The 72,089-nt window shown below is 43.8% G+C and overlaps 4 protein-coding genes across 4 annotated transcripts; 2 read left to right on the top strand and 2 right to left on the bottom strand.

The window, feature by feature from the left end:
* Nucleotides 1-14,236: 14,236 nt before the first annotated feature.
* On the bottom strand, nt 14,237-15,049 carry LOC135495090 (uncharacterized). The gene is made up of 2 exons (XM_064783505.1): nt 14,674-15,049; nt 14,237-14,487 (listed from the first exon to the last, which is right to left on the bottom strand). Exons 1-2 carry the CDS (start codon nt 15,047-15,049, stop codon nt 14,237-14,239), a joined length of 627 nt encoding a protein of 208 aa, XP_064639575.1.
* Nucleotides 15,050-21,091: 6,042 nt separating this feature from the next.
* Nucleotides 21,092-21,988, bottom strand: LOC135495089 (uncharacterized protein K02A2.6-like). The gene has a single exon (XM_064783504.1). It carries the CDS (start codon nt 21,986-21,988, stop codon nt 21,092-21,094), a length of 897 nt encoding a protein of 298 aa, XP_064639574.1.
* Nucleotides 21,989-29,943: 7,955 nt separating this feature from the next.
* LOC135495085 (uncharacterized protein K02A2.6-like) lies at nt 29,944-32,277 on the top strand. Its single transcript, XM_064783501.1, has one exon. It carries the CDS (start codon nt 29,944-29,946, stop codon nt 32,275-32,277), a length of 2,334 nt encoding a protein of 777 aa, XP_064639571.1.
* A 16,765-nt stretch (nt 32,278-49,042) lies between these two features.
* Nucleotides 49,043-63,255, top strand: LOC135495121 (solute carrier organic anion transporter family member 74D-like). The gene is made up of 10 exons (XM_064783543.1): nt 49,043-49,155; nt 53,732-54,438; nt 54,920-55,006; nt 56,453-56,644; nt 57,142-57,306; nt 57,582-57,765; nt 58,960-59,104; nt 59,252-59,415; nt 59,671-59,735; nt 59,911-63,255. Exons 2-10 carry the CDS (start codon nt 53,745-53,747, stop codon nt 60,228-60,230), a joined length of 2,016 nt encoding a protein of 671 aa, XP_064639613.1. The 5' UTR covers nt 49,043-49,155; nt 53,732-53,744; the 3' UTR covers nt 60,231-63,255.
* The last annotated feature ends 8,834 nt before the right edge of the window (nt 63,256-72,089 follow it).

The following is a 72,089-nucleotide window of genomic DNA, read 5'->3' as shown; positions in this document are numbered from 1 at the left end:
TTTTTTACTGTTACACCGGCAATAAGCTACATCGAAGGCGTTGAAACATCACTTCCGTGAAAATCATTAAAATATCGACCGGCAATAAGCTACATTGAAGGCGTTGACACGTCACTTCCTTTATAAGCTAAATGAGATTGTCGGCAAACTGAAAATATCGTGTGGGACACGCAATGTCTATGACACACCAACTCAAATGTATATCAAACACCGCATCCCGTAGTGATGTAAACCTCGCAAGCACGTCTGTAGAATTGTCTTGAAGAGGTTTCAAAATGAAGCTGAAGTATTTCGCATGACAACTATTAACCTCGATCGTAAAGAGCCTCAATGAAGTAATGTGGCAAGCGCCGTACTTGATGAACAGAAGTTCGAATATGGGTACGACGTAAATCCCCTTTGATTTGCAAAACAACGATGCAGCTGTATATGATGAAGCATGGCGTATGGGATATTCCTCTGGTGTTGACATGAGGAAGTCTGCTGCGTCAGGTCGTTTTCGATGGAATCTCCTCTGGTCCCGGATAGTCTTGAGTTATAGGGTCCGCGTTGTACCTCCAAAAGTAGGACACAAGTGTAAGCGAAGAGGAACGTATATAAGTGTAACTGATAATTCCTGGGCATCTGAAAAGCCCTAGTCAACTACATTGTATGTGCAACGAATGAAGTAACTGGAAGGGTGTCCAAGTAATTGCATAAGGGTCAGTTGGACAGCTTTATCCAGAGTAAGAATTTATAGAGTCAGCCAGGACGTGCAACCTTTTCGGATGCGACCAGGGTAGACCGGTGTAATGCTTTTGAGTGTTTCTGTTTTTGAGTGTTTCCCCTCATTGTTTGGGAACGCTCAAAAATAGATTGACAAGTTTTTCTGTCTATCCCCCCTATTGAAAAGTCGTGGTCTCTCTAGCTGCCTATTGTTTGGAAACACTGACACATGGGGAACAACCACAGATGTTACACCGGCGGCGCCTGATCCAGGACCCCAGTGGTCCGATCAGAGCTTTGAGGAAAACAAAGCCAACCAAGCCCATACTAATAACTAACAACACGCGGTCAATGTTCAAGAGAGTGGTTAACCCTTTTGAACTTGCTTAGGTAGTGTCAGCTATATGCTGGTGTTTGCAGGGATTACGTAGGACCTGGTTAAGGGAATATTTGCTGCAGCTAAGGAAAGTAAAGATGTAGCGAGAGCCCCCTGTCTGCACCAGAGGTACATGAAGCCGATAAATGCTGTAACAGATAATATTGTATTGGCAATCGACCACACCCAGTAGCCACCACCAGCTGAACCTGGTGTGGGCAGGGGTGTTTGGCCAGCCATCAACACAGTGTTGCGTCCCTTTTTGTTTCGAAAACGTTATGGGTTGTCTTAACATTTGTGGCAATCTTTTTAAAATCAAGGGAGTATTTTCTCTCCCGTTGCATAACATTCGGCCATTTCGTGGTGCCCATCTTAAGGTTTGGGATCTGAGCAGAAAAATGGTGTGTGGAACCCAGGATTTTGGCAAGCTCCGATGGTTGACAGAAGCTATGTAAAACTGGGAGGTTTGCAGTGTGCAGGACGGTTATCTTGTCCTCGTCCTCAGCCGCACACAGAGAAACTTTTGCAAACATTTTCCATCTGTCCGTTATACCAAACCACTGTTACATTTAAGACACACAACACAAAATAAACAAGCTGAAGTTGCCTCAGGAGAACCTCCGTCCATGTCAGAGACCAGCTCTCCTGTTCGCTACCGCTAATAGTAATTATCTCCTACTGCTAATGCTATCTCAAACAGCGGACCAGTCTGGTCATATTACGCCAGTCATCCGGCAACTATATTGGCTGCCGGTTAAGTCTCGTGTTTATTTCAAAGTCTTGCTTTCAGTGCCTGAGGAGTAACGGAAAGTACTTGTGGCTTATCAACCACATTGGCATAGGTCGATTTTTGACCAGAACCACCAGGTTTCATTTCTGGTTCAGTTACCAGTTTTCTGCGATATCCCTTTTGATGACAGGAGTACGTTTTTCATTCATCCTGGCTGTTTGACTCACATCAGTTAGCTCACTCTTGACCTTTTTTTATAATTGGGGCGCAAAGATTCTATTTCTAAATCACTAGATTCATCTTGAAACAAGGGCCTTGCTGGCCTCTCTTTGTGGGACACCTCCTCACTATATGATTTATTTACCAACACGGTGGTATTCATACCACGAGACTCTCGGGTTCTTCTGGGCCTGCGTCTTGCCCTTGTTTTTGCCTTTACCCTTAGCCATTGTTGCCAAATTCACTTTTCACAAGGGTAGGATCCGTATCACTGAATTGAAATGACCCTTTCAGGGGAAGGATCAATCCCACAGCTGTCACCAATGTACCGTAAAACCGGGTCGAGCGATAAGGCGTCACCATTAGAGAGCAAAGACAATGTCACAACCCTGGGCATACAAATATCGACGACATTCGTGTAGCCTTTAATAGCAAAAGTGGTCAAAACCTGAATGCTCATGAAAAACAGCCTCCCCGAGGGCAAATACAGCCTGGGACAGTTCTGAAGGTGTGTTTCTCATGCTCAGGGGGTCTTCTCAGTCATGTTGAGATACCATTCGTTGATGTTGCCATGTTTTCCATACTTTAGGGTCATCTCAGATATGCGGCAACTGGTAAATGCTAGTTTTGGCCAATTCTGGCCTGGCGTCAATTTTCGCTATACTCCCCTAAATCCCCAAATACTTGCCTATTTGACACTGGTGTGTATCAAAATGCACTCTGATCAATAGATAGGGACCACTTCCTTGTGGTAAGAGCAATTTTAAAACCATTGAATGAGGTATTTGTGATAATTCTGTGTCGAAGTTATTGATGACGGAGCACAAGAGTGAAGGGGGTAGAGGTAGGGAAAATGTGGAAAACAAGGACTTTCCCACTGTTGTCATACACTTTATTATCTTGATATTATGTTCAGAATAACTTGAAAACCCGCGGATTACTATTGGCAAAATTGGCCATTATTTCATAGAAGGAGGCGTTAACTGGAAAATCTTCCGAAAGCGCGTTCTACTACGTCCTCCCGGCAAATAGCAGTGTAGGTGTATTTGTTATAAGGATTTTGTTATCATCTATTTTCCATAATTCAAACTTGTATCTTTTTCTTCTTTCAGGTTCGTTCTCATCAGTGTATACACACAAACATGGATGTACATTGTATTCCGTCAGCATGGTTCGACACGGCCTATGTGTAATTGTGTGTGTACCCACACTAATGATCAAGCACTTCCGGTGTTCTGCTGACAAACTGACGGCAGCGCCACTGTTTCGCCGTAGATGTTCATGTTTCTGGCATACTTCTGAAGGGTGTTTCGGGTGTTTGCATTTCTCTCGGCGCAAGCGCTGGGGCGCGATGGTCTTTTTTAAAGCACGGACGCTTCTGTTTTTGTTCACACAGTTCAGCTTTAATACTGTATATCCAAAAACTTATAGCATTGAACGTATTTACAAAGCAGAGTCGAGTCCTGCAGGACCGGATTCGTGAAGCCTTCTCAGGGCTTAGTAAGCATTTACGTATTACTAGGTCGTTCTTAGCGAGTTGCGTCATATTCATGAAGCAGTCGTAACTTCAATCGATTTCGTCCTTTCGACTTGGCAAGTGGCTTAAGGCAACCTACAATATCAAGGATTGTCACCAGAGTTGCCGCCACTTTACAAAGTAAAGCACGGCAGTTTATAACATTTCCACGGACGTCTGATGAGCAAGAGCCTGAAAAGGAGGATTATACGCAGAACGGCATCGGATTCCGAATGCCATCTGCTGCATAGATGGGTCCCTTATTCTAATAAAGTGTCCATCCTCAGTCTCAATAGTAAACGCGGAAAACTGGTTATTCCGGTCTAGGTCGTCTTCGGGTACCGGCTCCGTGTCCATACCGGTAGCTATTCCGTCGATCATTTCGGTGCCGAGAAGGCCAACTATCCGTTCATCCAGTTCCGTCGACTCAGGCAGGTCGTCATCTCCGACTGGCATGTTTCCTATTTGCTTCATCATCGTTTTCCTTTAGCCCGCCTTTTATTTCGCCTTTGACTTCATGTCATCCCATTTGTGATGAACCACTTCGGTAGTTCTAAGGACTTTTCCAACACTGTTGATTTTGCGCGTAATTTCTGCCCAGGTGTCGGCCTTTTGTAACGACATCTGAAAATTTGTTGTTAATCGCGGATCAATTCAATTCAACAAGATAACCTAACTTGAGAATTTCAGTAGGCGAGAAATTTGCCTTTCGGTAATTCTCCTTTGCATTCTCCTCGCTTGCAGGACAACAGTCTTCCTCTTGTTAATGGTCGCTTTCTGTCTAAATGTCCTTTGTATAACTAAAACAGAACTTCATTCTGTCAGCAAGTTGTTCACAAGATTCTTCCCATTTGATGTCACTCATGATCACTTGTTAACTGTTCATACTCTCTTTGATAGCAGACAGTTCTAATCTCAACCTCTTTTCTGTGACTGACTTATAATGTAGTTGATTTGATGGCCTCAGACAGATATCCGACGTCGGTAACACACTTTAGCCGATGGCCAGCTCCATGTACTCCATATAGTAACTCACAGTATAATGTAGAAAAAAAACCGAGATCAATTCCATCTGCCATTGAGAGAGTCTCAGCTGCCAGAGTGTGGGATCAAACCTAGGTACTCAAAATAATTTTTATCTTCTCTCCCTGCATTCAGACTTTGTCCGACATACTGAATGACAGACTCCTCAAACTGTTTCGTGCCACCGCATATGAAATCGTCCACACGAGCAGCCAACACACTAATATGTTCTCTACTACAACCATACCATGAGAACACCGCTGGATCTACTTGGGATATTCTACCTCCAGTTTCCATCACCACATCTTTGACCCTGTTGTACCAGTATACAGCGTGTATCATAAAAAAGGTCGTCCTAGCAAAGTGGGTTAATATTTTTAAACCATACATTGTACAATTTCTGTCATTGCAGCACAGTAAAGTAGAAACTATGATCTTTGTGTAGATACCATTGCGATGTCCAACCTGTCATGCATGACTGAGCACCATGGTATTGAAAACAGACATGCAGAAATCACTTTGTTCAAAGTAGAGAAATTCCAGCTTGAAATTAGGCCACATTATGTGGCCGAGAATGAAAGAATGTTTAATGATCAACAACACATCACTTTCGTTCAGATAAATTCTATTCCAAATGAATTTCACATTATACAATTTAAGCCCCGACGCCCTCCAAACGACCCCCTCTTCTTTGGATGCACATTTGATAACGTCGACGCGTAACCTGAACAGCCCGTGTCTCCATCTCTGGATTGTCCCTCAACTCATTGACCTCCCGAATTATGCGAGCTCTTACGTCTGCTAGAGTTTGAACTGGAGTCTCATAAACTTTGTTCTTCAGGTACTCCCAAAGAAAAAAAATCACAGGGAGTCAAATCTGGTGACCTTGGTGGCCACTTCCCTGGGCGGTTCAGCGCGATTTCTCGTTCTCCGAACAAAGCAGTCAAGGTTTCCTGAACCGCGCGAAGGAGATCTGCTGGAGCACCCTCCTGAGCCCACCATAAGCGCCTGAAAATACCCTGCATCTGCCGTTCAAAGTGCTGCTCCAGGTATGGAACGACATCATCTTCAATCATTTGATGGTAGGTTTGCCATTGACATTGCGGTCAAAGAAGAAGGGTCCAATGATGACTCCATTTCCATCAAGCCCGATCCAGACAGTGACTTTGTTTCGATTCATGCTCCATGAAAATTGAAAGGGTTCCCTCTTGGCGCATACTGAACCACAGTGTGCGTATTCACCTGTCAATTCACACCAAACGAACATGCATGATGCGCTTCAATGTGTCATGGTCATTATTGCTCTGTCCCTATTTCTCTTCTAGATTTTAAAATGTGTACTTGGAAATTAGAAATAAAAGTGTTTTCCCATATCACAAATACGTCGTATATGAGTTGTTCTTTCTTCATGTGCATGTCAAAATAACCACCCTTCTATCAAGAAAAGGGTGGCGCAAGAGAGTTGTCCTGTCCTCCTCTTCCCGCGCTATACGAACCCGGTCACCATGCGAGACGAAGAGGACAGACTTCGTTGCTTTGGAGCTAAACGGACATTGAGGAGACGGGGCCCTAAAATGTGGCGACGAGTCGAGGCAATTCGCGTCATAATTTTAGCTCAGATGAGCAGTCAAAGACTAGGATTGGAGAGTTGTCCTGTCCTGCTCTTCCCGCGCTATTCGAACCCGGCCACCATGCGAGACGAAGAGGACAGACCTCGTTGCTTTGGAGCTAAACGGACATTGAGGAGACGGGACCCCTAAAATGTGGCGACGAGTCGAGGCAATTCGCGTCATAATTTCAGCTAGGATGAGCAGTCTCTATGCATAGTCAATGACAAGGATTGATACCGATTGACACTGATACCGATTGACACTGATAACATCCCAGTTATAGCAACAGATTGCTTCAGTAGGCTATTTGCCCCGTAAGGCTTGTACCCACGGGCGCGATTTATCGCCTACAAAACGTCGCTGCGATATTCCGCCGCGACAAGTCGTTGCGCGCCGAATTTCGTAACCTGTTCCGACTGAAGCGTATAATGGAGCGTACTCATGTCATGTTACGACATAATATCTTGCTAATCGACTTCAAGGACTTGCGGAGTTCATTTTGGACACGTTGCACGTGCCGTCCGGGTACATTTTGAAACATGTCTTCAACGGATTCGGATTCTGACTTCGACAATATCCTCGTCGTACGCATGTTATGCAAGAGAAAGAAGAAGAGAAGGCACAATTACTGGGTTCACGACCTGTGGCAGGAGAGGCCAATTTATGGCGAATATCATCATCTCATCAGACAGTTGTTTGGATACGAAGATAAATTCTTCATGTACTTCAGGATGTACCCGCACGAATTCAACAACCTGCTAGCGATGTTGAGAGAAGAATTGACGAAAGACGTCACAACTATGCGCAGGCCTATTGGTCCTGAGGAGCGGTTAGCCATATGCCTGAGGTAAGAAGACAAAGCAAGTTTAATTTGGTTAAATTTCATGAATTTATTTACCATCTGTTTAGAAGGATGACCACGAGTTGTTCATCATTTGTTGGCCAAAGGTTTGTTGACAAGCTGAACCTACTGCAGCTGCACTCTGTTGCTGCCCAACCAAAGATTGGTTTGGTGCATTACATGAAGATGCATCTCTATTGCCTGATGAACTGGCTTTAAAAATTTGTTGCATTTCTGCTTGATGAACAAGGCCATGTATTTTGAACATTAGATCTGCCCTAACATATGGGGGAAACTTTCTTACTTTAGTTGTCATAGACTTCATGAAATCTGCTACATCGTCATCAGTATCGGTTGGAGGTTTCCTGTCCATTTTTTCGCTTTTTTTCTTTATGTAATTTAGAGAGACTGCATCCGTAGTGGCAATGACATCAGTGCTCTCAGTTTTCTTCCTTTTCTTCGCTGTGACGGCACTTGTCTTTGACGAACTGCTTGGCTCCATGGTGTCATCGTGATCCTCATCCACAGTCTGATCGTCATCCTCAGCAAGGAAGTCAGATACATCCTTGGTCGTCTGCTTTTCATCATGGCCCTCTTCTTGAGTAGCCTGAAGATTACCCGATGACCTAGAAAGAACAACATATTCAATTTTAATATGCTTGTTCATATGGCAATTTATCTAGAGTCGAAATTTTGCAAATATCAAATCGTTCTTTACCTTCGATCCTCCAAAAACGGTTCCAGAAATCCCAGCATTTTTGCGTACTTGTATTCCTATACTTTTTTTCTTCCTTACCCACTCTTTGTACGAATATCGTTCTTGTATCTTCTCATGGCGTCCCTTATATTTTTCCACTTCGATTTTGCCAGAGGAACTGAAAAAAAAATGTTCTCATTTCAGGTTCTTAGCAACTGGTGATTCCTACAATACAATATCGACAAGTTTTCGTGTTGGGAAGACAACGGTCTCTAGAATCGTGAAGGAAACATGCGAAGCAATTTGGATGAAACTACAGCCGTTGTACATGCCGAAACCGGACCGAAACCACTGGGAAAGAGGCATCGAAGGCTTCTATACAAAATGGCAATTTCCAAATTGTTTGGGTGCATTGGATGGAAAGCATGTCCTCATTTTTGCACCAAAGAAATCTGGAAGTATGTATTTTAATTACAAGAAGACATTTTCCGTTGTCTTGCTTGCCCTGGTAGACCATGACTACTCCTTCTCGGTCATTGATGTCGGATCATACGGTTCCAATAGTGACGGGGGTATTTTCCGTAGGAGCGTCTTAGGCCAGGGTGTAGCCTCTGGCACCCTCCATATTCCAGAAGAAAAGCATCTACCAGATGCAGATCACAGAGGTTTGGTTCCATGTGTCATTGTAGCTGATGAGGCCTTCCCGTCACTACAAAACCTTCTTCGCCCTTTTCCGGGAAGAAATCTTCCCGTTGATCAGCGCATATTCAACTATAGGTTATCTCGGGCCAGACGTATTTCAGAAAATGCATTTGGTATTCTTGTAAACCGATGGCGACTCTTTCACCGCAAAATTCCTCTTCAACCAGAAAATGTTGATGCGGTGGTGATGGCAACGTGCGTTCTGCATAATATGCTGCAGAAAAGGGGCACAGCTGTCCCTCCACCACCACCACAACCAAAAGCCCAAACAGATCGTATTGATGATGGAATATTGCAGAACCTAGAGCAAGTCGGGCATAGGCAGAAGAAAGATGCCCTGCTTGTGAGAGAAACATTCAAGGACTATTTCATGTCAGATGCCGGTGCTGTTTCATGGCAACACCAAAGTTGCTTTGGTGAAGACTAAATAAAACTGTCTAGTATCTCAGATAGAAGTAAGCCCTGCTGACTAGGACATTTGGAACATCTGTATCAGCAGATCCATAACAAAAGTGTATAATATGTCCTTCTCAAATTGCTGATGATAACAGACTGTATCAGCCAAATGTACATCAAATGTATTTACCTCCAATAGACAACTTATCAGCAACCTTTTTCCATGCGTCATCTTTTTTGTCAGGATCCTTGTATTCCTCCAATCCTTTGTTATATATCCTAGGGAACTTCTCAATCTCCAGGATCAACCGTTCCAAAAAATCGGGTTCAGACATGTCGAGTTGGTAATGACGGACCCAAAATGATGACCAAGTGAACAGTTGAGGACTATTTGTGGACACAAGCCCGCAAATCATTACGTTATTCTGTCTGTCAATAACCCAAAGGTAGTTACTTGAGTCAAAATGACCTAACCGGTCGCCGCGATTTGTCGCATAGATTGCCCTTTTTGCAATCTCAATTACGTAGCGCGCAAGGCCAAGCACGAGAAAGCACGAGAAATCGCTTGGATTTTGTAGCATCGCTCAAGTGGGAACACATGTACTGAATTGACTAGGAACCATTCTTTGCGATTATCGCTGCGACTTTCCGCGGCGGCAAAAGCAAGGAAAATCGCGTCCGTGGGTACAAGCCTTAGCAGCCCGTAAAGCCTCAGGAGGAGCGCGAATAAGAGTGCACATTAATCTGTGCTCGTTGCGGCATCGGGCTGCTTGTACTCTGCTACGCGACGAATGCCCTCCCGTGGACAGCGCGGACGGATAGCGCCGAATTTTTGAGCGCTTACTCGAAGCGCGGAAAAAAATCTTCAAGGACAATATCACGGGAGGGCATTTATCGCGGGCGTCGAATGATGCACCTTTCAACGCCCCGGGACCCTCGGACTTTGGGCCTCGGATTTTGGGCGTTGAAAGGGACATTATACCTACTACTCACAGTTAATTACCTGTTAGCGTGAAGGTTTCTGTGAATATCTATGGCACCAGAGGCCGTTGGTTACTTTGTTATGCACGGTTTATCCTGCTTTCCTTTGTAGGCAATATGGATTTATAATTGAGAAACATTATAGACTGGGGCAGGTTTGACCTCTCACCCCGGTGTGGAGGGAGTTTTGGTCCCACTAAAAAGGTGTCTTAGTGCACAATTTGTTCTTGGTTCAGGCTTTGGTCATAGTTAGTAAACCTTGATCATTTGTTTTGGTATTTAGTGGGATCATAATGCCCTTTACACCGGGTTGAGTGGGACATGTCTTTGTCCGGTTATTTATTCTGGTTTTTCGAGCAACTTTATGTTATTTGAGATGGCTTAGATGTACATACATGTACACACATGTACACTCATGTATTACTTAAACTTCAACGTATTTGCCTGGGGATTCACTGCTGTGGATGCTAATGCTTTGCCTTTGGGATGTAATGATTAGTTTTCTATTATACTAAATGTAGCAATTCTTTTGGCTATCCTTTTGGCTTACGGCAAGTTTGCACCCTCTTTAATATATATAATATTTCTTGGCATCTCTTTGTATAGCTGCATCTTACTTCATTATTTTTCATTCTACATGTAATTATCTAAGGCTTAATTGCCATCTCTTAGATTTTCCAGAGTCATAAATTTATTAAAGATTCTGATTTCCCTTTGATATCAACTTCTGTCAAACATGTAGTATGGTACTTATAGTATTTGTCATCTCTTGTCATTACAGTTTTAACCGATGATTTTCCATGATGTAATATCATTCAACGTCAAGAAAACAACTAGTGAAAAATCCTGCTGTTTTCAAGTCTATTCGAGGTTCGGCCACAGTTACATTAATCAAACATTCTACTGCAGCTATCCTCGAGGAGCAAGACGGGCCTACATGCCGCAGGAGTCATAGCTAGTCCGCCAGATCAATTTGTTAATCCCAAGTGCACAATGTGGTGGCATGCCATGCCGCTGCCTTGCTTAATTATGCTACCACCCGATGTCTACCGATGTCGCCGCTGTTCGTCTTTATGATGCCGCTGCTCTCCTTAATTATGCTACTGAGACAAGACCACAATTGATTTTTTAAGCCTTTTAGCAGTTATAAATTGTCAATGTTTGACCGCGACACATCAAATAATGCGTGGTGTTGTGAATCTGAAATTTAGATTATGTTATTCCGGACAGTCGGGCAAGTAAATGGTGAAAAATAAACTGGTGATTGACCACGGAAATTTTTTGATAATCGACAAATTAGACAGACTTTGATATTTCCACTCTTTTCAGCCAACTGGCAGAAAAAACTCAAAACACGCCCTATTACGCCCTATTGCCCAATTAGCAAAATTCGAAATTAATTTTTTCATCAAATAATTTCTTTATATCTGTAGATATGCCACAGCAAATATTTTTTCAATACCTCTCCAAATATGTACTTGAGAGTTAAAAACATGCACTCCTCTAATTGATAGGCCTCGACCCTCCAACCTGTGAATATTCATTAGTGGTCTTGTCTCAATGAAGGTACATTTCAGGGGTTAACATTTTGAGAATTTTTTTCAAACTAATGTAGATGACATCCCACAACACTCCAACAAAGGAAAGTCATATCTGGACATTTTTGGAGAAATGAGAGACATTTCAAAGAGTGGTACAACTGTGCCAAAGCGACGAAAGAGGACAAAATCGACAAAAAGTCATGATTTTGCACCCAACAGCACCAAATTCAAAGACCTGCCCTGGCCAGAATAAGCAAGCTATGGAGCTGAAAATTTAGGATGTGATTTAGGAATATCTTTGCTGCGTAGGGCACAACTTTCAGAATCAAGGCCTAAGTAGTTTCAAAGAAATTACAAAATGAATGGCAACACAACAAGACTTGTAAAAATGAAACCGAACTTAGACCGGGGTCAGGTTGACTCTTATTTGGGTCAAATTAAGTTTTTTTTCTCATTATTTTAGCTTGTTTTGACCTTAAATCATCAGCAATATAATATTCTAAATGAATTAGAGTGATTTGAGCACATTCAAATTTTTCACTATATTGACCCAAAATGTAGTGTAAATGGAGACAAGACCACAATTGATTTTTTAAGCCTTTTAGCAGTTAAATTGTCAATGTTTGACCGCGACGCATCAAATAATGCGTGGTGTTGTGAATCTGAAATTTAGATTATGTTATTCCGGACAGTCGGGCAAGTAAATGGTGAAAAATAAACTGGTGATTGACCACGGAAACTTTTTGATAATCGACAAATTAGACAGACTTTGATATTTCCACTCTTTTCAGCCAACTGGCAGAAAAAACTGAAAACACGCCCCTATTACCCAATTAGCAAAATTCGAAATTAATTTTTTCATCAAATAATTTCTTTATATCTGTAGACTTGCCACAGCAAATATTTTTTCAATACTTCTCCAAATATGTACTTGAGAGTTAAAAACATGCACTCGTCTAATTGATAGGCCTCGACCCTCCAACCTATGAATATTCATTAGTGGTCTTGTCTCTACTGCCCGATGTCTACCGATATTTCCGCTTCTCGTTTTTGTGATGCCGCTGCTCTTTATTATGATGCTGCTGCTGATGTCGCAGTCTCCACTACTCTCCACCGGACGCCACCGCTGCGTGACAGTGGCTATTGCATTGCGATTACATTCCCTATGTCGCCAGCTTCGTCCCCTGATTGGACGACGCCACAGCCACTGGATGCTATCACCGACAGCTGAAAATTACGGACGTCCTTCGTTGTCAGTTCACTCTGCCGACAATTTGCTATTTCGCGACCTAATTTGCACGGTGTTCCACAGAATGGTTCTACCACACTATCAAGATCGTTACCTCACCGTTTTTGAACCACTTCCGTCCAGATGCAGCCGAGATAATGGGTGATATGAATAAAAACTAGTAAATGCTTTTACTTCAGTTTTTGAAGTATTTACTAGCGACTATATGAATAAACCAGGAGTATTAACTACAAGTACTTACTTTTACTTTTTACTAATAAGTAATAGTTAATACTAGTGCAGTACTTACTCCAAAAAAAGTAAATACTGCCCAGGATATGAATAATCAGCAGTATTTGCTAGGACTTTCCAAGTCTTCACTTGAAATTTTGAAGGTAGCTCCAGACCTACCTTAGACACAAACACGAACAGACGTTCATGAAAACATGGCAGCCTTCATGAACATACCAAGGAAAACAAAGGTATATGAGCCAAGGAGGACATGCCCGGCGCATCTTTACAGAGAACTTTATAGATTTGATGAGGAAAACGTGGATTGGTTGGCTCGGAACTTTCTTGTTGATAGTGGGGAAAATCGAGGAGGAGCACTGAGTGTCAATCAGCAGATGAAGGTATTTCTCAGGCATATCGGTGATCCTGGATTTCAGACAGGTGTCGGGGTGGATTTTGGAATCCATCAAACAACTGCATGTAAAACATTTTCAAATGTTTTAAACCAGATTGTCGAAAAAGCTGATTTGTGGATTAAGTTCCCGACAAGTGCTGCCGATATTCAATCAGCAAAGGATTCTTGGTTCCAAAAGGAGTATACCTTTCCCTTTGCGATAGGGGCAGTGGACTGCACCCACATCAAGGTCCAGAAACCGAAGAACCACGGTGATGAATATATTAATCGGAAGGCAGTTGCATCCATTAATGTCCAAGCTACGTGTGACGCAATGGAGAGGTTTACAAGTGTAAATTGTCAGTGGCCAGGATAGGTTCATGATTCGCGCATATGGAAGAACTCGGACGTTGGTATCTTCATGAAGAATTCCGGGACTGACGCACTTTTGTTGGGTGATAATGGGTACGGGATAGCCCCGTGGCTGATGACGCCTTTTAAAGATCCGCATGAACCTACCGAAAACTCCTACAATCGTCTCTTCACCAAGGAGAGAGTGATTATCGAGCGGTGTTTCGGTCAGCTGAAAAGGCGGTCCCCTATTCTACAGGAACGTGTCAGGCTCAGGCTCGGGAAGGTTCCAAGCCTTGTTGTGGCTTGTGTTATTTTGCACAACGTAGCTTAGTACATTCAGGATCCTGAAGATTTTCCGGAGGTGGTGAACAATAACAATGTTGACCTTGATGATGGAGAGGACTACAATGATATCCGGATTCGGCAACGGGGACAAGGGAGAAGGCGGCAAATAGCGAATATCATCCATGAAATGAACTAGGTCTCTGTCACTTGTAATGATTATTACATTGTTTGGAGATGAATGGTGTCTTGAGTAGTGAAGCAATCACCACTGTGCTTTTGAAAGACTAACAATGCATTTTTTAACCACAGACACTAATTCTGTAATTGACTGTACATGTAAATTTGACTACATATAGTTTGGAGCGGAGATTTGAGTTGTTCCAGGAGAACGAGGCGCTGCAGCTCCATCATTGAGAGGTTTTCAGTTTCTTCTGTTTCCGGAAGGACCTTTTTTTCTTCGGTGGAGGAGGAGGAGGGGGCAGTTTGCCTTCTTTCGCTTGAGTAGTTGAGCTAGTGTTACGACGGTGACCAGAAGTGGCTAGAGTAACGGTACTTGAGCTCTGGCGGTGGCGGTTAGTAGGGACTTCCACGTCTGGGGTAGACCTGGACAGCATAACCGATGATGAACGCCTCGTTCCAAGCCCAACACTCATGCCACCTGGTGAGAGAATCAGAGAAGGGTTTAAATTCTATGGCCTTGTGTTGTTTTTGTTTCTGTTTTGCCGAGGAAAGGTGTAAAATAAACCATTTTTGTCTATGATAAAACAATAAAATATGAATTATTGAATGAAATATGAAACAAGCCCTGTTGGCTTGGAAAGTTCGCGGAGCTTGAAATACCCACCTGGGTTACCGCTCAGGGTAGGATTGGACTCTGCATCAATTAGATCAAGAAGATCTGCCTCCCACTTCTTAAGTTCAATTGGCTTATTCCCAGTAGCGGTTCTGTCTGCCTTGGTCCGCAAATCTGTCTTCATGTTGTTCAACTTTTTGTTGACCTGCTTCTCCGTCATCTGGATGCCACTTCGTTGTTGATATTCAGCGATCAACTTTTTCATGGCTGCGGCCTTCTGTTTCTTTACGACAGGAGTTTGGGACTTGCTCAGAAGAATCGGATAGTCCTTCACAATTCTGACAAAAGTCGTCTGTTTACATTCGGACGTTTCGGCAATTTCTTCATCATTAAAGTCCGAAAGAGAGAGGCTTTCAGTGTCCGACATGACTGATAGAATGACCAGTACAAAATGACTGAATCACCTATGTGTTGCACTCTATGCACTACAAAACAAGGCCTATCGTTACTGTCCCCAGGAATAAAAGAACTATTTTAAAAACACCCTTGTTACCTCATCACATTCACGTGGAGGATCAATTTGAGTACGGTAACCCAGGCCCCAGACTAGTAAATACTAGTAGTTCAGAAGTATTTACTTTTCAGTAAAAGCAAATGTTTATTCATTATGGATTTAAGTATTTACTTATACTTTTAGTAACTACTAGCTAGTATTTACTGTTTTTTATTCATATCACCCAATGTTTGCTCGCCTACACTTCCTTTTCGTCAATGTTTTCTGCCACTGTCCTACAAGGAGGCTGCACTCGATGCCCTGTCCACCGCTGGTAGAGGTATTCCACTGGTTTTCGTTAACGCCCTGTCAACCGTATGCCATCGTCATCATCGGCTGCATCGCCCGAGATCGATCGATCTTTGTCATCAACGCCAACTGATGCTGGTACTGATTACCACTTCGCTGGGACGGCTTGGTTTCCTTCAAGGGGAAGGCGACATTACAGAGTACAAGTTACGAATTGGAGAACATGATGTCTTCCTGCGAGAGAACAGGATAATGAATTCTACATGGGATAATGAACACTATATTGAATAATGAACTCTACAGTGAATAATGAGCTCTACATGGGATAATGAGCTCTACATTGAATAATGAACTCTACATGGGATAATGAACTCTACAGTGAATAATGAACTCTACATTGAATAATGAGCCACATTGAATAATGAACTCTGAACATTTAGGATAGGTTTGAATTTGCAAAGGTGCTTCTTTCTGGAGTCTAGCACTGTCAGCACTGGCACGTGTAGTATGATTGGAACGTATTAAATTTTATGTCGTTCATACTCTACCCAGGTCAGACTTCTGCATGTGTACTCTTATCGGACACACCCGAGGAAAAATTAATCTATTTATAATAGAAAAATGATTAGCTAGTTCACGTAGCTACACCTAGGCGGCGCCCCAATACAGCCTCTGCCTCGTGAAAGCCGCCATTACTCAGTACTTTTTCCTCGGCGCTTTGTTAAACACAACTGGCCGAGTTTCTCCCTGAAATTCTACTAAATTAGAGCCGTTCAGGTTAAAGAAGGACCTCCCGAGGACACCTCTTACTTGAAGATGTTATCTGGACGCGGTTGAGATCTTTCCTTTTTCTTTTTCTCCACGCTTTTTGCCTTTGTGAGTGGTTTTTATCCAATCAAAATTTATATCAAGTTCCAGTATCTTCCCGGGCTTCTGGTCACGTGACCCAAAGAGAAAGAATAAGTTCACTGCTGCGTAGCTGTATATATAATTACATTATCAGAATATATTAGGATGGTTCTTTTCCAATCCTTCTTATCTTCTTTACTCTTTTCTCTTGGGTTTCCGCCGTGCCTCCTGGCCCTCCTTCCCTTCCGGATTGGTGATGGCCGGGTGTCTGGTGTGTCGGGGATTCATAGTCCCCACCCCGTTCCTTCCCCGGGTCAAGGTATTGACAAGTCAGTCCCTGTTAGGTCGGGCAGTTCCGCCCCCGGGATGACTTCTCCTTCTCCCGGTACTTCCGGGAAGAAGTTGAAGAAGTCTGTGCGGAGAGGGCCTAGAAAGCCTGGTCGGGGGAAGACTTCGTCCCCCCTCCCTTTCCTCCGCCGGGACCCCCGCTCTTCAGCGGCGAGGTCCCCGGGGCTCTGCAGAACGCTTGCCCTCACCCGACCCCGTCCTCCAGGCTGGGCACCCCCCTTCGGGGGTGTGCCCCCTGGGGAGGTCTCGTCGTGGAGCATCGGTGCCCCTGTCTTAGGGATGCTCCGCGAGACTTCGTCCGCCCCCACCCCCTTTTTCAGCAGGCAGGACTCCCGTGGGGGCTCTGGACGTTTTACGTCCCGATCCCTCGGGCGGCGCGGATCAGGGTTTGATGTTTGACCAGTTCCTCCAGCTCTCCAAAGTTGAGACCCCTGGATCCGCTCCCGACCTTTTCAGGCCGGTGAGCAGCGCCTCCCCGGGTATTGAGCCGTTTGTCCTTACAGATGTGCTCCCCCGTCCTCCTCCGGGGCTTTCGATTGGGTTGCGACCGCTCACATCCTTGGGCATAACTGGCACTGCCAGTCCCCTCTCGTCGTCTGCGGTTGCCCCGGTTGCGGTTGCCCCGGGGACCACCATCCCTTCGCCATTGGATGGGCGGCACGCCCGACTCCTCGTCCCTCCCTAGGGACGACGGTTCTTCCTTTGGCGTCCCCTTGTGGTGCAGGGCCGCGGTTCACCGCCCCGTGCCTGCCGCCCTTTTCCTTGCCGGGAGGTGTCCTGCCTGGTTTAGGCAGGGGCTTGGCGAGGGTGCATCGGGGGGGGGGGCTGGGCGAGGGATCCACGTTTCCCCCCCGCCTTGGGTGCGGTTAGGCCGACCGTTTCGCCGGTACGCCCCCACCCTGTCCCGTCTGGTCATATTGGGGTTGAGGACGGGTCGGTTTCACAGACTCGCTCCCTTCCCCCCCTCTCCCATGCCTGCACCATGGGAGACCCTTCGGGACCCTCGTCCGTCTTCATCCACTGGCCTTCTATCTATCTATCTATCTATGTATCACATTTATATAGCGCCCTTATCAGTCCTATATTGGGCCGTTCAAAGGCGCTTAACAAAAACAGAGTCTCTATAAGAAGTATATAGTCTTTGACAACAATAAACAATTCTAATGTTCGTAATGTTGTTGAAAAAGGTGGGTCTTCAGGAGTGTCTTAAAAGTTACGGCTGATCAGAGGCAGATGATTCAGCGCCTCACGGATCACCTGGAGAGTAAAAAACTCCGGGATCAGGCAGTGACGCGCCAGGGCGAGCGGCCGGTGGCTTTTGACCTAGGTTATCAGCCTATGGAATGCGAATCATCCGACTCACATTCCCCTTCCGGCCCGGCCTCGCTGGCCGATTTCCCCATCGAGGAGTGAGGACCCCACCATGGTGGCGGGTATGCGCGATCTTTTTATAATTTGTAATTTGTAATTTGTAATTTATTTGGCCAACATAATAATTAAAGTACATGTATGAGATTTTTAACAGTGGAAATAACGGCCAGGGACACAGCCAAGATCAACACTTAGATCGTTGTTATATTTGTGCGGAAAGAAAGAACCACGAAGCTAACCTGTTTACTATAAAAATGGAGACTCCCTTTATTATATGAGCATGCGCACTAGACGTAATAGTTTAGGCGCGAAATACAAACAACATATATTACATCACTTCCCCCTTCAAGAAATTCAGAGGGGTGTAACCATTGAGCACCAAGTATTCAAACTTTCAATTTAAAACATTTTAACACAGTTTTCACAAACGAATATCACACACAATTTTACACTTAAGACTAAACACTTAAACAACATATTTTTTTTCTTTTTCTTAAATTAAAACATTATAACTCTTTTCTCACATTCTACATTTAAAAGCTTAGTTAAATTGAATTCATATTTCTCCACATTACTAGTATACTCTTTCTCTTTCAAAGGTTCATTTTTATCACAGGTTTCCTTACTCTGGTAGACTTTCTGCTGGTAACTTCCACATGACCAGGTTTTGGCACATCTGCACTAGAATTTTTACTGGCGCTCACATGACTGTTAGGACTTTGAGTGAGGTCTAAAATTATCTCAGTCCTTGGATTTAAAACTGTTTCTACAGATCTAGGTACATGTACATGAATGTCACTATTTTCTCTGGGTACAGGATCATGAGATTTTCTACATTTAGGTACAGGCATATTTACAATCATATCTGACACCTCCATGTCATTTAGCAACTCTGTTTCAAGTTCACCAGTTTCACAAGATTCAACTTTGATCATGTGATCAGCATGGACAGTTTTAGAATTCGGTCCTATCTTAACAAGATAGTTTCTAGTACCTTTGACTTCTACAACCGAACCTAACAACCATTTGTCTGTTTTTCCCTTTGAGTTGGGGTTTTTCACTCTTACAACATCTCCAATTTCAAACGTTCGCTCAAGTTTCCTATGGCGATCAAATTGCAGTTTCTGCTGATTTTGCTTACATTCTACTTTTCTGGACATACTTGGTTTCACAAGATGCAATCTAGTTCTCAGCTGTCTTCTCATTAGCAATTCAGTTGGACTAACACCTGTGGTACTGTGAGGAGTGGATCTATATCTCAATAAAAAGTTAAGCGACAATGAACTTTTACCATCAATCACTTGTTTGGCAAATGCTTCTTTTACCACTCTTACTGACCTCTCTGCCGCTCCATTAGAGGCAGGATGGTAGGGTGCCACCTTTATATGCTGAATGCCATTCTTCATCATGAAACTGGAAAATTCCTCAGACCTGAATTGTGGCCCATTGTCAGAAACAAGCTGCTCAGGGAGCCCATGCTCTGCAAAAATGAGACGCAATTCGTCTACGGTGTTTTCTGCCGTGATTTTCCTCATTGGTTTCACTTCAATCCATTTAGAATGGCAGTCAACAAGTATCAAATAGTACAACTGTTTGTCTTCACAGAAATCGATGTGAACTCTCTGAAAAGGTCTACTAGGCCAAACCCAAGGATGCAACGGCAACTTTGCTGGAGCCTGTCTGACTCTCTGGCAAACTGAGCACGATTTTACCCTGTTCTCAACATCTGAGTCAATGTTTGGCCACCAAACATGACTTCTGGCCAAAGCTTTCATGGCACAAATTCCTGGATGTTCCCAGTGAAGCTCATCTAGGAGCTGTTCCTGGAACTTCCTCGGAATGACTACTCTAGTACCCCAAAGCACACAGTCCTGTTCTATGGACAATTGATCCCTACGATTGTAGAAATGTTTGAAAATCTCTGCAATGTTGCCTGCTTCCTTGTCTGGCCACCCATTTAGAACATGCACCCCAAAGCACACAGTCCTGTTCTATGCACAATTGATCCCTGCGATTGTAGAAATGTTTGAAAATCTCTGCAATGTTGCCTGCTTCCTTGTCTGGCCACCCATTTAGAACATGCTGTTTCACTTAACTGAGGACTGGGTTCACTCTGGTCTCTTTAGCGATGTCTTCTGCAAGTACTGGAAATCCTTCATCAAATGCGTTAATTACTGAGATGACACTTTCTGACACAGACTTTTCTATGTAAGGCCTTGGCAATCTGGACAAAGCATCATAATTTGCATGTTTTGTGGTACTTCTATACTCAATTTCATAGTCATATGCCCATCGTTGCATTCTAGCTGCTGCTATGGTAGGAATGCCAGATTTTGGACCAAGAATAGTCACCAAATGTTTATGATCGGTGACCAGAGTGAACTTTCTTCCATATAAAAAGTCGTGAAATTTTTTACTCCAAAAATAAGAGATAAGGCTTCACGCTCAATTTGGGCATAATTTCTCTCACTAGGGCTCAGAGATCTAGAGGCATATGCTATTGGTCTTTCATCACCATTTTCAAAGACATGAGAAAGAACGGCGCCTAATCCATAACAGGAAGCATCACAATCAAGTTTCAGCTTTTTCTTTGGATCATAATGGACTACTCAAATCTGATTTACATTTCTCATATGCCCTTTGGCATTCATTTGTCCAATTCCAAGCTACTCCTTTCTTCAACAGATTATGAAGAGGATGGAGTGTTGTGGCCAAATTTGGCAAGAACTGGTGATAATACTGAACCATCCCAAGAAAGGATCTGAGTTGTGATATATTCTTAGGTACAGGTGCTTCCTTCACTCCTTCTACTGAAGATTCGACAGGAGAAATTCCTTCACGACCATATTTCAAACCTAGGTAGATAGTACTGTATTTCACAAATTCACACTTTGAGAGTTTTGCATGGACTTTGTTTTCATACAATCTTTGCAACACTACTTCCAACAGGTCTAGATTTTCAGAGACAATGGGTGATATGAATAAAGACTAGCAAATGCTTTTATCTAAATCTTCATGTACATTTACACTAGGCCTTTCTGTACAAAACCGGAGTAAAAGCATTTGCTAGTCTTTATTCATATCGCCCATTATCTCCACCTAAATATCATCTTGTTTACACACGCATTTTGGAATGCCCTGTAAAATACTGTCCATTTTGGACTGAAAGATCTTTGGACTAGATTTGACTCCATAAGGAAGTTTAGTGTAGGTGTATATTCCTTTGTGGGTGTTGATGTTAAGATACTTCCTACTTTCAGGGTCAACTGAGAGTTGGGCATAGGCATGAGAAAGATCAAGTATAGAAAACACCTTAGAACCAGCCAATTGAACGTACAAGTCTTGGGTAGTTGGCAAAGTACATTGTTCATCTTCAACAAGTGGATTGATACTGACTTTGTAATCACCACATATTCTGACAGTTTTGTCTGTTTTCGGTACTACTACAATGGGACTTGCCCACTCAGCATGATCAACCTTTTCAATGACACCATTTTCTTCAAGCTTTTTCAACTCGGCTTCAACTGGTTCACGAAGTGCATATGGAACTCTGCGAGGCTTATGAAACACAGGTTTCGCACCCTCTTTAATCCTGATATGTGCAGAGTGACCATGCATGGCATCATAACTGTCTTCAAACACACTACTGTACTTTCGAAGAATCAGGTCTAACCTATCCTTCACTTTGTGATCTACCGAAGAGTTTTCATCTTTCACTGACGTTTCACCTAATTTATGTACAGAGTCAGTGTCACATTCTAAAATTTTATTCCAGTTCAACTTCAACTTTTCTAACCAGTTTCTACCGAGAAGGGCAGGCTTTCCAGGATGATCTACAATTATCAATGGCAAGTTGGCACTTTGACTTTTGTACTTCACATTCAAGTGAGCTTTACCACAAACAGAAATCTGGTCTCCAGTGTAAGTTTTCAGTTTCACAGGAGTTTTCAGCAGAGGAATATGAGAAAACTGCTTTTCATACTCAGTTTTTGACATGATGCTATAGTCAGCCGCTGTGTCAACTTGCATTAGTACTTGTACACCCTCAACATCAAGATTTACAAAGTAACCATTCTCAGTGTTCTCTGTATTTACTGAGGATACTACATGGTGAATAAAAAGATGTTCTTCTTCTTCTTCTTCTTCTTCAGTGGTCCACTTTACAGAAGCACGACGGTTTCCTTGCTTTCTGTTTTTACTAAAGTTCTTACTTTTCGAGTCCTTGCTAACTGGCACATTTTTAGTTTTACAAAACCTGGCAAAGTGTCCAGTCAAAGAGCACTTGTGACAAACGACTTCCTTGTGTGGACAGGACAGGACTTCTCACAACCAATCCCTCATTGATCCAATAATTGTAGGTCAGCCCGACTTCTTCTCCGATGTAAACGTCCTCCCTCAAGGCATCAGCGACCACTGTCCCGTGGTAGTCGACATACTCCAAACCAACCCCAAAGCAGCATTCAAGCGCCCGATCTGGCAGTTCAGCAAGGCAAACTGGAATGACCTCAAACAAGAAATGTCAAGCGTGGATTGGGACAACCTTCTACACACGGCCAACCTCAATGTAGCGGTAGAAGTCTTCACCACCACCCTACTTGAGACAAGTAAAAGATTCATCCCCTTCCAGCGGATCAAATTCTCTTCAAACGACAAGAACTGGATAACCGCCGAGATCAAAATAGAAATCAACAAAAGAAACAAGCTCTTTGGAAAAGCAAAGAAATCCGGTTCTAACATCGATTATGATATTTTCAAAAAACAACGAAACCACGTTATCTCACTGATCAAGAAGGCAAAGGATTCCCACCTTTCGTCGATAACGGACAAATTGAAAAATGGAAGAAAGGATAAAGACTGGTGGAAACTCGCCACAAGCATCTGCGGTTCAAGCAAAAACATCACAACTCCTTCACTAAATGTCAATGGTTTATCCGTAGACGACCCTACAACCAAGGCCAACATCCTCAACGCTCACTTTGCCAAAATCTGCAACGTAGATGAGACAAACATACCCGCCCAAGGAGAACTCCCAAACCTCACCAACAACGAGCTCAACGACATCATAATCACAGAGCAGGATATCGCCGATCAAATCGCCATCATGGACACTAACAAGGCCATCGGCCCAGACGGCATCAGCCCTCGCATAGTTCATTCATTGACGCTCCAATTGACCAAACCGCTCCACATCCTTTTCAACAGATCCCTGAATGAAAACATATTCCCAGAAACATGGAAAAAAGCAAACATTACCCCCATATTCAAGAAAGGTGACAGGCACGATAAATCCAACTACAGACCCATTTCCCTCCTCAGTGTCATAGGAAAACTTTTCGAAAAAATTGTCCACAGAAATGTCTACAACCATCTCCGTTTGCTCATCTCGAAGAACCAATCTGGATTCCTGGCTAACCACTCTGCAGTTACCCAACTCCTTGAAATAAACCATCAAATACTAATGGACCTCGACGAACAGAAGGAAGTTTTCTCACTATTCTGTGACATTTCCAAAGCTTTTGACAAGACTTCTCATAAAGGCATCGCATCGAAACTTTACCAGTTTGGCATCAGAGGAAACCTCCTATCATGGTTCAAGAGCTACCTCCAAGACAGGCAACAACGGGTTGTAATCAACGGAAAATCCTCAGAGTGGCTTCGAGTCAACGCTGGCGTCCCCCAAGGATCTATCCTAGGCCCACTGATGTTCCTGGTCTACATAAACGACGTCACGGAGGAAACCAACGGCAGAACGAGACTGTTTGCCGACGACACTTCAAACGCATTCGCATCACGAAACCTCATAGCATGCACGCCCGAAATCCAGCAGGATATAAACAAACTTTACGCATGGGCAATGAAATGGGCCATCACCTACAACGCAACAAAAACGCTGTATCTGATTACGAGCAGGCGGAGACAACCCTCTGTTATCCACTGTCATCTCAACAACGTCGCAATTGATCAAGCCAAGTCACACAAGCACCTCGGATTAACTTTCAACGACAAAGGAACCTGGGAAGACCATATCCAGTCAATCGTTACGACCGCAAACCGAAGACTTGGCATACTACAATACATCAAATACAATACGGATAAACAAACTTTACTAACGCTCTACAAGACATTTGTCAGAAGCAAGCTCGAATACGCAGACGTAGTATGGGACGGACTCCCCCAGAACTTAGCAGCAAAACTGGAAAAAACTCAATTCAATGCAATGCGATGTATAACACGATTAACAATCAGCTCTCACCACCGCGACCTTTACAGAGAATCTGGCCTTCTACCACTCGAAAAGCGCAGGAAATTCCATCGCCTCGTAATGTTCTTCAAAATTTTAAACGGACTTGCACCAACCTACCTCAAAGACCTCATCCCAGAACTAATCATCGATAGTCACTACCATAACACACGTTTAGCTACAAACAACAATATAACACCTTTCTTTTGCCGCACTAATAGCCTCTACTCAAGCTTCTTCCCTTCTACAATCGGCGACTGGAATGCTCTTGACCTTTCTATACGTGCGAAACCAACTCTAAACTCTTTCAAATATTCCCTAACCAAACTGCCAGAATTCTCTATCAAACCAATCCCCTCCTGGCTAGACATCGGCCCTCGCCCACTTAACATCATTCTCACACGTATGCGAAACAACTGCAGCGGACTAACATCTGACCTATACCTAAACCACGTTTCGGAAAACCCCACTTGCCTCATGTGCCCTATGCATGTTCCAGAAACCTCTTCACACTTTCTTCTCGACTGTCCTAAGTACGAAAACCAACGCAACTCCCTAATCGCCAATACCCTTCAAATAACACACTTCCATAATGCAACTCTAAACTCAAACATCCTTCTCAACGGCCATCCATCTTTCTCCAACCTCGAAAATGCTCTCCTTATCAAATCAACCCTAAAATTCATTTCATCCACAAATTGTTTTCCAATCTAACTCAAAGGAAAATATCTGACCCCCCCCCCCTCTTTTCCGTTTCCGCCAACCCCAAACTCGTATGATCATTCCTAACTCTTGCACCCCCGCCCCCCTGCACTTTCCAAACTATCTATCCTTTTTTTTCTCATTTTTTGCGAAATTTACTACATTTCAACTTCACATGTTTCTCAATTATATATTCTGTATATCTCTTCAAATTATCTTTAAAAAACTTATGTCACTATTCGCATCTTTATAAACTTATGTAACTATTTGCATATATTTATATTTTGCAGTAGTTTAAGCCTTCGGCTTTTAACTGTAAAATACATGTACAATATAAACCGAATAAACTCTTTGTAAAAAAAAAAAAAAAAAAAAAACCTGGCAAAGTGTCCAGTCAAAGAGCACTTGTGACAAACGACTTCCTTGTGTGGACAGGATGAGGAAAGATGATTTTTCCCACATCTGCCGCACTGAGTCTGTTTTGAGAATTTAGAGATTTTGTTCACTGAACTGCCGGTAGAACCATTCGAAGCAACAGAACCAGTCCGCATTTCTCTCGACTGCTTTGCAGCCATCTCCATGGCACACGCGACTTGACAGGCCTTGTCGAAGTCCAAGTTGTCGGTGTTTAACAACTTGTTTTGAATCCTAGAATCTGCCAGTCCGCACACGAATCGGTCACGCAAGGCACGTGGTAGAAATTCACCGAAGTTACAGTGAAGTGACAGTTTCTTTAAAACTAGTATGTATTCACTAACAGTCTCTCCAGGTTTTTTTATCACGTTTTCCGAAATGGAAAGACTCAGAAATTTCAAGCGGTTTTGGATCGTAGTGTACGTTCAAACAGTTTATGATCTCATCTAGAGATTTAGTAGCAGGTTTATGTGGGGCAAGGAGATTACTGAGTACGGTGTACGCCTCTGCCCCCACTTCAGTCAGAAAGATTGCCTTCTTTCTCAACTGCACAGCTTCTCTGGCTGCCTTTTCTCCCGCACTATAACCAGGTTTCTCAACAATTCCATTTGCTAAGAAAAACATTTCAAGTCTTTTGACATAAACGGCAAACGTCTCCTTTGCATGATCAAATGCGCCAACACGGCCAAGAAATCCACCTTCCGCCATCTTTAATCTGCAACACACAGTGCTCTATGTATGCACAATGTACACTACGACTACACACACACTCAACAATGGCCGACTCGACACGTCGACGATGGTTACAAAGTCGCCAAAATTCGCTTCAAAGTTTCGTTGACATCACTCGTCACACGGCTCAGGGCCTCACAGACTTACTTTGTTTTCAGTTCATGTTACCCGTACGTCGAATTCTCGTTTTCCTCGTCGCCAGTTGTTATATTTGTGCGGAAAGAAAGAGACACGAAGCTAACCTGTTTACTATAAAAATTATAAAAATGGAGACTCCCTTTATTATATGAGCATGCGCACTAGACGTAATAGTTTAGGCGCGAAATACAAACAACATATATTACAAGCTCGCTTACGGCTGTGCCCCTGCTGAAATAAAATAGATTTAAGAGAAAGGACAAACAAACACAAAAAGTACCTCTGGGTAAGAATCTGCATGGAACAGCTAGATACACAAAAGGGTTAGTATGAAATTTACTCGAATTGTAATGTTTTTGATATTAAAAATCAGGAATAAGCACATACATAACAGTGTGGAATTACACAGCGAGAACTGTATAATCCCAATAAATATTTTTTTAAATGGCCGGGTCTATTTGGCTATGCAATTTAAGAGCTAAGGCCAGGTGGGACCGCCTTACAGTGGCATACTGTAACATTTGGCAAGCCCGGCTGGCCGAACAGGGTGGCTTTTTAGTGCTGTTTGGCAAGCGGCTCTCCAAACAGGACAAAAAAAGATGCCTGTTCGGCGAACAACAAATGTTACAGTATGCCACTGTAAGGTGGTCACACCTGGCCTAAGCTCTTGGTACTACTTTCATCATGGCTGAATAAACAAGTTTAAGTTTGTGAACCCGACTTTATCCTTCGTTATAACCAACATTAAAACATGGTGACAGCTTAAGGGCTCCATGAAAGCATCACTGGAAATGAGCGACATTGCTTCCCATTGGCTGAATACAGTAAGGAGAATATGGAGCCGATTGGTAATGGAAAATTCATTACAGCATTACAAAAATAGTATCAAATTGCGTCCACAACCACTTTTTTTTAAAGATCCAGATCGTATGGAGCCTTAAATTGCATAGCCAATATTTGATACAACTTATTTTGTTGAAATTATTTGTGAGTTTTGTGCACTTTTAACAGTTTGGCAAGACCACCAAGCTGCATACAACCAAGGAATTTACTGTGTATAGTGGGCTGACCTAAGGTCGAAAATCACCTCTCTTCTCGAAATCAGAGCAAAGTCATTAGCATCCCCAGATCAATTTTCAAAGTTGAAATACTCCAGGTTTAATGTATCAAATTAGCTACTACGAACGATATAAGACCTTTGTGCACTTTTTCTATAAAAAAGAGACAAAATTACTCACTCAGGATGACGTTATTCCCACTGGGAACGAGTTTTTGATACTAAAAATCCATGAAAATCCGAAGTTTTTTTGCCTTTTTTCATCAAGTTTGCTTGTCGCCACCATTTTCTAGCTAAATCATGTGACAAAAGCTGAAAACCTTGACCCCATTTACCTTAGAAGTGTTCAGAACCTGTACATTCACCACTAGAAACCTCGACTCCAGGACAACAGCGTTGTTAGTACAGGCCGCCGCTAGATGGCGAGATCGCTTGGTGGGGCCGTCTCCACAGTGGTTAACTGCTCACAGAAAAGGACAATTTTATGATATAAAGACAAAGCCGGAATCAATGCAAATACCACCCTAGCAAATGGAATTAAATCGACAACACTTCCAGATACATACACGTTCGCTCGGTTCTGCAATAGCGTGGTTTCAGTGTTGGAGGAGCGTGTAACGTTGCCGCGATGATACCGCCCCCGAAACAACAGCGCGGGCATGACGTCAACGCATAGCGCTGCCATCTACAAGGAACTGAGGGAACTATTTTACAATGTCGCTCATTTCCAGTGATGGAAAGAAGAAAGTACCCGAGTCACCTCCGATACAGGTCAAAGTGATAGTAAAGGCAGTAAACCGAGAATTTGATGAGTCAAAGTGACATTGTCAATAGTGTGAAAGCATGTGCTTTTAGTGTATATGCACGGGTGTATTGCTGCATGTATAATCAACACTGAAGATGCTAGGTGGTGAACCAGACATGCCGGACATTCGTCCCGCAGCGGTTGCTGCAGTGCCTGCACCCCTGGCCCAGAGCTTTCTACCGATACAACCACCCGCTCCAATTGACTTATCTGATGAGGGTAATGCTGTTGAAGGGTGGAAGTTGTGGTTGCAACTATGGGAAAACTATGCCATTGTTGCTGATTTGGAAAGAAGGGACGAGGCCTACAGAGTTGCATTGTTCAAGAGTGCGCTTGGAACGCAGGGTCTCAAGATCCTGAACGGCTTCACATTTGATGCAGCTGCTGGTGAGTCGAGCAAAAGTTTGAAGGACATTGTCAAAAAGCTCAATGATCATATCATTGGAACGGTAAACGAGACGTATGAGAGATTCAAGTTCAATTCACGTAACCAAGAGTCTGGCGAGCGATTTGATGCGTATCTTAGTGCTCTGAGAGAGTTGGTAAAGACTTGTAATTTCGAAAATCTGGAGGATTCACTGATTCGTGACCGAATTGTGATTGGCATCCGAGATCAGAACACTCGTCGAAAGTTATTGCAAGAACGTAAGTTGTCGTTAAAAAAGAGTATTGACATTTGCAAGTCCGCTGAGTTAGCACAGACTCAACTCAAAGTTATCGGTTCTTCTGGGACTGAAGATGTAAAAAAGGTGTCGTCACGATTCAAATCGAAACCAAAGTCGAGAGGAGGCGATACTCCAATGCCAAAGAAATACGAGCATAGTGCATCGAATCACCACACGTCGAAATGGTTGATAGACTGTCGATTTTGTGGACAGAAGCATGCTAAAGACCGTCAGGAGTGTCCCGCAAATGGACAGAAATGCCACAAATGTGGTGGTTTGAATCATTTCAAGTCAAAATGCAGGTCAAGAAGTGTACATGAGGTGGGCTACACCGATTCTGAGTATGACTCTGACGATGAGCCTGATGTGATTGGGTGTGTGCATCTTGCAGAGATAAACCAAGTTTGCAATAATGACAACAAGGAGATTTACGCAGAAATGATAGTTGCGAAGAAGCGAGTGAAATTTCAATTGGACAGTGGAGCCGCTGTGAACATATTACCCGCTAAACATGTCAATAGTTCGATCAAGTTGCAAAAGTGCAACAAAGTTCTGCAAATGTGGAACGGAGCGCGTTTGGTTCCCCAAGGGAAATGCAGAATGCATGTCCGTAATCCTAAAAATAGGAAACTGTACTCCATTGAGTTTGTCATCGTGAAAGAGGACTTTGTGCCCCTTCTTGGTCTTACTGCTGTCGAGCACATGAAACTCATCGTCGTAAATCAGGGCAATTTCAAGCGTGTAAACACAGCAAAGGCTCTTAACGATCCCGTATTGGAAGGCTATGCTGATGTGTTCGACAGGACTAAGATTGGACAGTTTCCTGGAGAGGTTCATCTCAACATTGACGATTCCATTCAACCAGTCGTACGTCCACCACGGAGTGAACCGATAGCCTTACGGCAGAGATTCAAAAAGAAACTCGATGAGCTGGTAGAAAAGGATGTACTAGCAACTGTTGAGACCCCTACCGATTGAGTGAACCAATATGTCATTGCTGAAAAGCCAAATGGTGACATCAGGTTATGCATAGATCCTGGTCCATTGAACAAAGCATTGTGACGTGAGCATTATCAGCTACCCATAATAGATGATGTCCTACCGGAGCTCACGAATGCGAAAGTGTTTACGAAATTAGACTTGGCTAATGGGTATTGGCACTGTGTTCTCGACGAAGAAAGTAGCTACCTTACTACAATGCAAACCCGTTATGGCAGATATCGTTGGAAACGATTACCCTTTGGTTTGTGTGTGTCTAGTGAAATCTTTCAACGACGATTTATACAAATCCTGAGTGGTCTGACAGGAGTGTTGTGCATAGCAGATGACGTCTTCGCGTATGGTGTTGGGGATACTTATCAAGAGGCATGTGTAGACCATGATAAGAACATTCGCTGCTTACTTCAACGAGGACGTGAAAACGGTGTTATATTCAACTTGGATAAGGTTGAGCTATGTGAACCAAAAATAGGGTTCTCAGGACACATTCTGTCAGCGAAGGGTCTCATGGCTGATCCTCGCAAGATTGAGGCTGTGAAAGATATGCCTAAACCTACTGATCGTGCTGGTATTCAGCGATTTATCGGATTTATTCAGTACCTGGCAAAATTCTTGCCTAGACTATCAGAAACATTGACGCCACTGCGAAAGCTAATGAATTCTGAAGAAAAATTCAAGTGGAATAAAGTGCATGATGCTGCTTTTGCTGAGGCAAAGACTCTTGCGACACAGGCCCCTGTGTTAGCGTATTATGACCCGAAGTTACCACTGACAATACAATGTGATGCGAGTCAGAGTGGACTTGGGACGTCCCTCTTGCAAAAAGGTCACCCGATCTACTACGCAAATCGCGCACTTAGGCCAACGGAGTGCAGGTATGCTCAGATAGAAAAAGATATGCTTGCAGTGTGCTTTTCATTGGAACGATTTCATCATTACACGTATGGTAGACATACCACAGTGATTTCAGATCACAAGCCATTAGAATCGATTCTAAAGAAACCGCTCTTGTGCGCGCCAAAACGATTGCAAGGCATGCTGATGAGAATACAGCAATATGACATTGAAATAGTGTATGAAAAAGGCACAAGAATGTATGTAGCGGATACACTGTCGCGCGCTTATTTGCCAAATGAAGGCAAACAAACTGAATACGAAGCTGTGAACGCCACAAAAACGCTTCCTATTCGTGAGGAAAGACTAGACGAGTTGCGCAATGAAACAGTCAATGATGATGAACTGAAAGTTTTGAAAGAAACTGTACTCAAAGGATGGCCTACTAGCATCCGTGCTGTTCCTCAAAGGATTAGACACTACTTCTCCATCCGAGATGAGATCTCTACTGAAGGTGATCTTGTTTTCAGTGGATTGAGAGTGATTGTACCAGCGAGTATGCAGAAGACAATGTGTAGTCTAGTTCACTCATCTCACATTGGTATTGACGGCTGCATTGGTAGAACCCGCGAAGCTCTTTACTGGCCGGGAATGACTGTTGAAATTAAACGCAAAGTGAGCCAATGTGCAGTGTGCAGAGAATTCGAGACAAAACAGCAGAAAGAAACCCTTGTGAACCATGAAATTCCTGAGCGTCCTTGGCAAAACATTGGTTCAGATTTATTTGATTTTGAAGGAAAGAAATTCCTGATCACTGTTGATTACCTAAGCAACTTTTGGGAAATCGACCGAATGAAGGACACAAAGGCCGAGGCGGCGATTCTCAAACTCAAGAACCATTTTGCGCGTTATGGTTCTCCTGAAAAGGTGATTAGTGATGGAGGTCCACCATACGATTCTCATGAATTTCGAAGATTTGCGAAAGACTGGGACTTAAAGCATGACATAACAGATCCTTACCATCCGCAGAGCAATGGAAAAATTGAGTTCGCTGTCAAATCCGCTAAGAAAATTCTGAGGAAAGCGCTAAAGTCAAAATCAGATCCGTATTTGGCAATTCTTGATCAGAGAAATACCCCGTCGCAAGGACTTGGTAATAGTCCAGTCCAACGCTTGCATGGTAGAAGAACCAGGAAACTTTTACCAACTCGATCAGAACTGCTGAAACTAGAAACTGTAGACTGGAAGAAAACCAAGGAAGATATTGAGACTAGTCAAGAAAAACAACGGCATTATTATGATAGAAATGCAAAGGACTTGACCCCATTGCATCCGGGAGATACTGTTCGTCTTCAACCAATGCGAAAAGGAGAAAAATCATGGAAAAGGGCAAAAATGACTAAACAACTCAAAGATCGGTCTTATGAAGTCGATACCGGAGATCGAATACTGAGGCGTAATCGTGTACATCTGAAGAAAACGGAGGAAAATCCACCACCAGTGGAACAATCCGTGGAACTGTCACAACCAGACATGCCAGAGACAGAGGACAATCCTACCATGGACAATCATAGCGATGAGATTCAGAACAATCAGGATTTGGTCAGTGTAGAATCACATGCGCCTGGTACCGAGCCAGAAATCCGTACAACCAGATCTGGAAGAATTGTACGTAAACCCAAAAGATACGAGGAGTAACATATTTGTGAATAGTTATGGAAATGAAGTGCTAGTAACCTCTCTTTCCAGTCTTGTTACTAATCCAAATGCCTGTGAAATTATGGGTCATAAAAGTTCTTGGAGGTATAAGTTACAGTTCAGTTATATTGTTGCATTTCGACAAGTTTTATAGTAACTTGGTGTTGGACAGTTTAATTGTTTGGTGCATTAGACAAGTTTTGTAGTAACTTGGTGTTGGACAGTTTAATTGTGAGTGGACAGTATTATTATCAGAACAGTCATCTAAAGGAAAGAGGATGTTACTGTATGCCACTGTAAGGTGGTGACACCTGGCCTAAGCTCTTGGTACTACTTTCATCATGGCTGAATAAACAAGTTTAAGTTTGTGAACCCGACTTTATCCTTCGTTATAACCAACATTAAAACACCAAACAGGTAAAAAATCTACCCTGTTTGGCGAGCTGGAGACTTTACTTTAATGAGAGTGACTATTTGGCAAGCCCGGCTTACCAAACAGCGGCTTTTTTCTGCCCTAGATGGAGAGCCGAACTCATGCATATTAAACCATCCAGGAGCTCATTATCATTCGTGGCAACACGGTCAGCAACACTGGAGTTACAGTGAAACGCCTTTAGAAATGCACACTAATGCATTTAACATGCTTATCAGTTAAATCACGTTTATGACTTTTTTTGTAAATCCATACAGTCATGTACATCTTCTTCATGGATTATTGACCAAAACCCGAGTTTAGTAACAGAAATTGAATCGAGAGCGGGAAGTCGGCCAATTGTTAAATATGCGCATATAAATTCGAATATGACGTCACTGCTCTCTGATTGGCCAACATGTTGTAACCTCTCCGGCTCGCCAAAGAGGGTAGTATTGTTGCCCTGTTTGGCAAGCCCGGTGTAATGTTTTTGAGTGTTTCTGTTTTTGAGTGTTTCCCCTCATTGTTTGGGAACGCTCAAAAATAGATTGACAAGTTTTTCTGTGTATCCCCCCTATTGAAAGTATTGTGAGGATCTAGTATTGTGAGGATGTAGTACTTGGTCATTTGTTTTCGTAGTGTTATGTATGAAGTAGCCCGGAAGGTCATTATTGAAAAATTTGTATTGGAATTTCATCGTAGAAGTGAGTGTAAGTCTGTTAATTTCAACACTTTTAAAGTCTTGAAGAGAGGTTCAGTATGGGCAATAAGCTTTCTGTTTGTGATCACTCGAATAGCCTTTTTTTGAAGTTGAAGGATTCTGTACCGCAGTAGTCAACAAATTGTTCCCGATTGAAAAGATAGTTACTCATAAGTGAAAGAGCTTTTGAATTTAGTCCGTAATATTTCAATTTTCGCAGTAGTATGTTGTGATCTAGAGTGTCGAAAGCCTTGCTAAGGTCCATAAAAATAGAAAGAGATTTATTGCCAGCATCAAGTGTTTTTACAATTCCATCAATAAGTTCAGCTGCGGCCAAGTCGGGAGAGTGTTTTGGTCTGAAACCGTATTGACTGGAGTATAAAAGGTTATTTTTGGCAAAGTAGTTTCTTAATTGATCGTGGATTATTCTTCCGTAAATCTTAGATATTGAGGGCAACAGGGAAATGGGGCGGTAGTTGTCTAGGAGGGCATTGTCGCCTTTTGGTATAATGGGAGAACACGTGTTAATTCAAGACGATCAGGGAAAACACCAATGGACATTGAATGATTTATCATAACTGTCAGTGGTTTCACTATTTCATTTTTACACGCTTTTAACAACTTGGTTGAGATCCCATCCCACCCACAACTTGTTTTTGATTGTATTTGATCTATTGTTTTGGCAACTGTGTTCTCGGTAATGTTTCCGAAACTAAAGGTGTAAGGTTGTGGTTGCCCCAAATAGTCTGTAAAGTGAGAAGTTGAAACCCCGATGGCGGCAGATAAGTTTGGGCCAATATTTGACATGAAAATATTGAATTCATTTGCTATTACGGTTTTGTCAGAGGTATGAACTTCGTTAATTTGAAACGATTCTGGAACTTTGGTACTAGACCTCGATGATTTATTTATAAGGGTATTGATGGTTGACCAATCTTCGCGCTCTAGTTCGGCAGTATGTGCCGCTAGAGTCTTGTCCTCTCCCGACGGTTAACCCCGCGCTCAGTCGGGTCCCCTTCGATCTCTTCGGGGATTCCTCCGAGCAGGAACCGGACGCGGTCCCGGACAGGGCATTCCAAGAATTGCCCCCGTCCCCGGCCCTGATTCGAGTCTTCACTTCGTTGGACTCGGCTCTCAGGGACACAGCTCCGTCCTGCGGGGGTCACCAGCGCGCCTTGGTCTCGACTTTACCGTCGACCGAACCGGGCGCCTGGACGCAGGCTGGGAAGCGCTTCACCACCTCTCCCCCCCCCCCGAGCCTCGCGATTCTTCCGGATTACTATCGGGTCTCTCCGTCGGGATCTGATCCGGTGTCTTCGTCTCCTCTTAAGAATGACATTCAGCTCACCGGGTTGGTACCCCCCAAAGTCCTTGCGTCTCCGTCCGTCAAGGACGCGAAGAACAATGAGGCCCTGGCCAAGGAGGTTCAGGCGGTGTTGTCGTACGCCGATCTGTCCCTCTGTGCCCTGTCCAGGTCGTTGGCAGCCGACGCGTCAGAGGACCAGCGCATTCTTGCCCTGTCCCTCCAACTGTCTCTGCATCACGTCAGTGATCTGGCCGCGAAGCAAGCTGCTAACGCGGTGCTTAAGCGCCGGGACCTGCTTATTGAGGGGTTAAGCATGGTCCGTGCCCGGTTTTTGCAGGGGGCGTTAAGGACCGCCCCTTTGGGCGTTTCTTTCCTATTCCACGACTCAATCCCGGACACCTTATGTGCGCAGATGCAGTCGGACCGCCTTGCGGAGACTACTTCGGCTCCTAAGGCCGCCCCCCGCCCGCGGTCCGCGGGCAGGTTTCGTCAGGCGGAGAATCGACGCCCCCGAGGCTCCTCGGCCCCTCGTGGGTCCTCGTCCTCGCGGGGCTCCTCTTCCTTTCGTGCCACAGGGCAGGCGGAAACTGAGGCTTCCTCCCGCCGCTCCAATAAGCGCCACCGCTCCTCAGGTAGGGGCGGGGGCGGCGGGCAGCCCAAGCGACCCTTCCAAGGTAAGAGGGGTCGCGGGGGCAAACACAAGTGACTTTTTAGTCCGTCCTCCTGCGCCTAGAGTTGGCGCCCCACGGAGGTCGCCGTGGGGAGCAGGCTGCGCCATTTCGCCGTACCGGATATGCTCCGCCACGGTGTCCGCTTAAACTTTTTTCATCCCCCTCCCTACGACGACAATCCCCACCCCCGTTGTCCCCCCCTTGACCCTGCCAGGGTTCTAGCCCTGCGCACAGAGGTTCTCTCCCTCCTCCAGAAGGAGGCTGTGAGAGTGGTGGACAACCATTCCTCCCCAGCCACATCTTCTTGGTCCCCAAGAGGTCGGGGAAATGGAGACTGGTCATCGATCTGTCCAGCTTGAACCGGTTCCTTTGGGTGCGCAGCTTCAAGATGGAGACAACCAGATTGGTAGCAGCAGCGGTGCAGCCCAACGATTGGGCAATCTCGCTGGATCTTCAGGACGCGTATTTTCACGTTCCTGTCCATCCATATTTTCAACCCTTCCTTCGGTTTTACTTCCGAGGGAAAGGTCTATCAGCTCCAGGCCCTTCCTTTCGGCCTGGCTTCCGCGCCGCTTATTTTCACTACAGTCGTCAAGGCGTTCGCCGCGCTTTTTCACGTCATGGGCTTCAAGCTCCATTGCTATCTCGACGACTGGCTGCTTCTTTACGGTTCTTTGCCGTCTGGGAAAGCAGGCAAAGTCCCTGCTTCAGATAACGAGGCGAGCGGGGTGGCTCTTAAATTTAGACAAGTCCGAGCTGAATCCATCTCAGGACTATGTCTTCGTGGGTGTGCGCTTTCGCACACAAGAGGGCCTCATGTCCCCCCGCCGGACCGGATCCTCAAGATCCCTTCCCTGGTCGGGGTATTTCGTCGTCAAGACAGCGTCTCAGCTAGACACTTTCTGTCCCTGCTGGGCCTGCTCAATTCGGCGGCAGACCAGGTCCCTCTCGGCCGCCTGTACATGCGCCCCCTCCAGCTTCTCCTCCTCTCGAGTTGGCGTCCCTTTTCGGACCCTCTCAATCGTCAAATTTTGATCCAGAATTCTCTCCTGGGGGAGGTCTGGAGGTTCTGGGGGTCCGAGACGGAGCTCCTCCGCGGAGTGCAGCTCAGTCCTCTGTTCCCTCAGATGTCCCTGTTCACGGACGCCTCCCTCTATGGCTGGGGCGCCCATCTGAACGAAGGGGACCTGACCACCAAGGGCATGGGTCAGCGGAGGATTCGTGCCTCTCGATCAATATTCTCGAGATGCAGGCTGTCATCCTGGCGGTGAGGGCCTTCACGTCTTGGTTAAGGGGTCACAGGGTTTCTTTCTTCACCGACAATTCGACAGTGGTCGCTTATATCCGGAGACAAGGGGGGATGAGGTCAGACACTTTGTGTCGCCTCACTTGGGAGCTCCTACAGCTTTGTCGCCGCTTGGACATTCAGCTCCTCCCCGTCACATCCGAGGCAAGAGAAACATCCTTGCCGACGCCCTTTCCAGGGCAGACCGTCTGGTCCAGACGGAATGGACCCTTCACCGCGAAGTGGTCTCCCACCTGGCGGGGATGTGGGACGCCCCAGTTGTGGACTTGTTCGCGACTCGGCTAAACAAGAGATTTGCCCTGTATTATTCGTCTCTTCCAGTCGAGGAAGCCTAGGGAGTGGACAGCCTGTCGGCCTCCTGAGACGGCCTGAATGCTTATGCATTCCCGCCACCCCCTCTGTTGCTTCCGGTACTAAACAAAGTGGCCAGTTCTCGGTTCAAGTTTGTCTGATAGCCCCGTGCTGACCTAACCGGGCTTGGTTCCCGGTCCTGCTGGAGCTCTTGGCGGACCACCCCCGCCGTCTACCGGGGTGGGACCGTCTGTTGTATCACCCGATCGGCCAGGTCTATCAGCAAGACCCTTCTTTCTACAGGCTTCACGCCTGGAGACTATCAGGTGTTTCCTCCGAGAGAAAGGCTTTTCGGAAGACGTTATCCGTAAAGTCGCTCAGCCTCAGAGACAGTCTACCCTTGCTTCATACGACAGCAAGTGGGATGTCTTTCGAGACTGGTGTAGGGAGCACGGAGTTTCTCCGGTCGCTCCCTCTCTTCACAACTTCCTCGACTTCTTGAATTTCTTATTCTCAGTCCGGAAGTTTTCGGTTCAGGGGGTAAAGGGCTATCGCTCTGCCATTTCGGTCACTTTAAAGTTGACCAATTCCTGGCATCCGTCTTTGGATGACGCTGTCTCATCTTTGCTTCGCAATATGTCTTTGGAGCGTCCTTGTTCCATTCAGCGTACCCCCAAATGGGATCTCTCGGTGGTGCTTAGGGCTTTCATGAAGTTTCCGTTTGAGCCTATGCACCAGGCAGATTTTTAACATCTGACTTTTAAGGCCGTTTTTCTCGTGGTTCCGGCCACGGCGCAGAGACGGTCCGAGCTCCATGCCTTAGCCTTTGATAGATTGGCTTTTAATGAGAGGGGCGCGGTCCTAGAATTTGTCCCAGGTTTTCTTGCTAAGAACCAGGCGCCGCACACCTTCAGGCGCCCGGTTTTCATCCCCTCCTTGTCCGCTACGGTCTCTAGGGATCTCCCGGACAGAACTCTCTGCCCGGTTCGGGCATTGAAGTTCTATGTTGATAAGACCAAAGATCCTGCCGTTCGCCTCGGCAGAAAGCGCCTCTTTGTGTCTTATCGAGAGGGATTTACTAGGGAGATAGCCGCTGCTACGGTCGCTAGATGGTTAGTGGCCACCATCCGGCTGGCCTATTCTATGGCTCTCGTTTCTCCAGAGCTTCGCCACTTAGGCGCCATACTGGCCCATGAGATTCGTGCCATCTCTACTTCTTGGGCCGAGTATAAGGGAGTGGCGCTAAGCGAGGTTTTAGATGCGGCTACGTGGAGTTCCCACTCCACCTTCTCCCAGTATTATATGCGCGATTGTTCCGCGTTAACAGACGGTATGCTGTCTCTCGGTCCAATTGCCGCAGCTCAGCACGTGGTCTAGGTGTTTCCCTGCCTAGTCCACTCGTCGAATTTCTCCCTCTCCCGGTGTCTTCCTCCTCCCTGAGTCTCAGAGGAGCGGGGGGGGGGGTCATAGATATTTGTCCGGGCTGTCATGCCCGCACATTCGCCCCGTCCGGGTATCTTGGGTTGAGCCCCCTACGATTCTTGGGGAGTTATTCCGTGGGTCCCCTTTTTGGGGTTCCCCCTTTTTTAAATCGCAGCATTTCTTGTAATTCCACAGCGTACGAAATGTGCTGAGCGTTTACCATGTGAGGCAATTTCCCCCTTTTCAAGGAGGGGTGGGGTTCCCAGTTTGGCTCGCCTTTGTTTTTTCTCAAAGGGTCTTTTGGCCATTAGTCCGGGTTGCTCCCATGCTTATATTTCTGGGTTCCCTTGGTCTCACCCGTTGGGTTCTGCTATACGGCTCCGGAGACAGTTCACTTCACTACATGGTAAGTCACCGTTTACCCACCTTCCAGGGTTGTTGGTAATCGACGCAAAAGTCTGACCTGGTTAGAGTGTGAACGACATAAAATTTCCATTTCCTTTGGAAATGTCATTTTATTAATTCATACCTACCCAGGTCAGACTACCCGCCCTGCCTGTCCCCACAGCAACGGGACTTACTCTGGCGCTCGAGTAATAAGTACGGAGTAATGGCGGCTTTCACGAGGCAGAGGCTGTATTGGGGCGCCACCTAGGTGTAGCTTCGTGAACTAGCTGATCATTTTGCTATTAAAAATAGATTAATTGTTCCTCGGGTGTGTCCGATAAGAGTATACATGCAAAAGTCTGACCTATGTAGGTATGAACTAATAAAATGACATTTCCAAAAGAAATGGAAATTAGTGACAAAATGTAAGACATCTTCGGGCAGCCGCCACAATCGAGGCGGACGGATGAGAAGCAGTGTTATAATTTTACCAGGCCGGTTGATTTCCGGCCCGATTCAAATCATGCATGAATTATAAGCGTCTGGACAGGTATACAAATGAGGAATAGCGCTATATATCGTTCCTTTCACTGTTTGTTGGCTTCGACAAAAATAGCCAAAGGTAATATAGAAAGTGATATTTACGTGGCCGGCTCCGTCCATTCAGCTGATCTGATTAGGCTAGGTTTCAGAGTTTTACAAATAAAAGAATTCAGATGAGTCCGTCTCGGAAATTCGTAGTATGTTTTGGCATAAAAGTTAGTCTTTCCTAATCGTGATGATTTGGTCATCCGAGACGCATAAGCTCATATTAAGACTCCAATAGTTAGAGATTCAGAAATTGGAAATGCTATACCTTTGCTGTGGCGTGTGCCCTTGTGTGAGAAGGATTGCTATGATGTCTACTTTGGGACATTTTGTATCCAAATGCTAGTAGTTTTCTTGTCGTCGTTAATGACTTCTTAGGAGCTTAAAGGAGGGAAGACACCTGTTGTTGCGAGTATCAAAGTGTGTATCTTATAGCATTAACACCTCTGCCCTATCGATCATAAAGGCATACTTAGTAAATTTGTTATTGGGAATGAAGTTCTCTCCGCCACGGCCTCAAAACCAGGTGACGTCGGTCGATACATTCAGCGTCATGCTGTCGAAGTTGCCAACCGGCTGTCTAGAATATCAATTAATCTATGAATAAGTCATTATTTTTTTATCGATGGCTACATTGACGCTTTCGAGTCCGCACCATGTGGTTTTGAGAGAAAATCAGATTTAGTGTCCCAATATTGACCAATGCGACAATTGAAATTCCACAAAGGAGTACTCAATATCAACACATGTATAATATAGGCCTAGTTTAAATTGATAAAATCATTATTTCGACATGTGCATATCAACTGTTTGGACATTTTTATATCAAGGAAAACATATTACCATATCCATTGTCAACCGTTTATTATACAGGCTGTTTCAATGATTGGTCTCGCACTATCATATAATGAGTGTGATGACTTTTTTGATAGTTGCATCAGGAAGCGGAAGCTAAACCAGCTTTCCATTGTTACCATCACTGGATTCAGTCACACATCACAGGCGTTTGAAGGAATCAGTTACATGTATTAATAACGGGGCCATATTCTTATTAGCTGCGAGGACTTTTCTTCGCGCTTGTATCGATAAAAAACTCGTGGTCATCGTGAGGTACGAACAGTTCAACAATAAATCTTTAAGAAAATTACAACCCACTAAAATGTATCACTTGACAGGTTTAGCATTAAAATTTGCAGAAATTTGATGAAACCCTTTATTTTGACATTCACACCTATTTTACTCAAATCTAGATGGTAATAATGAATAATAATATGTTAGATGGCACCACTTTCAAATTAGTTGTCAGGGGCGCTTTACAAGTTATACAGGTTTATATACACGTATCAGCTTAAAAATACAGAAAGACAATTTAAAACACTGTTTTGAAACGCAGTATCTTTCGCGTTAATATTATTAATTCATTTTATTTCGCTATTTGAGGCGCTCTTTAACTTTGTCGTTTAAATTTCCCGCGCTTTCGTTTCGCGCCAGCATCTTTTGCGCATCGCGACGACGTCGTCATCCGCCATTGTTTTTATTCAGAAGCGGTCCTCGTGGACCTGTTTTCTTTAATTATGTCTCTTTGTACGAGAAACTGGGTGACAATAACTCCAGGTAAATGTAAAATGAATAAATATCAATCTTGCCTAGATCAGGAAGGTTGTCAGAGAGTTGTTAACACTTGATAAGAAAAACCCCAAGCGTCTTTTGAAGGCAATGCTTTGTTGAGAAAACCGTCAGGATTGATGTACGCTGCTGATGCATTAGGCCTACATGTATTTGTGTGGTTCCAGGGCGAAGTCTCAATATTTGTAATATTCGAGTACTAGTAATATTCGTAGCTTCCCGTTGTTTTAGCGCCATGCTGGTAGCTGGTGAACTGTTGTACTGAATCAGATCTTTGTTGGGAACTACATATGGACTTTCATGATTGAAGGTCATGCTGTTTGTGAAACTTCTCTGGCTTCTCAGTTTGTCCATCTTCGTGAAGGTGGCAGCACCTGTCGGACCACGAGTTAACTCCTAGTATGGGGATTGTTTGTGTAATATGATAAAAAAGGGGCATACTTTAAATTTGCAATGTATTTTTATTTGCAGAAGCAAAGTTTTGGAACTACCCCAGTCGTTCTTGTTAGTAATTCCTTCAATTCGTCACAATTTTCTGGAGGACTTTCGTCATTGATGTGATTGGTTGAGGAATTACACGAAAGATGCCAGGCGACGGTGATGGTGATAGCGTCATGCCAGGAACCAGTAAGGATGGTGGGACTCCTAGTCCAGATGAACTTATCAAAACACTTACTGTAAAAGAAAAACTCTGCGGTCTAAAGTGACTAGGACAATCAACAGGTTAAGGGGAGGTTTCCATGCGGGTAAATTCAGTAAACGGAGACAGGAAGGCGAGATATCAAGTCTAACAGAAACGTATCGAGACTGCCAAGGCGTAAACGGTGAACTGATTGAATTAGTTGAGCCTGGTGAGAGAGAAAGGTTCAAAGATTGGGAGGCCAGTCTGATAGACGATTATTATAACTTCATAGATGAAGTTGAGACATACGAGAGAAGTCTAGAACCAGATCCAGTGGTCTCCAGTGTTGCCCGCAGTGTTGCAGCCAGTCCAGTGGTCTCCAGTGTTGCAGCCAGTCCAGTGGTCTCCAGTGTTGCAGCCAGTCCAGTGGTCTCCAGTGTTGCAGCCAGTCCAGTGGTCTCCAGTGTTGCAGCCAGTCCAGTGGTCTCCAGTGCTGCAGCCAGTCCAGTGATGTCCAATGTCGGAGCCAGTCCAGTGGTCTCCAGTGTTGCAGCCAGTCCAGTGATGTCCAATGTCGGAGCCAGTCCAGTGGTCTCCAGTGTTGCAGCCAGTCCAGTGATGTCCAATGTCGGAGCCAGTCCAGTGGTCTCCAGTGTTGCAGCCAGTGGTGGTGGTGTGTTGTCCAGTGGTGGTATGATACCCAGCCGTGTGCAAACTGGACACATCGATCCAACAAGAGGAAATATTCACGGTTGCAGGACCCCTGCTGATGGAAGTCTGTCATTCGATGTTTGGATCGACAATCTAGTCGAGTTTCAAGAAACTTCGTTGCCCAACCGGGTCAATGAACTTTCAGTTGCTGATACCTTGTTCCGGATTGAAGCGAGTCGTGACATTCCGACGATGACTTTGAAAAAATTTAGTGGTAGTGCACTAGACTATATTGAGTTTATAGACACTTTTCGATTGCATATTCATGAAAAGGTCCATTTAACAGATGACATACGTATGGCCCAACTTCGTATGCATTTAGGTGGGGAGGCAGAAAGGGTTGTTTCAGGTTTAGGGTGCAGTGGGGTTTTGTATGCCACAGCTCTTAAACAGTTAAAGGAGCAATTTGGGGGTAGGTCGTTGATAGCCAGAGCTTTCATTGATAAAATATCTAAAGGTGGTCCCCTTGCTCACAACCGTTTCGCCCTTCGTGAATTTTCTCTTGACCTTCTGAATTGTATTGCAGCCCTCCAGCGCCTTCAACATTTCGCTGACATCAACGCCGCCGAAAATATCTAAAGGTGGTCCCCTTGCTCACAACCGTTTCGCCCTTCGTGAATTTTCTCTTGACCTTCTGAATTGTATTGCAGCCCTCCAGCGCCTTCAACATTTCGCTGACATCAACGCCGCCGAGACACTTCGCCGTATTGTCAAGCGCCTACCGGAGCACCTGTTTCTGAAATGGCAAAGCCAGTTGGTCAACATCCGCGAGCGTGATTTGGTACCCACAATTGTCGATGTGTCTGATTTCGTGCGCAGAAGGGTCAAGGCTGAATTTGATCCAGATTTTGGCGGTTTGAACAGTTCTGATTCGACCAACAAGCATGGTAAGTCTGACCATTCAGTAAGAGTTCATGCCGCGCAGGATAATAGGCAAAAGCAGGATAAAACCATAAAGCAGGTTTACAAATGCTATATTTGTGCCGAGCCACACCGGGTCCCCGAGTGCCCCACCTTTGCAGACGCAACTGTCGTAGAGCGTAATGAATGGTAAAGGCCAACAATCTCTGCTTTTCATGTTTGATTAAAAATCATCAATCAAAGGACTGTAAATCAAAGCGTAAATGTGGAAAAAATGGCTGCTCCAGAATGCATCATATCCTCCTTCACAGTGATCCCCCCCGGGCCAGTAGCGCTAGCACTACCAGTACTCTCGACAGTGATGGGATCCTACCAGTAGTACGTGTCATGTTCAGAAATGCAAATGGCCGATTGAGAGAAGGGAATGTCTTGATTGATTCAGGTTCCACTACAAACATCATCAGGAAAGATTTTGCTCTTGCTCTTGGGTTACAGGGAAAGAAGGAACCAATCGAAGTATCTGTTGTTGGAGGAAATCAGTTAAAGCAGAAGGACAGTCGTCGACTCAGCTTCTGGATTTCCAAACTGGATGGTGGAGAAGAGCACCGGGTAGAAGCACATGAGATGGACAGCACAGTGATGAGCGTCCCACCCCTAAACCGCCCATGGTTGAAGACCTTCTCACACCTCTCAGGGATTGAATTCTCTCACAAGGCTGGACCGATCGACCTCATACTTGGTATTCAATACTGTCATCTGCAGGCTGAGAGTGAGATAAGACAAGGGCTTCCCTTTGAACCAGTCGCGAAGCATACTCCTCTAGGATGGGTTGTGATAGGGTCTGACTCTAGCCGCAAACCTGCAAAACTGGTGCATTTCATCCGCAAGGTCAATCCGGTTTTATCTGATTTGTATGACATGGAAACTATTGGCATCCGGGCTCCGAACTGCTCTTGTTCCCTTGAATTGTGGTCCCAAGAGGATAAGAAGGTCTTGACATTGTTAGAAAACTCATGTTATAAAGATAATGGTAAGTATGTTATGGGGCTTCCTTGGAAAAGAGATCCAGCTCTCCTCCCAGACAACCGCACCTTTGCTGAAAGAAGACTGATGTCACTCGAGAGAAGTCTGTCCCTGACTCCAAGAAAGCTGCTATGTATTGTGGAGTGATCCAGGAATACATTGACCAGGGCTGGGCAGTTCATGTTCCACCAGAAGAGATTAATACCAGACCTGTCTACTACTTACCTCACCATGGCGTGTACAGACCAGAAAATGAAAGCACACCCTTGAGAGTCGTCTTTGATCCTGCCTGTCAGTCCCAAGGTACATCCTTAAACTCCTTCCTCTACAAGGGCCCCAATTTGATTGGAAACCTACTTGGTGTTTTGCTCAGATTTAGGGAGGATCTTGTTGCAATAGTCAGTGATATTTCCAAAATGTTTTTGAGGGTTTGTCTTAAGCCAACCGACACCTCGGTACATCGTTTCCTATGGCGAAATATGGATGTGACCAAGGACCCTGAGGTGTTCAAGCTGACACGAGTCACCTTTGGTCTGAAGCCATCCCCAGATATGGCAAGTTTTGCTGTCCTGAAGATCGTTGAAGAGCACCAAGAATCCCATCCAGATGCAGCCAGGATACTAAAAGATGATCGGTACATGGATGATTTTCTTCATTCCTGTGGAAAACCCAGTATAGCCGAGGCGAGAATGTCCGATGTTGATGAGATCCTTGGTACAGGCGGCTTCAGAGTGAAGGAATGGTACTCCTCGATCATGGGCAAGAAACAGAAGGTCGCAGATGAGCAACTGGATTTGGTTAAGAAGACAGATGATATCAAAGCACTTGGGATATGTTGGGATAACAAGTCTGATTCTATCTTTTTCAGAGTTAAAGACCCTGATTTTGCTGTTCTGACAAAGAGGTCTGTTCTGTCCCAGTTGTCTACGTTGTTTGACCCCCTAGGTTTGGCAACCCCTGTCACAATTCACGCCAAGATTGCCCTACAGGACATTTGGAGAATGAAGGAAATGGGATGGGACGATGCTCTACCTCCTGATCAAGAGACAGTATGGGATGACATCTTCTCAGATTTCAAAGGGTTGGAATCAATCTCTCTCCCAAGATCAGTAAAACCATGTGATGCTGTTGGCACGCCGGAATTACACACATTTTGTGACGCCAGTGGCAAGGCATATGGTGCAGTCGCACATACTTTGGGAAACTCCAAATGGAATCTCTGTTCGCCTTTTGTCTGCAAAGGCGAGGGTAGCGCCATTAAAAACAACAACTATTCCGCGGCTTGAATTGATGGCGGCACTAGTTGGGTCGCAACTTGCGAGGACGGTCAAATCTGAACTCCGTGATGAACTTACTGTTTATTTGTGGTCCGATTCACAAATAGTTCTACATTGGCTCAAGTCTGATTCCCTTAACTTGAAACAATTTGTAGGAGTACGTGTAGCTGAGATACAGTCCACATGGGAGTCTAATGCTTGGAGATATGTACCAACGTCCCAAAATCCAGCTGATGATCTGAGCAGAGGCCTCACCCCAGATGAAATGAATGGAAGATGGATGACAGGGCCAGTATTTCTGCAGAATGGAAAGGACTCCTGGCCTGCCCAGTCTGCATTTGCCGCTCACAAAGATGATGAAGGAACAAAGATGTCATATTCCATCAATGCTGTACATGTAGCAAAGAAAGAGCCTCCAATTGACTGTAAAGGGTTCTCCAGCTGGAGCAGACTTGTCCGTGTAATCGCCATCTGTTATCGTTTCATTCACAACCTGAAGTCCAAGGTCAGGAAACACGACATCGCTACAGGGCCAGCGGATCCAGAGGAATTGGCTAAAGCAGAGCAGTACTGGATAGAGGAAGCTCAAAGGGATCTTGTAGATTGGGAAAATAACTGTGCAGACTTGGCACCATTTCTTGATGGCAGTGTAATTCGTGTGGGTGGCCGCTTAAAAAACGCGCCGTTGAGTTATGACCAGAAACACCCTATACTCTTACCTGCTGATAATCACATCTCAATGCTGATCATGCGCGATGTCCACTGGAAGATGTGTCATTGTGGAACGAAAAGTACGTTATGTCATAGTAGGCGCAATTATTGGATCTTGCGTGGTCGCATTTTGTCCCGGCGCATTGTGGGCAAGTGCATTGTTTGCAGAAAACTTAGACAACCGCCTCACGCAACTCAGATGGCAAATCTACCCTCTGAACGTCTGAAATTGCATGCTCCTGTTTACAGCACGACAGGTGTTGACTTGTTCGGTCCGTTTTTGCTAAAATGTGGTCGAAATAAGGTCGTAAAGACCTGGGGAGCACTTTTCATATGTGGCACAATCAGAGCTGTCCATTTAGAGATAGTTGAAAGTCTATCTACACCATCATTCCTACATGCGCTGCGAAGATTTGTGTCACACCACGGTTGGCCTTCTGTAATCATCTCTGATAATGGTACTTCATTTGTAGGCGCTGAGAAAGAGTTGAAGAAGCTGGTCAATGAAGGCAGATCGAGGATTTTGCCATGCTGCACAAGGTGAAGTGGAGATTCATAACCCCCCTCAGCCCACACCAGGGTGGGTTCTACGAGTCTCTGATAAAACTAGTCAAGAAAGCCATAAAGACACAGCTGTAGGACAGCAGACTTTGACGTGGAATGAGATGGCTACTGTTTTTGCGGAAACCCAAAACCTGGTAAATTCTAGGCCACTTGGATACAGCTCCAACGACCCCAATGATCCACAGCCCTTGACTCCCAACCACTTTCTCCTAGGCCGTGCCACTGCTGATGTCCCTCAAGGTCCCTTCGAACAGACCAAGAATCTTCATAAGAGGTTTGAGCTTGTGCAGAGCTTGATCAACCAGATTTGGAACAGATTCACTAGGGAGTACATTCCTACATTGGCGAAGAGAGCTAAATGGGTTCTAAAAGGACGTCAAATGAAAGTGGGTGACATCGTGTTACTTACTGAACCGAATGTTGCACGTGGGAAGTGGGAATTGGCGATAGTTGAGGATAACTTCCCGGGAGAGGACGGAATTGTTCGCAATGTTTGTCTCAAAACAAAGTCAGCAACAAGGAACCGTTCGGTGCAGAAATGTATTCCAATCCTAGAATGTGGCAATTAGACTTAGTCGTCTATAGGGCAGTCGTAAGTCGACAATCATAGTCTCTATATCCGCATATCCATGGTTTATGTCGTGGGCAATCGCAAATTGCACTTGTATAATTTGTCGCGTTATCAGTTGACCCTTTATATCGCGTCCTTCGTTCGCTTACTTCGCGCCCCCGGAGGATTGTTCTGAAACGCGGTATCTTTCGCGTTAATATTATTAATTCATTTTATTTCGCTATTTGAGGCGCTGTTTAACTTTTTCGTTTAAATTTCCCGCGCTTTCGTTTCGCGCCAGCATCTTTTGCGCATCGCGACGACGTCGTCATCCGCCATTGTTTTTATTCAGAAGCGGTCCTCGTGGACCTGTTTTCTTTAATTATGTCTCTTTGTACGAGAAACTGGGTGACAATAACTCCAGGTAAATGTAAAATGTATAAATATCCATCTTGCCTAGATCAGGAAGGTTGTCAGAGAGTTGTTAACACTTGATAAGAAAAACCCCAAGCGTCTTTTGAAGGCAATGCTTTGTTGAGAAAACCGTCAGGATTGATGTACGCTGCTGATGCATTAGGCCTACATGTATTTGTGTGGTTCCAGGGCGAAGTCTCAATATTTGTAATATTCGAGTACTAGTAATATTCGTAGCTTCCCGTTGTTTTAGCGCCATGCTGGTAGCTGGTGAACTGTTGTACTGAATCAGATCTTTGTTGGGAACTACATATGGACTTTCATGATTGAAGGTCATGCTGTTTGTGAGACTTCTCTGGCTTCTCAGTTTGTCCATCTTCGTGAAGGTGGCAGCACCTGTCGGACCACGAGTTAACTCCTTGTATGGGGATTGTTTGTGTAATATGATAAAAAAGGGGCATACTTTAAATTTGCACTGTATTTTTATTTGCAGAAACAAAGTTTTGGAACTACCCCAGTCGTTCTTGTTAGTAATTCCTTCAATTCGTCACAAACACTGTTAAAACCATCAATGCATTAATAGTTTTATGGTGCCGATTAAAATTATTGGTGGTGGAGATGAACTAGTTTACTTTTTTTTTTATCCGATCCCATGAGCCGACCACACCAAAAAAATTAGACACAAAAGATATCAGAAGTTCAAACCCAAACTATACTTACTACATGGTAGTCCTAAAACTGTTCCCTTACACAATAGAATTCTATTGTCTATCAATTGTGTGAGGGAAACTTTTCCACTCTGTAGTATAGTTTGAGGAGCGTGATGTGTCGCCTCATCAGTCAGAGTCTCTTCAGAACCACAGTGAGTTGATATGTACATGATATTAGTTCCAATAATAAAGTGTGGAAAATTGCTCGCCTTGACTTTCGAATCGTGAAATTTGTGCGACTTCAACAGGGAGACATTGTATGCAAAAATTCCAAAAACTATTCGATACCAAGCTACCTGCTTTCAAGTTACAACTCATGTATCCATTGTACTCCAAATCGGATCACAAATAGGCATTAAAAGCGCACAAATAACAGTCTGTTGTATCTTCAAAGCCTACCGGTAAAACGAAATGTAACAGGTCAGGCGCCAACAATCGTGGGACTCACCTAAGACAAGATGGTGGCCGGGATAACGCCGGGTTTACAGTAAAGACACAATCATTTCTGACACTCGATTATCTATGCGATAAGATCAGGCCAGACACTCTATATTCAGGTCGGGTCAGCACTTATTATCAATCAGTATATATCATTGATTTTTAGACAGCCATTCCTTGGAGTTTCAGAACCGATATAGATGTATACATACATACACTGTAGTTTGATGTGTAAAGGCATTATCTAGTGGTTCCCTCTCAAAGGAGTCTGGAGTATCTGAGAGCACGGTAAGTTGACATCAACCGCAGATGCATGAATAGGCCATCAATTTAGATTGGTCACTCTCCGCACATGGAGGTGCACATGGACACAAACGAGCTGACACCCTGGCCTAAGAAGGCGGCAGCAAACGATAATCAAGTCCTCCTACAAACAGTTAAAGGCCCTGTTAAAGAACAATCTGACCAGCAATGGAGAGATAGAAATAATGTTTACTCCCAGCCCCCCAGCCCCCTCACCTATGGCATGCCAAAGCGGAATTTATTCAGGACAAATTTTTTACATCAGGACTGATTTTTTACGCCAGAATCACGCTACAAATTGCGAAATTGTACAAGAATTTATCTCAGGACAAAGATTTTACAACACTAGGTAAAATATTCCTAGCCATGTATTTTTTTCCTTTCAGAATAATTTATTTTCACGTTTAAAGAAAATTGTCAGGACGAAAAATACGGCAGGACTTTTTTTCCTTCAGAATTTTTTCGACGCCAGGACTCACGTGACTCCTGGCAGAACGCACGTGACCACTTAAACCGATGACGTCATATATTATATTTTTCGCAACTCACGAACATTTCTGAAGTTTGGCGATTTTGCTATATGCAGCAATGGCGTCCAACTCCATGAATGCGGACGAATTGAACAATTTGTTCAACTGCAGCTCCTTTGATGACATTTTAAGTATGGCAAGCCAAAGCGGAATTTATTCAGGACCAATTTTTTACATCAGGACTAAAATTTAGGCCAGAATCACGCTATAAATTGCCAAACTGTACAAAAACTTATCTCAGGACAAGGATTTTACAACACCAGGTAAAATATTCATATCCATGAATTTTTTTCCCCTTCAGAAATATTTTATTTTCACGTTTTAAAAAAAAATTGTCAGTACGAAAAATACGGCAGGACTTTTTTTCCTTCCGAATTTTTTCGACGTCAGGACGTTTTGCAGGCAGGACGAAAAATTCTCGCAGAATTCACGTGACTCCTGCCAGCGATCACGTGACTCCTGGCAGAAATCACGTGACTCTTGGCAGAAATCAAGTGACCGCGAAAACGATGACGTCGAGCATCATCGCTGCGTTTCCATTTGCCATTTCTGTGTTTTGCCAATTCGCTTAGTCCAGGTAACCTCGACCCTATCCGCCGCGCAGCGGAGGGTCGAGGACACCTCGTTGATTTACAGTGGACGAACGATATTGCATGTTCATGCATGTTGATACTCGGCGCCCTGGTATCAATGATTTTTCAGTGGACTCCAGGTTACCGGGGAAACCCCAATTCCAATGCAACATGTACTATCCAATATGCAGTGGCTTGGCTGAGTTTGGTGGTGTTTTATCATTAAAAGTAAGTAAGTATTCCTCCCAAGATCTCTTAAAAGATCATCAAAGGAGCTGCAGTTGAACAAATTGTTCAATTCGTCCGCATTTATGGAGTTGAACGCCATTGCTGCATATAGCAAAATCGCCAAGCTTCAGAAAAGTTCGTGAGTTGCAAAAATATAATATACGACGTCATCGGTTTAAGTGGTCACGTGCGTTCTGCCAGGAGCCACGTGAGTCCTGGCGTCGAAAAAATTCGGAAGGAAAAAAGTCCTGCCGTATTTTTCGTCCTGACAATTTTTTTTAAAACGTGAAAATAAATTATTCTGAAGGGAAAAAAATACATGGATAGGAATATTTTACCTGGTGTTGTAAAATCTTTGTCCTGAGATAAATTCATGCACAATTGCGCTATTTGTAGCGTGATTCTGGCGTAAAAATTCAGTCCTGATGTAAAAAATTTGTCCTGAATAAATTCCGCTTTGGCATGCCATATTTAAGAGATCTTAGGAGGAATACGGAGGGTGTAAGGGAGATGCGCGACGTCATCGATTTCGCGGTCGCGTGATTTCTGCCAGGAGTCACGTGATCGCTGGCAGGAGTCACGTAAATTCTGCGAGAATTTTTCGTTCTGCCCGCAAAACGTCCTGTCTTCGAAAAAATCCTGAAGGAAAAAAGTCCTGCCGTATTTTTCGTCCTGACAATTTTTTTTAAAGGGAAAAAAATACATGGATAGGAATATTTTACCTGGCGATGTAAAATCTTTGTCCTGAGATAAATTCTTGTACAATTTCGCAATTTGTAGCGTGATTCTCTGGCGTAAAAATTCAGTCCTGATGTAAAAAATTTGTCCTGAATAAATTCCGCTTTGGCATGCCATACTCACCAGACTGACAACATCACCCAACTAGACAGGAAGAGACAAGGTGACGTTCTAACGATTACGAACAGAGCACTACCGATTAAAGGCATCGGTAGAATCTGCTCGATGTGATTATGAGACAAGACCACAATTGATTTTTTAAGCAAGCTATGGAGCTGAAAATTTAGGATGTGATTTAGGAATATCTTTGCTGCTTAGGGAACAACTTTCAGAATCAAGGTCTAAGTAGTTTCAAAGAAATTACAAAATGAATGGCAACACAGCAAGACTTGTAAAAATGAAACCGAACTTAGACCGGGGTTAGGTTGACTCTTATTTGAGTCAAATTAAGTTTTTTTCTCATTATTTTAGCTTGTTTTGACCTTAAATCATCAGCAATACAATATTCTAAATGAATTAGAGTGATTTGAGCACATTCAAATTTTTCACTATATTGACCCAAAATGTAGTGTAAATGGAGACAAGACCACAATTGATTTTTTAAGCCTTTTAGCAGTTAAATTGTCAATGTTTGACCGCGACGCATCAAAGAATGCGTCAAGTAGTGAAACTGAAATTCGGATACGGGTTAGTCTTGCGAGTAACTGGTGCGATGGAAATTGGTGATTGACCACGGAAATTTTTTTATAATCGACAAATTAGACAGACTTTGATATTTCCACTGTTTTCAGCCAACTGGCAAAAAAAACTCAAAACACGCCCCCTATTACCCAATTAGCAAAATTCGAAATTAATTTTTTCATCAAATAATTTCTTTATATCTGTAGACTTGCCATAGCAAATATTTTTTCAATACCTCTCCAAATATGTACTTGAGAGTAAAAAACATGCACTCGTCTAATTGATAGGCCTCGACCCTCCAACCTGCCAGCCCACGTGCTTCAGACCTGCTTCCTAATGAAGAGCAGCATCGAATACTCTCTGGACCTCTGTGGCGGCATTGTTAGGATGTCGAATTCGTTAGCGAAAATTGTCTAACTGTCTGGTGTTTCAAAAACTCCGAACTCAGAAGAAAAAGTGATATCACTGTAGATTATATTATGATGCCTTGCATTGCTCAAAATAGGCCGGTTGGTCAAGCTAGGGACTGTGTTGCCGGATAATAAGGCATTGTATTGTATTGTACGCAGATGTATTGTACGCGCCGGTCACCGATCCCAAGGTTGACCGCGCTCAACGTTGCTTAACTTCCACTCTGGGGCCAACGCGCCAACCACTGGGCCATAAAGGAAAGGGTTAAGCCGTGCCATATACCTGGGGGTAATATATATCATTCCCCCCTTCGGACAGAGATGGATCGTCCGCGATCCTACTTAGCGCTTCATGCGTCTCAGTACCGAACTACAAATCCAGAGCTCGCATCGCGTGGAAAGGTCTGCCAGATGTATTATACGCGCCGGTCACCGATCCAAAGGTTGACCGCGCTCAACGTTGCTTAAGCCTGCACCACACGGTGAAAATTTGCGTGATGCAAGTGACACGCGTGCATGTTGCGACAGGCAAATTCTCACTGTGTGGGGTCGTTTTTTGCTGCGTATCTTCCCTCGCGAGTCGAGACGCAGCCGATCTAGCATGTTTGATATTTTCTCGACACGCGAGGAAGTCAATCACCGTGTGGGGGCTACCTGCAGCAATGTTGCGCGAGTTCGACGAATCACAACAAGCAGATCGGTCACATGATTTATAGGTCAGTCACATGATACCAAAATGGCAGCTCTGTGGAACTGGCGATACTTCATGGGGTCCTCCTCCCGCAATTCAGCAATTAGATTTGCATAGGCCCCCTTATCCTCTCTTTTCTGAATCCATGGCCTTGTCCAAAGACTACGGTCCACGCGGCGCCGCCTCCGACGGAGTAACAGCAGGAGAATAAGGGCAATTTGGTCTTCTTGGTCCATAATACTTCTCATAGGATTTGACAGTTCCCGGGCGCTGCCATTTTGGTATCATGTGACTGACCTATAAATCATGTGACCGATCTGCTTGTTGTGATTCGTCGAACTCGCGCAACATTGCTGCAGGTAGCCCCCACACGGTGATTAACTTCCTAGCGTGTCGAGAAAATATCAAACATGCTAGATCGGCTGCGTCTCGACACGCGAGGAAGATACGCAGCAAAAAACGACCCCACACAGTGAGAATTTGCCTGTCGCAACGTGCACGCGTGTCACTTGCATCACGCAAATTTCACCGTGTGGTGCGGGCTTTAACTTCCACTCTGGGGCCAACGCGCCAACCACTGGGCCATAAAGGAATTCCCTCATGGCCGGCGGGTTAAGCCGTGCCATATACCTGGGGGTACTATACATCCATCACCCTTTTAACCCATTTTGGAATCGTAATTTGATGGTATTTTTGTTCTTTCGATTGTAGGTCACGTGGCAGGATGGGGCGACGGAAGATCACAACGAAAAAACTCGGACAGGGTCAAACGGTGGTTGTGGTCGATATGGATTCAAGACCATGTGAAAAGTGTTATCCGTTATTCAACTGGATAAAGTCAGTTCGCTTTGGAATAATAAAACGCTTCACATTGTTCATCTGTCTTTTCGCCCTGAGCCATGGAGTAACCTTTACATATCTAGTATCACAGGTTACAACCTTAGAAAAGCAATTTGGTTTCTCTAGCAGGCAGTCGGGCCTGATACTGAGTAGTTACGACTGGGGGTTCATGATGACAGCTATATTTGTGGGCCACTACGCACATCGCCTACACAGACCACGCATTATAGCCGCTTCTGCATTCATTGTTGGCATTGCAACAATGCTTCTTAGCCTGGGACATTTCATGTTCAAAGAAGACCTGACTGATCACACTCCGGCAACCGATAGTTATATGATCAATGCGAACACGACCGTGGCTTATGGTAGCAATGAAACAATCTCACTGTGCTCGGTGGAAAATATTTCTAATTCAACTACAGTGTGCATGACGTCGTCTCTGTTGCAGAACCAGGCAGCATTTGCAGTTCTGGTGTTATGCCTGGCGATAGCTGGCGCTGGTCCGACGGCCATATGGACACTCGGGATGTCTTATTTAGATGATAATGCTGAGAAAGAGAAAGCGTCCTTGTATATAGGTAAGCTTGTTAATGGGAGTGGGCTTATGCATGCGTGTGTCGGACAACTGAACTTATTATGACCAGCTTCGACTCCATGTCTTGGTGAACTGTTAAGTCGACGGTACATTATCTTGCCGAGCATTGAAAACGATCACTAGCACAGTGTACAAACGAGTGCGCTTATATCTCCCGGAAGTAGAGTCCATTGGTCACATTATTTTGTTACGAAAGGGCATTTCAAGGCGAATCGGCTATTTTTCAATGGGCTATACCCCGTCGGCATTAATATGTGCACTTGTCCACCCTATACAACAATGAACTGGGCCATTGGAATGTACTGGTGCACTTGTACACAGTGACTAGTACAAGATGCACTAGTACATGAACGACTCTATTGCATGTACTGTACATGTGTTTCCCTACGAGTCTACGGGATACATTATTACAGAGTATCCAGCAACTACCTCAATCAATCTTCATATACAATTCTTTTCTTCAGGCATTACATTTGGTGTCCGTATGGTGGCGCCAGTAGTCGGATTCTTTATCGGATCGATTGCATCAGCATATCCCGTCAGCTCTCGAGGTAATATTATCGGCAATGATGGTATGAGTATTCTAACTGTTCTCTAGTCAGCTCTCGGGGTAATAGTATCGGCAATGTGGATAATATGGGTATTAACTGCCCAGGGACATGATGGTGATCCAGAAGTATTAAGGTAGCAGGAAGGCGTGGGCGTTTATGGTTTCTGAGTGTGAGGGTGTATAGTGGTGTCTGTTGACTGTGCTTTAAGAGAGACTAGGCATGATGCCAGACTAGGCATGATGCCAGTCTAGGCATGATGCCAGAGAGACTAGGCATGATGCCAGACTAGGCATGATGCCAGTCTAGGCATGATGCAAGACTAGGCATGATGCCAGTCTCTCTTAAAGCACAGTCAACAGACATGTAATTTCAGTATTAGGTCTTTCATTGTAGCAATGCGAAAATGTAAGCAATTTTGGTTAGGTACGTCATTTGTTATGACCAAGTAGCTTCTAGAGTGACTCAACCACTATCTTGATTGCAGCGGCCGCCATAGCGCCACCACGCGGGGCCTAACAGTATTAGGCTAAGTAGCTTCGCGCGATATGCACCATTCTGGGAAAACTCAAATAAGAAGTGTGCTCATTAACATAATCTTTTCTTAGCTCCAGCTCGAGGTAATCTTGCGCAGGGTTTCTTTGGCCCAGATACATTGTGGTGAAAACGTCTAGTACAAAGAACGCCTGGCTTGCGCCAGACTAATAAGTGAAGAAGGTCTGGCTGCGAGAGACTGCTATGGTAAAAATGACCATTACAGAGACTCTGTGACGTAGGCATATACTTTTTACAATTAAAAATGCTTTCAAAAGACGATAAGGAATGATTATTTATTAACATGTCCTGAACTACCTTCTAATTATCACTTTACATAAATAGGTTGGCGTTAGGTCGCGTGCTTTTCTTTCCTCGTGACAATATACAGCAAAATAGTTACAACCCAATAATCGCGCTGTAAGTCCATAATGAGATCACGGTGACCCGTTATAATTTTTTCGCCAGCTTCGTTATTTTGCCGCTACGCGGCGCGTTGGGTCCTTGCGTCGAGGATCCAGGCTCTTTTAAAAAGCACCTAAAGCGTTGGCTGTTCAAGGGACATTATCTGTGATAAATCAGTTGTAGCGCTTTAACAGCAAATCGTACTGATGTGCGCTAAACAGATAACATACATTATTATTATTATCATCACCACCACCACCACCACCACCACCACCACCACCACTTGCCAGTCTCGAGTTAATATCATCGGTTGATGCCGGTATGAGCACTAACAGTTCGAATTAGTACCTCATCAAACTGCAATGCACTCATTTAGAGTACTTTAAACTTGTTTCATCAAATATAAAGCTGTCGCGTATAAGCATGAAACATACTTCTTCTGGGGACTTGCATAGTCATAGACCTACCGTCATCGCGAATACTGAGATACCGTGTTCATTTCTTTGGCAGCTGCAGGTTTCTCTCCTCAGTCACCGAGCTGGGTGGGTGCATGGTGGGTTGGTTTCCTCGCCAGTGGCGCACTCTCAGTTCTATGCACCATTCCTCTATTACTTGTTCCAAAGGAGATTATTCCAGAGTATTTGGAGACGCGGGAAAGAATCACAAGACTCATGACGAGATCACAGAAGGTTAGCATGAAGGGTAGGTCATCAATACGTGTTCTCTGTGCCACAATTTTCTTTAAAATCATTTAGAAAATCATCACTGAGCAACCAAGGGTAAGACGTAAATGTAAACTTGGTTTGCATTCAGAAAGTTCACAATGAATTCAATCGTGAATGATTTGAAAAGCATCAGCATGCACACGTTTCTGCATGATCTCAAAAAATTGTCTGCTACGTATATGTTGCATGTTGAAAGCAGTTTGCCGTTGATGACGGAATAGTGGCGGTTACAATGACAGTCACTTACTGACGACAAAATCACGATGTTTATCCATATCAGTCAATCACCAACTGACGAAGGAATAGTGATATTTACCCACGTCAGTCAATCACCAACTGACGGCGTAATAGTGCTGTTTAACCGCGCCTGTCAATCACCCATTGATGACAGAATAGTATTTTTACCCATGTCAATCGATAAAATTCAGAGCAAAACCCATTTTATCAATTCATACCATTTTTACTTTTATACAGGCATGCCATCCGTTATCTGGCGACTCCTAAAGAACCCAGTTTACATGCCCCTAGCTCTTGCATCTGCGTTCCAAGTAGCTAGCGCTCATGGCTACTCAATATTTCTACCAAAGTATATACAAACCCAGTTCCACGTTTGTGAATCTGTTTCCAATGCAATTGTAGGTAAGTTACAGCCACTTGGAATTCGAGTGCAAAAAACAATCTCGAAAACATAAAACCAGGACACGTGTAAGGTGAAAGACTCAAGTAATGCCATTCCCATGAAGATAGCAGAGAAGAAGAATGTCTTCGCGTCTAATTAAAGTCAAGTATCAAAAGTCTCTGACCCAAAAACCCTCGTCGTGTCAGTAAACAATCGCTACCAACCACAGAAAGTAACGATCCCGGCATCACCGATCATAATATCAACTGTCCATTTTCATTCGTACCATTTGTAGGTATCACCATGCCATTCGCCTCTGTAGTTGGGTGTATCGTAGGCCGCAACTTTACTTCCCGGTTGAAGCAATCGATCAACCAGATGTGTCTCCTTTCTCTAATGATGACCGTGATGGCCATCCTACTGTTTCCAGTTCTACTTCTATTCCAATGTCCATTAACACACATGGGGGACTTTGAAAGGTGAGCTGATGATGACCGTGATGGCCATCCTACTGTTTCCAGTTCTACTTCTATTCCAATGTCCATCAACACCAATGGGGGACTTCGAAAGGTAAGCTGATGATGACGTTGATGGCCATCCTACTGTTTCCAGATCTACTTCTATTATAATGTCCATCATTACCCATGGGGGCCATCCTACTGTTTTCAGTTCTACTTCTATTCCAATGTTCATCAACACCCATGGGGGATTTTGAAAAGTGAGCTGATGATGGCATTGGTGGCCATCCTACTGTTTCCAGATCTACTTCTATTCCAGTGTTCATCAACACCCATTAATTACTTTGAAAGGTGAGCTGAAGATGACCTTGATGGCCATCCTACTCTTTCCAGTTCTATTTCTATTCCAATGTCCATCGACACCCGTGGAGGCCTTTGAAAGGTGAGCTTATGATGACCTTGATTGCCATCCTACTGTTTCAAGATCTACTTCTATTCCAGTGTTCATCAACACCCATAAAGGAATTAAAAGGTGAGCTGATGATGACCTTGTTGGCCATCCTATTCTTTCCAGTTCTACTTCTATTCCAATGTCCATCAACACCCATGAGGGACTTTGAAAGATGTGCTGATTATGACCTTGATGGCCATCGTACCGTTTCCAGATCTACTTCTATTTCAATGTCCATCAACACCAATGGGGGACTTCGAAAGGTAAGCTGATGATGACGTTGATGGCCATCCTACTGTTTCCAGATCTACTTCTATTCCAATGTCCATCAACACCCATGGGGGACTTTGAAAGGTGAGCTGATGATGACATTAATAGCCATCCTACTGTTTCCAGATCTACTTCTATTCCAATATCCATTAACATCCCTGGGGGACTTTGAAAGGTGAGCTGTTGAGTTGTTTTTAAACTCGTCTACACCCCATAAATTGTGCGCCGTGTTCATTCCCCGCCAGTGTCATCATGGTTAGGAGGGCCCGGGTATCTAACATGCTCATGAGCTTTTAATTGGCTAGAGGACAAATCAGTTGAATTGCATAGAAGAATGGCGTATTGGTAGGAACGCTCACGGTACAACTGCCTCCTGAGACCAAACAAAATCCTATTCTAGGCAGGTTTCATCAAGAAGATTTGTTTGATATGCTTCCTCGGCCCAGTGGTGACAAAACTATTTTCTGATCAATGTCACCTCAAATTTATTTCAGTTTTAATGGTTTATTGGTCAGTAACTGTTTATCGCCATGTGCCTGCTCTTCTAATGACTACCAGCCGGTGTGTGGAGATGATAAAGTTAACTACTTCTCGCCTTGCCTTGCCGGGTGCACGCATCAGCAACAGAGTATGGGTAATGTACGTAATCCATCATTCACCTTCATGTTATGGAGTGCAAAGGCCCAAGGAAGCCAGAGATTTTATTACTGAAACACGTCAAAGAAAGATCGTTCCAGTCAGTCGATATCTGCAGGATGATTATCACATACATGTACTTCATTTCAGATTATGTACACCAACTGCAGCTGTGTAGGAACCAAAACAAAACAAGCCGTCGACGGGTCATGTGACAGCAAATGCTTGATGCTGATTGGCTACATCCTAATATTGTTTGTGGCTGTATTTGTGACGTCATTAGCCCAGATGCCATGGGTCATTCTATCAATGAGGTAATACTTTAGCAGCCATGGTTTAATCAATTTAAAACATAAATCAAACTTGACTTGAGCTAAAATCCACTTTCGCGAGATTGAAATAAACTTCCAGAATATGACAGAGGAGTGGTTAGTGTATGGTATCGAAGTCCTCACAATATCCCACTTGTTTTTTTTTAGTCCGTCTCAGTTGTGTAAATGATCAATACATAATCTACCTGGCTAAATAAGCACAAGTTGTGGGGTTATAACTAGCTGGTTTTCTTACAGGTGTGTCCCGGAAGATGACAAGTCCTTAAGCCTTGGATTCATCACACTATTAATCAGCTTCATAGGTAGGTGTTAAGGACGTGCTAAGAAATAGAAACCCATCTGTCAAGTTGTTTGTGTTCTCAGTCCGGTTATGTTTACAAGTAATGACAAGTCCACGATACTGTGCCATTAATGAAAGTTCACCCCCTTCATTTAAAATGCAACGGTCATACAATGCAACATTTGTCCAATTTTCAGCCATTCCTATCCCGATTATTTACGGTTTCTTCATTGACAAATCATGTGTCATCTTCAAGCCACGTGACGCCTCCATGCCAGACGACCAAGCGACCAACTGCCTCCATTACGACGCGGACTCTTTTCGCCTCAACTTCCATCTGGTGACATTCGGCCTTTCGTGTGTTCAGCCAGTATTTCTATTTGTCTCTTGGTTCAACGCCAGAGAGATAATTTACCCCAGTAACCAGACGGTAGATAAACAATCAATGGCGCGAATTGTCAGGTCTTCAAGTGACGCGCCTTCATATAAGGAGAGTTACTCCGTCACGTCAATGTGAGGTCACGTCGTCACCCAAATGTGTGATATCCTAGTTTGCTCCTCAACCAAAATAACATGAGGCTGGAAACGATGAAAATGTAACCGTGACAAGCATGCAGCCAGAGACAAGATGGAGTGATGCATGCCTCGTTTCTTTCATGGACTTCTACAAGTTAACCACGTGAGAGCAAATATTTTGTACTTTGTGGTATATATTTAAATGTAAATTTCTTTCTTTATTTCATTCATGATTGTATGTGAACATTTGAGTGCTGGGAGATACGCATACTAGTAGGTACCACGTATCTGTCATAATCAGCGGAGTTGGAATATCTTTCCGCTATAGGCTATACATGAACCAAAAGGAATAAATAGTTAGTGCCTCGATTGTGTTCTCAGTCAGAACTTCTTGGCCCAATTTACGCGCAAACCACTGATTACTAAGTACCCATTTTGCCAAGGAGATAGTTTTATACGCAAGCAACAACACAAGGTCCGAGTCTGAAGACAATTGGTTGGTTTAATTTGTCTCTTTGATATGACCCCTTTGTATTGCATTAGATTTTCATTGCGATTCAATCTTTCGGCGCATGCAATTCAAGGTTTAGCCCATTTCAACCTGCCTGCACCACTGGTATAATGCTAGTGGATATAAATACTGCTTTCCTTCAAGGTGATTGTCTTGAGAGAGATATCTATTTGAAAGCCCCAAAAGAAGCCAATGTTTAAGGAAATGTTTGGATGTTGAAAAAGTGTGTATACAGACTGAATGATAAAAAAGATAATCCTAGCAAAATGGGTTAATATTTTCAAACCATACATTATATAGCTTTTGACATTGGAGCACAGTAAAGTAGAAGTAGTAGACGTCTATGTAGTCGCGCATGACTGAGCACCATGGTTTTTAAAATGACAGGCAGAAATGAACTTGTTCCAAGTTGGGAAATTCCATGCAGTTGTCGTCACACATGGTTCATTGATTTAAGAGTTAAAGACCGACCATAATATGGTCCCAAACACCGGGTGGAAACCAATTACCTATGTCCAGCCCACATGCTACATCAGGCCGCTTGTCTGAGCAACAGCCAGATGAGGTTAATTAGGTTTGACACTGAAGTGTGATAAAGGGTAAACAATCTCAATAGGTTGTTAGTTCAGCATACCTCGGTGATTTACCAAAATTATATTCAAGAACTTTGGTCTATTCTGATTCCCAATTTTATATGGTTTGATCATTTTATTCATTATAAAAAGTTTTAAAGAAAAAGTATTTAAGTTTCTTTTGCTTGACCGGGACATCATGCCAAATTGTGTAATTGACCTTGTGAGAGGGTGGTATCCCAACCCTGATAAGACCCCCTACATGGGACACAAATGGGAATAATATTTTATTGGATCATATTCTCATCATCGAACTATAATACTCTTTATACGCTAAGACATTTTGTGAACAGTGTTTCAGTGAAGCCAAAGTCTTGGATTTTAAAAAGTGCCTAAGTAGTTTATAGCTACTTCTTGCATTGCTGGATTATAAATTCACCATGGATAATTCTTGTGAAATGGCTATTAGTTCGCCAATCAATTCAATGTAGAAGGTAACCGATACAATTTACATGAATACTTTTCTAACTTTCTCATTTCAATTTCTTATATATAGTATTTCACAAAAATGCACAAAATATGATTTATCCAATTGTACGTGATGAGTACAATAGAATTTAAAAAAGGAGAAAAAGGATAATTTAGATATTTATATTTTAATATACTATGAACAAACTAGTACATGCATGTGTGCATAGTAAAAATGCACAGCATACATGTACATAAAAAAGGGATGCTGTGTGTAGACTACACAAGGTACAACATGTAGTGCATTTACTGGGGGAGGTGACAATAAGTTGACTGATTAAAAAGTTTAGAAAAAGTAGTTGTAATTACCCTATAATTTAATTGACTCTTAGAATCCCTGTGGCATACTTGTAGTAAGTACCACAGGGAGTTCTGGTTGTAAATTTGATGTGGAAATGGGGATATTTTTGGTTTTTGTAATAGACAATTTTGGAAATGTGTAATTTAAGATGGCTCCAGTCTGCAACTGAAGTCAAGAGATGGCAGCACTAGAAAGTTTAGGAATAGGGATCATAGGTGTGAGCACATGTAGTGAAGCATAAATAATAGAGAGGTTTAGACAGATTGACCAGTCAGCAACATTGCCACCCCCCCCCCCCCCCCCCGACAGAGTCAAAAACTTCAATATAACTAGGTGCAGCAAAAAGTTGAGTGTAAGATCAAATAGCTTGGCACAAGATCTTTTAACTTTAAGTAAGAATTAACTCAATAATTAGAAAAATTAAGCAGGCCATTCTAAATGGACTGAAGTACTGAAAGTACAAAAAAGTGTCAACACCATAATATATGGAGTGGACTATTGATATATAGATATAGATAGAATATTTCTCAAAGAAACATTCTTTGTAAAGTTTGCCATGAGGCAGTTAAAGATAAATTACTTCAATGAAGCTCATGAGAGAAAATGATTTGTCTCCAGTTAAAGCTGGACTTGGTCAAAGCTCGAAGTTCATGCATGATTTCTGTTAAACCCATATAAATAAAGGCCTGAGATTGGCAAGAGTTTGATAAGTAGTTTTAAAGACTGGCAGTACAAAGCCGGGAAAATGTCTGAAATCAACCACGCTATGGTTTGATATGGGTGTAACAAGAATCATGAATGAATTAACTATTTAGTATCAATGTCCTTGGATGTTTTCAACAACCTGTCACTACAGGTAAATTCCGTCTTCGTGAAAAGTTCTGATATTTGCATAAGCATGAATACTTCCGAGATTGAATCATCCAGAATAGTTTGCGAGAATGAAGCAAAAATTCACTATTCAAGCGTTACACTGAGCCCAAGACTGATCATAGAATTTTTGTGTAAAATGAAAGTATTTGTCGACAATTTTGTAATTTTAATAAAAAGTTAAGTACGGTACCAGTACTTAAACTATGTCGATCATAGGGCCTGGAATAACGCTCAAATAAAGAAAATTACTTCACGTACTCCAATCTTAGTATGAGGTCCAGTTCTTCGTATGGATATTGTCCCTTGGATAAGTCTCTTATACTGTGTGACTAATTTTAGAAAACATGTAGATTCAGCAACAAACCATTCAGCTCATGATCGGCTCCTTTGAAGTGGGTGCCATTGTCGCTATAGATGGACCTTGGATGGCCCCTTCTACCAATAAATCGCCGCAAGCACAGGATGAAATCATCGGTCTCCAACGATTCGGTCAGTTCCAGGTGAACAGCTCTGGTACCTAGGCATGTGAATAGGCAACCCCATCTCTTGACTGATGATCGACGCACCTTAACCATCATAGGTCCAAAGTAATCTAGACCGGTGTGATAGAAAGGTCCCGATATGACTGATAGCCGGCAATCTGGCAGATCCGCCATTCTGGGAACGAATGGCTTAGCTCGATGTAATCGGCACAGCATGCAATTTCGGATGGTTTTTTTCGCAGAGATTCTAGCCCGGATTGGCCAGTATGTTTGCCTCATTTCTGCAACTAGATGTTCTACTCCACAATGTGCCTTGGATCGTCTTCGAACAGAAGTGACGTCACAACATGGCTATCAGGCAGGATTATCTGGTGTTTTGCTTCAGTTGGTATGTTGGCCTTTTTCAATCGTCCACCTACTCTGAGGACTTGTAGGGTTTCATCATAGCATGGTGTCAGTGGTGCTAATTGGCTTTTCTCGCCAACTGCTTCTTGCTTGGCTAAGGCTCCAATTTCATCTGGAAACATCTCATGTTGGGCTGAACGGATCCAAAACTGCACGGCTCCTTGATATTCGCTTACTGTGACTGTGTCATCTCTGATGGGTTTCATTTTGAAGCGTGGGATCACTGAGACTAAGTTGCAGATTGCCCGATTCAGCCAAGCTGTCCTCATGATAAGTCTGTGCCATGATGAGTAGTGTAATGGATTAACTAGAGGGGTCAAATCCATGACCTTCGGCGTCACACCGTTTCCATCATTCTGCTCCACCGATTTGGTTGTGACAGCATTTATGACTTTCTTCACCTCCGGATCATTAGCAGCTACATCTTTCAATGGACTGTGGTCATCTAGTCGAGGCCAGGTATCTTCTTCTTGTCTCAGAAACGTTGGGCCTGTTTTCCACTGCTCATCTGCGCACAATGCTGCAGCCTTCATACCGCGTCAGCAGCAATCTGCAGGGTTCAGATGAGTTGGGATGTATCGCCACTGGTCTGAGTTGGTTGTTTCTAGGATCTCTGAGATTCTGTTAGCGACAAAGGACTTGAAGCGTTTCGTCACATTTTTCAAGTATCTCAGGACAGTAGTTGAATCGGTCCAGTATATGGATGCTGTGATCGGTAGGTGTAGCTCCTTCATTAGTGTAGTTCCCAATCTGGAGGCTAGGAGTGCTCCTTGCAGTTCGAGTCTGGGGATTGAAAGTACAGGCTTCAGCGGGGCGACTCTGGTCTTGGCAGCTAACAACGAGCATTCAACTTGGTGGTTCTCAGAAACATAGCGCAAGTAGGCGACAGCACCAAATCCAGATTCAGAGGCATCGGAGAAGGTATGTAGTTGGATACACTCGACTCAATAAATCAATGCCCTACCAGAATCAGTCGCGAACGGTTTCTCGGTGTGAAGCGTGTCTTATTCAGCGCGGTCAAACGCATCGCACACACACGCAGATATACGAATAACCCACCGTAAACTCGACAGGGCCAAGGCGCCATTACAACACATCCAGACGGGTTTATAGCCGGAGGCGAGCAAATGATACCGTCCAGAATCAGTCGCGAACGGTTTCTCGGCGTGAAGCGTGTCTTATTCCTGGTGTTGTCCAGAGACTCATATAATGCCAATCTCATAACTACTATAAAGCTTACAGCGAATCGTTTCTGTCCGCCACGTACAGAGAGTAGGACTCGAATCTGCTGCAGATACAATCGACAGGGCCAAGGCGCCATCACCCTAGTGTACCAGGCTAGATGGAATCTCTGTTGACGTGCAAGCAGCGAAGTCTGATAGTTAGGTTCAAATTATCAGGAGAACTTCCAGCAGTAGCTCTGTTCGAAGTTGATAGATAATTCTTCCAACATACTCCGCTTGATTGCTAAAGAGCCAGAATATTATGATAAATGTGAACAACAATAAAATCCTGTGGTAATACCAATGTCTTTTCTAACCATTTAAAAAAAAATATTTTTATTGCCTCAATAAAGAAGATATTTACAGTCAGAACGGTACACAATGAGCACAACAGTTTTTCCCATAATTGTTGCATAAAAATTAAAGCATCAAAATATGAGCATAAGCCGCGTTCACACCTTACCAATTTAGACCGGCATTTTTAAACCGGCTCAGAATCTAAGCCGGCTTAGAAATCTTTTCTGTCCACACCATTTTATTCTCGCTGCAGGTGAGCTCGCCGTGGCGTTATAAATAGCATCAATGATAGTTTGTGAAGTGGCCGCGGGATGGCGATAGCAAGCACCTTGTTCCCGGTCGGGGTGGAATTGATCAAATTGTGTGATGAGAAGAAAAAAAGGAAACACGGAAATGTCAGAAAATGAAAGTTAAAAAGCCATTATTGCTGCATTTTGTGAAGAGATTACGACGCGGGAACAGAAGATTTGACTCGCTAAATGATGGTGTTAGGACCAGTTCACCTCATCAAGCAAGAATGCTTGCACAATACTGCGTGGTGCGGAAGAGAAGGCAGCGGAATATGATATTTCTGCTGTTGCTATTGTCTGCATACTGCTGTGGTGGGGGTGAAGCAGGGAACACCAGAAGTTATAGTTAGAGGAGATTCTGGACGAAGCCACGTTCGTCTCACTTCTGGAATAACGTAAAATGACAGCGTGCTGTGCGATTCTATCTCCACAGGAGGAGAGTTCCAAAAAGCGCCATCTGTAGCCGTACTCAGTAAACGTTACAAACCGGTATTTTCTGTCCACACCATTCGCAATGCCGTTCTAAATTCTGAGCCGGTGTAAAAGTAAAAAGTGTCCCCCCTGGAAAAAGTGTCCGGCCCTATTGTATTCTGCAATATGGTTCTATAGAGACCCTGACCGTCAATAGCTCAGAGATTGAAGCGCATAATAGAATCCTTTTTCCCGGACATTTTATCCTAGGACATTTTAAACTTTTACACCGGCTCAAAAGGCGGTCCTGATCCGCCAATGATTGCCGGTTTTAGATAGAACGGCAATTGGCGTTCTAAACTAAGCCGGATCAATTTTTCAATGGTGTAAACACAAAAACGGTGGTCTAGAACTTTTCGTATGGTGTAAACGCCACTATAGACATACTACCATCATAAATAGCCGTGAATGAAGTAATACACAAGGAGCACAATGTACATACTCTAGTTTCACCTTTTTATGGTGGGTTCCATATATTCAGGCCATACCCCTTCCTGTACTAACTAGATCATGGTAATTTATAGCTATTGTGTGCATATAGCATGTATGGCCAGTCAGAGGTCCGGAGCGCCGTGCGGACATGGGCATTAAACATTACATGACTACTTGTAGATTTCCAACTAGGATGTAAACTTGCTTCAAATGATCTCTGGGAAAACTGACGCCAATTACTGGATTTCAACGGGTGTTTCTGAAAAAAAATGAATGAAAGTAAATTTGGAAAGTGTGAATGAGGTTTTATTTTCAGAGGGCAATTCAATCAATCTAATGAATTTATAACCTTGTTTGTACTTGTCTGACTCCAAAAAGGCAACATAAAATTATGCATGGAATAGAAGTGTCAGATACATCGATTTCATCTTTTGAATTAAGTAGGCCTATGTTTAATAACCCGGTGAGTTTATAAACCAGTCTTGGCCTCTTTTTCTGCCATATACCGACATCATGGACAACGCAGATGAACCTCTTCCGAAGCGAAGAAGGAGTTATTCCGTCACGGAGAAAATTCGGTACCTAGAGGACCTTCAGACAGCCCTTTTGAATGGGACGGTGGCCAGCATGACGTAATACGCGAACCACTACAAAATATCGATCCACACGTTCAGTAAATGGGACTTACCAAGCTTGGAACGAAGACAACAAGGGAATGAAGGAAGAAGTAGAAGGGTGAAACCGAAAGATATCGGTTGCTGGCCTCAAGTTGAAAATGAGCTTCATGAATGGTTTCTCCAGCAACGTGAAATACGCCTACCCGTCGCCGTACAGGACTTGCAAGAAAAGGCTTTGGAATTCTTCCATGCCTGGTGGGGTGGTCTGACAGATGCCCGGCGAAATGAAATCGTTGAAACAAGACCAATCTTACATGATTTTCAAGCCTCGGCTGGATGGGTTGAACTTGGGTTGAAATATCAGTTCTGTTACTTGGAATTTCCATTTTGATGTCTTTCTGGCCAACCTATTTTAAATCAGTTGATAAAGCTTGGAATCAGTGAAACCATGTAACCAGTGATAAACCGTGGAATAGTCAGTACTAAACCGTGAAATCACTGTGCAAGTACCGCGTGAAATCGGGCGCGTTCCTTCCACGATTTATACCCTCCCAACTGCCAATCTCGTCCCAGCTGACTTTATTGATAGCAATTTTCCAGTAGTTCCAGAATCAACCTTTTTGTGGAGGATGACGTCACCATTGAATGCATTGGAAATGTGTTGTTGTCGTTAAAAAAAACTTATATTCATGACGGGCCGCCATTTGCATATATATAATTATTGCTCTTCGATGAAAGCAAAAGTAAGCTTTTGTGATTGTTTTGTATTCCATATACTAAAATAAAACGTTTTTATTAGAAGAATCATTTGTATATATAATGCTCTGATAAAGCTCAGTAGATATGACAAACATGCACACGGGAATCACTAAAAAATGTGTCCGCTTAGAACTGGTTACATCAGGAAAATATCTCTACATCCCTCGATGTGTACATGAATATGTACGAAATCGCTCACAGCGAAGGAATTTATTCACATTTTTCATCTCCAAACCCGGCTAAAACCTTCGGTAATAAACCTTCATCTACGTTTCTACGGATAAGTGCCAGCCGGTACTGCATGATGTAGTCAATCTTCTCTGTATCACCCTGTATGATCACACCGCTACGTAGTTCAAATAGGCCCCGTGTGGTGGCGTAGTAAGCGGAGCGCTGGTTGGTCCATATTATGGGTGTGTGGTGGGCGTGTCGTGACGTGCATGCATGCCTATATTTGGGAGATCAGTAATGTACACTGGAGGCGAGGTATGACTGATGTAGGTCACGTGGTCAGAGTGCAGGAGTTCCCGTACCGCCTTGCTATCCGATTTAGCATCTACCGTTCCGGAACGACATCAGCGCCTCTAGTGTCAAGATCGTAAATTTGCCATTCTTGATTTTGGCGCCAAACGAATCCAAAAAAACGCGTTAGAACAATTAAGAATATATCAGCTACAAAAATTCGTTATTAACTAACTGGTGAAGAAACATACACAAATATCTAGGCTAGCAGGTGGAAAATCCAATTATTATTTCACCACAAAGAGCTGCTTCTGTCCGCAGATATGAGACAGCTACCGGGGCGGGGACTATTTCTTTATGGGGCCTTCTTGTTCAGCGTCTCCAAGGAATTCTATTTTTAGAGTCCAATGGGGGGGGGGGGGGGTGGGGGGGCCTTCCCCTCAATGTACTACTGGCTAAAACCTGTCACTTTCAGAGAACGGGGGAGGGGGTTTGGGGGACTCATCCCCCAATGTACTGGCTAAATATGTCAGAAGGACGGGGGTTTGTGGGGCTCCCCCATGTCAAACAGTTGTGTGAGTTCACTGGAGCTTGCTCTTTACATATTACTACTATAGATCCATGCACTTGATTGGGAACAACGTTTACATAACGTAGTGTTGGCCGTCGTCGCGTCACCCTGCATTTTTGGTAGTATGTAAACACTGAAACGTTTCAAAAGAAACAGGTCAAACGAAACGAGTCAAAAATAAAAATATGGCATAAAAATGAATACTTCTGAATGATTATACTCATGAACTGTTATAATGATTACAATAATTCTGTTTGCGCACTTTGATAGTCTGGATCAATTTTTAGGCGATTAATTTGGTAAATTGTTTGCAACACGGCGACCCGCCTTGGCATTCCACATTTTCAGCGCAATAAGTAAATCGGCCTCGTCCCCGTGCCAATCTCCAAAAGCAGAGTTAATATTCAAAATATTATCTCTGCCCGAATTGGCTTCCATGTGGGCGAATCACTGTACATTATGCATTGCGATCGTGCAGTGTAATTGAACTGAAAATGGCCGCGGCCACAGATTCGTACTCACTTTGGGCACGAAATAACAAAAGGTTATGGCGTTTTAAATTCAACAATCACAATCGAAATGTTTGAATGAACCATCCTTATCATGTCTTAAAGTTTCGCATCAATATATGCTTTGAACATCTTGTAATAATGAAATGAGTGGATCCAGCACATTCGGCAATAATGGCGGCCAATTAGGGCAGGGAAATGCCCGATGAAATGCGGAATAACATGAATAATGCTATGACCTCTGATCTGCTGATGCTCCGTGTCTGAGTGCTAAGTTCGAAAGAGTTCAAGGCAAAATTGGACATGTTCAATTCAAGGTGTTCCAATAAATCATCGTTATTGTCGTTAAAGTATACGATAGCGCTAAATATTGGGGCAGGGTACGAGGTTACGTGGGGAAATACCGGTTTATCTAAATTGTGAAAGAGCTGAACGGACTGTGGTAAATTTATTTATAATTAATCGCTTTCTGTTTGAATTTCTGTGGCTTTTATGCGGTAAAAATACAAAACAAAGCCTTGAAAAACGACATATCCACATAGTGCATTTTCAATTTCACGTTTTGACCATTTATTTGACTCGTTTCGTTTGACCTGTTTCTTTTGAAACGTTTCAGTGTTTACATACTACCCTGCATTTTTACATTACTGTAACGTGACGAGACACGACGTCTTCGTAAACGTTGTTCCCAATCAAGTGCATGGATCTATAGCGGGGTTTTCCCTGATTGTCCGGCCCAATTGGCAATATTGCCATTTGGAAGGTAAACAGAGGTAGGAGCCAATGCGACGCTTAATATTATCAGTGCAGTGCCCTAGTAAGCGCGCAGCGCCTTTAGGTTAATGGGGGGAGACCCCCCAAACCCCCTGGTTGGGAACCTGCTATAGCTCCTTCCGCCAATTTCTTTGTTTTGATAGACAGTCTTCTCCGTGTATCTCTTTAGCAGTAACTCAACTCCATCATCATTAATAGCCGGTAAAGAAATGGAAAATGCCCCCCCCCCGAAAGGTGTCCGGACTAGATAGTCTGGCACTCTGGCAGATTCTAATGTAAAGTGCAAGCTCTATTGAACTCACGCAACTGTCGACATGGAGAGCCCCCAACCCCCCCCCCCCCACCCCCGTCCTTCTGACATGTTTTAGCTAGTGCATTGGGGGAAAGGCCCCTCAACCCCCCTATTGGCCTCTCAATAAGTCCTTCTGAGCTGCTTGCCCTGGGGCGCTTGAGTGGATGGAACCTCCAAACCTTCATGATGGTGCAGTCCTTTGACACGTTTAACCCAGAGCGAGGAAGAGGTACTCCTTCGATGGTACCCTAACTGCAACCCTCAACCATCATTACCCTTCCTTTTCACTGGCATGATATTGGCAAGACTACCAAGAGGTCGTACTGGTGGCTTCCTTGAGACAATTGCTTGTGGTCGTAGCCTACCTGGGCAACCAATTCAAGGGGTCAGGGATCAGGTTTTCCCCCACCAACATGTTGCCGAATGGTTAATGCATAAAAAATTGGTTGGAAAGGGTTTTTGCAGGCCAAGAGACTTGAAGACACTTGACTCTTGAGGAACACCAGACTGATGAACAAAGAACCTGAGGAACATGGAACCCTCTTCATACCTGGAAGCATAAAAAGCCTGCTAGCGAATATTGATTATTCTTTAGAAAAAACCAGAAGATCTTGCAAAACCAATGGTACCCCATAAAAACACACATTCCTCCTTAAGGTGTCTTCGGATCCCACCACGGCCCATGTGGAATTCGTTCAAAAGGTTTATTGAAATCTCAAAATAAAATATTTTTCTCGAAACGAGTAGGGGAAAAGTGAGAGTTCTGACTCAGACCACATTTGACTGACATCCCCTTCAGTCAAATGTCAGTCAACCGCTCGCTTCGCTCGCTGTTCAATTATTCCAGTTAAATCATAGTCAAACAAAACCCAGTCAAATCCTAGTCAACACGTTTCACGATTTTCTTCATTTCGATAATTTTCAATAATTTTTTATCCAGTCAAATCCCAGTTAAACCCGTTCTCCAAAATTGGAGAACGAACATATGGTCAAACATCAGTCAACACATTTTCTCTCAGTCAAAACACCAGTCAACCCGTTCTCCAGTTTTGGAGAACGAACATCTGGTAAAACGTGGTCAAATTAAATTATTTTACAAACCACTCTCGCTTTTGTAGAATTTTTCAAAAGTACAAACCGCTCGCTTTACACAATTGTACAAAAGTACACAACTTCTACAAAACCGAAACTTAAAACAGGGGAATACCCTTTCCAAACGTGAACTTAATGAAAAAATATTATATTGTATAATATAAATGATGCCCTTCCCCTCAAACGAACAACTTGAACAACGTATCACACGTTCGACAGATTATCTAAAATGGAAAGAGCTCCCGTTGAACGTATGGTATAAAATCAACGAATTGAAAGTCGGTGAGTCAATGTTACTCACGTTGGAAGATTCGAAAGGTGTCATTGTCAACGTGTGGCCTACGAGTATCATTAAGCGACAACTCACACCTGCTCATAAGTATATACGGTCCACAGGTA

The sequence above is a fragment of the Lineus longissimus genome, chromosome 10 (assembly GCF_910592395.1).
Source record: "Lineus longissimus chromosome 10, tnLinLong1.2, whole genome shotgun sequence".
Lineage (NCBI taxonomy): Eukaryota > Metazoa > Nemertea > Pilidiophora > Heteronemertea > Lineidae > Lineus > Lineus longissimus.
Note: the sequence above shows the minus strand (reverse complement) of the source record. Positions and strands in the feature narration are given on the sequence as shown.

What these genes read in the sequence shown, in the direction of transcription:
- LOC135495121 (XM_064783543.1), top strand. Translation starts at nt 53,745, where the DNA reads ATGGGGCGACGGAAGATCACAACGAAAAAACTCGGACAGGGTCAAACG. An exon ending in TGTTTCCAATGCAATTGTAG is followed by an intron (nt 57,307 to 57,581) that starts GTAAGTTACAGC and finishes TACCATTTGTAG; the next exon opens with GTATCACCATGCCATTCGCC. An exon ending in AGCAACAGAGTATGGGTAAT is followed by an intron (nt 59,105 to 59,251) that starts GTACGTAATCCA and finishes ACTTCATTTCAG; the next exon opens with ATTATGTACACCAACTGCAG.
- LOC135495090 (XM_064783505.1), bottom strand. Translation starts at nt 15,049, where the DNA reads ATGTCGGACACTGAAAGCCTCTCTCTTTCGGACTTTAATGATGAAGAA. An exon ending in TACCCTGAGCGGTAACCCAG is followed by an intron (nt 14,488 to 14,673) that starts GTGGGTATTTCA and finishes TTCTCTCACCAG; the next exon opens with GTGGCATGAGTGTTGGGCTT.
- LOC135495085 (XM_064783501.1), top strand. Translation starts at nt 29,944, where the DNA reads ATGCAAACCCGTTATGGCAGATATCGTTGGAAACGATTACCCTTTGGT.
- LOC135495089 (XM_064783504.1), bottom strand. Translation starts at nt 21,988, where the DNA reads ATGTCAAAAACTGAGTATGAAAAGCAGTTTTCTCATATTCCTCTGCTG.